The sequence below is a fragment of the Pinus tabuliformis genome, chromosome X, assembly GCF_031772625.1.
Source record: "Pinus tabuliformis cultivar Carrire ecotype Pingquan chromosome X, CPIR1, whole genome shotgun sequence".
In the NCBI taxonomy this organism is placed as follows: domain Eukaryota; kingdom Viridiplantae; phylum Streptophyta; class Pinopsida; order Pinales; family Pinaceae; genus Pinus; species Pinus tabuliformis.
This window is the reverse complement of record NC_142308.1, coordinates 216584705-216656793: the sequence shown is the minus strand read 5'-3', so window position 1 is coordinate 216656793 and position 72089 is coordinate 216584705. Positions and strand designations below refer to the sequence as shown.

Genomic DNA, 72089 nt, shown 5'->3' with positions numbered 1-72089 from the left:
TTAATTCTAATCTACATATGAAGGGACACAAAGGAATTTAAGTTAAATTCCCCTTCTATTTGATCTTGAACTAAAACTGAATTTCATTCTCCATTTCTCATTTGAAGTTATTTCTGCATTTCTGGTTTGAAGCAATGGTGATTGTGATATAGTAGGATTGTGAAGAAGGACAATCTGGACCTCCTTAGTTAGGAGCATCTTCTTCTACATCTTCTGCATCATAAACCATTGTTAATTAGTGCTCTTAGATTTATCTTCATGAAAGTAGTATTGTAGGGAAGGACAACCTGGTTCTCCTAAGTTAGGAGCCTCTTCCCTCATATATTACATAAGTGAATTAGAAATTGTTAAAATAGGTTTATATTTGTAATATGTACTTCTTTAAATCTTCAAATTTTATCTTCTAAACTTGATTATATCTAATGTCCATATACAATGGATTTGCCTCCAAGTTTTACAAACCCGGATTGATAATTAAATACTTGTGTTAATTTAGTCAATAAATTAGCCCAACATTTTGGCGCCGTTGCCGGGGAGGTAATTATCAACATAGTCAAATAGAAGATAAACAAAAACACTAAAAATTTAGTTAAGATACATTTCTCTTAGTTATGTTTCTTTATGCCTAGAAATAGACATCCTAAAATTAGGTTTCCAAAACAAAACCCCCCAACAAAAACATAAAATCAAAAGAAAATAACTACAAAATCCATTTTCAACAACAAGATCTAAAAGATGATGTTAAAGAATAGGCTACAACACTACTCCATTCTTCAACATTCTTTCTCATCAAATCTTTATGATCAAATAAATTTTCATGTCCAAAATTTCATTGAAGTATATTTTTCAAATTTGGATATGAGTTTACTTATGATCTTGTTACAAAAATGGATGCACTAGAAATTCTCTTATACTTGAGAGAATGAATTATTTTTCTAAAATAGAATAGAATAAATAAACAAGTAGAATAAATTCACAATAAAACTTCCATAATAAATTTGTTTCAAACAATTTCTTCAAATCACGGTTCAATATTCATTTGAAAGGACTACATGGCAAAATGCAGTAAGAGAAAGCCTATTTTGGGTAGTCATATAGGATCATTTTGAAATCATGGTTTATTTTACATATCTCTTGAAATCTAGTTTTGGAATCCATTTTGAAGTTTTCAATTTATATCACAAATAAAAATGTGATCAAAATCAAAACTAGGTCTCAAGTGAAATGTTGAGGACAGAGTTAGTACAGCCTATATTTGAAGTGTCTAATGGAAACATTTTTATCTGAAATTCATAGGGAAGATAGCCCTTGGAATCTAGTTTCCAAATCAATTTGAATCACTTCAATCAGGTATCATATGAAAAAGTTATTCTTGAAATACTAACTGCTTGTCGAAAAATCTGCAAGGTGACAATTCTAGGTCTTGACTGTTCATTGGCATATTTGACATACCAAACCATCTTCTTTTCAAAACCTGTTTATATGGGAGATATATATTCAAGTCTAGTTTAAGACACAATTTGAATCATCCCATTTGGAGGTGAAATGAAAAAGTTATGCCACATTTAGTGACTGCATGTCTTCAAAACAGTATAGTAAAACTCTGCCTCCTAGGCCTGTTCATCACCAATTTTGTGATATCAAGCCTAAGAATTTTTAAAACCTGTTTCTACTGGAAATACAAAAATGAATCTACTTTAATATCCAAGTGGAATCACATTGATCTGATCTTTATCAAAGAAGTTACGCTTCAAATAGTGACTGTTGGTCTAGTTAAAAATTAACAAACAACTCTATCAAACATGGCACTCCTTATAATATTTACCATATCATTTTAAACAATTTTGAAAACCTGTTTATACTGGAGGTAGCCATATGAATTCACTTCAACTTGGCTTTGGAATCACTCTAATAGGATATCAAACGAATATTTTGTAAACAAAATACCGCTAGGAGGTCTAGGCTGGCCACCATTCCTCAAAGGGGTAAATAAATGCATTATGTTTGTCTATCATATTTGGACTTGTTTTCTAAGCAATGCTTGTAATGATTTACATGTTTATTGGAAGAATAGAGATTGTACACCTCTCTTCCTCCATCATCTAATGTTGTATTGCAGGCAAGTGCTATGTTTTTGCAGGTCATAGGAAGAATGAAGGAGTGAACTCCATGGATGAAGTAATTTCCAAAGTCAAATTCATATTCCAGAATATGAATACAAATGTTCAAGTCAAAGAAAAGTGAAGATACACCTAATGTTGAGTTCATTCAATGAAACTCAAATTCTTGAAGCTTGCTCTTAGATGCTGACCACCAACATCAACAAACCCTACAACATGATCGAGATCAAGGCAAAAAGACATGAAGCTAATCATCAGAAGAAGCAGTCAAGTTCAGTACCATGTCAAGTCACATCAATCTCCAAAGAAGCCTTTCATATTGAATTCATATTGTTCATAATTTGAACAAGCTATTTTCATAAGCTTTCATACTTCCCTGCTCCATTACACCCCACCTCCATTCAAAAAAGAAAAAAATAGAAAAAGGTCAAAAATAATAAAGGAGTTTGGTTGTGAAAATCCACGAAAGTGGCACAATACAAACTCGAATTCATATAGGAAAACCAACTTGCTTGGCCAATATGAATTCTCCATTTTGTTTTACCATTTCTTCAGTTTGAGTTTGCAGAAATCATCCTCCAAAATAAATAAGACTTGAAGACAAGTCTTCCCATCAGCAAGGGGGAAGGTTCGCAAAAATAAACTTAGTTGTGCAGCTGAATTGACGACGGAACTTGTATTGTTGGCAGTTGGGACCTGAAATATTTTTGAAATCAATTGCAGAGGGACTGACACGACATCAACAATCAATGGACCAGAATCAATGAAGGATGCTAGAATAGAAAGCATAAATAAGCTCTATCTATCTACGATATTTGATCAAGACAACTTCATCCAATATTGTTAAAGAACAACAACATTCATCCAATACTACAGGGAAGTACAAGTATTGTAAGTACAAAATTTTGCTCTTGTAAATTCACATTTTTGTAGAAAATTTTTAGACTGTTAAAAATTTAAAATTGAGTTAATACCTGAATGCATATTCATTACATTACCTTCATCCTATATCCCTTATCTGATACCCATCATCCTATATTCTACATTTACATTTACCCTATACCTAATCCAATGTACATATGTACATATTTTTCATTCCATAACCCTAATATGCCATTATCCTTATATTCTACATTCCCTTCATATATTCCATATTCATTTCATAACCCTAACCCTAAGTATTTTTCCATAAAGCAAAAGGGATCAAAGTGAGGATTTAAAAAGTTGAACCTGCACAAACAAAGCAAGCGTTAGTCCTATGGAAACAATTTTAAACATGACTTAAAAAATGGTCATTTTAAAATTAAGGAAATACATTGCAATACATATGGAATAAGTGCAAATCGAAATGATTAACCTTATCATAAGCGCATAAGAAGAAATGCTATTATTTATATATGCATGGTGTAAAGTTATATGATGGCAAGTATATGATAATATGACAAAGGGTAAGGTTATTATTATCAAACATGCACATTTTTTAAAGGAAGTACATAAACAAAATGTATTAAACATTATATGCGCATTTTGAAAGGGAATACAAAAAGGAAATATATCATAAGGCAAAAAAAATTTCATAAGGAAATGCGCGCTAAAACATTTGCATGTTGCACATATGCACTTTATTGAAACATATTGAAGGCACACCGTTTAAAACATATGGATTTGCATGGCTTCATAATGAAACATGGAGGTATAAGGTAGGCAGGCTTGCGGTCATATACGCAGTGTAATGTCATATAATCATATGGTATGGCAGCATAATTGATAGTAGGTGGGGGCTATGATTTAAACGCACATCCAAACCAAGCATATGATTCAAACAGGCTTTCAAACGAGTATGTGGTTCATATAGTCATAAGATTGAATGACGGTGCACGCAAACCATTGGGGAAATGCACGCAAATCATCATACATTTGCATGGCTGGTGCATTCAAACACTTCAACAGATGACACATTGGCAAGGCAAAGACAGCCACAACCCACATGAAGACAAACCTGTGATTAAATGATGCAAGCAGCTGTAAGATTTATGCAACCAATGTGGAAATCAAAACAAACAATATATACAGCAGTCACGGCATAATAAGTCGGTATGCAGGATGTCTAATTAAACACAGTTCCATTCAGCAGTTTGATGGATATGTGCACGGCATTCCGGTCAGAGCACAACAAATCAAATCACAAAACAGTCAAACGTATTTTAAAAACAACAACGAAAACCCTGTACAGCTACAGTCAATGGTAAAAACGTTTTGACATGAACCCTGTACGTTCAGAGCTCTGCCATTGATGCTCAGAACCGTAAATTTGTTCCCATCACAGCCATTTGAGGCTCAGGAAAGATGATAGATGCGAGAAGCAAAACGTTTTGACAGCGGAGGATAAAAATAGCTGAGACCGTGTAGGTAAATTAATGGAGATAATGCCAAGCCGTAATTTATGCAGAGAATCCCTCAGATTATGCAGTGAATTCTCGATGAAGGTAAGCATCAAAATTTAAAATCGAATCCCAGATTTTATGTTCCAGATCTAGTATGTGTAAAATCCTCTGCCACCTGTAAGAGTTAATCCCGTAAATTCATCAATAGCTAGAGGATTACGAGGATAGTTTCAGAGATTTTAAATAAAATTCTCACCATAGATATACGCTGCCACATGCTGCCACCTGTAGATTTTCAAATGCTGAGAGAAGATTTTTAATTGAAATTGTTTTGCTTGACACGGTAAGCCAACAAATTCCAGCAAATCCGTAGAATGAAGAGGAACGCAATTTAATAGCTCAGAAACATCTTCAAGTCACTGCCAGATACAGAGGAATCACGCCACTTCTTCAACAGCAGTCAGGTATTTTATAAAATCGCCAAGTTTTCATCTAAAACACAGTGTTTGCATACTGAAGTTGATTGTCTGCATGATGACATGGCTGCAGATTAATTACATAGTGAGATTGCTTGCATGCACGAGGAAGTAGCTTCAGGTTAACATGTGATTTGTTAACGTAGGATAGAAAAATCAAAACAAATCTTGGCCAGGGTGTCTTCACAAATCAGATTTTCCACAAACAGGGTGTCTTATTGAAGTTTGATTGCATGTTGAGTAATGAAACAAGAAGTTTAAGTGTAGTTTTGAATGCATAGCTAGCCAAGCTTAAAACTACACTTGTACATGTGTTTTTTAATCAGGCAGTGTGATAAAAAACCAAGTTTCAGTGCATGAAAAAATTGGTCAATAAAAACAGAGTTTGGGTTATAGGATTATATTTGCCAGCGCAAAGCCAAATTTACATTGACTGTATTGACTGTCATATGTTGATTAAATAAAACAGAGCAGGCTTTTACATTGACCAAACCATTGAACAGTGAGCAGAAGAGTTTCTTTATGGTGTTTATATAACTGAAACAACGTTGAAAACTAAAGGCTGAAGATACAGTGCTGAAGATTGGGTTTGCATGAAAATTTATACAGAGAATAGAATTTTTCCTTCTTTCTTTTTACACACAGTGGGAAAAATGTGTTTCATCCATGTATGGTTTGTATGGGCAAATCCGTTTCATCTATGTGCACAGTGAAAAAATTTCGAAATTGCTAAGAAGCCATTATTTTTCGTTGTTTTCTGAAGCAAACTAGAATGAAATTTGAAAAACGAAAACATGGGTTTTCTTCAAAACGAGCCTAATTAGACTCCATGCGAACAATTTTCTCAAATTCATTTCTATTTGAGATATTTTTATGGTTCTTTTGACCCATATTTTCCAGATTGCATGGGTAAACCAGTGGCTAAATTGAAAGTGAATGCCTAGACATAAAAAATTGCTTCTTTTAATGAGATGTAAGGGCAACTGGATATTGGATGCTTTGAGTAAAATTGTTGATTTGAGAGGGACATGAATCCTGTGTCGGAATGTATTGCCAAATTCAAGTTTTATTTGTCGTCTGAAGCTGCTCATCCAGAATGATATATTGGTAAAGAATGTCATCCACAAGAAAAGAGAAGAAGTACATGAAAGCATAGATATCCTTTTATAGGTAGCTCAAGAGAAAGCTTCATCTTCAAGGGACAGAGCCATTGGTAGAACAACAAGGGAGGTCAGCATACAGAGGCAGAAGATCAATGAGACAAAGACAAGCATGAGGACATGCTTGAAGATCAGCAAGGGGGAGATGTTGGCCCTCAGTTTTGGTCTATTTTTGCTTAGGGAAACCTACTTAATCCTTATATTTTCCATCCATTTTCCATCACATCCATCTCATTTTGATGTATTTTATGCATATTCAGGTGTTTAATTTTAATTTTGCAATTTCTAGAAGTTTTTATGAAAATTGAGTTTCAAGTGCAATTTTGGACTGAATCAAAAATTCCCGTAATAGCTATGTGGATGACATGTTTTCAGGACACTTGGGATCGAGTTTGATGCATGGATGGACAGCTTGGGAACTAGGACTAAGCTAACTCCACTTGGTTCAGCCAGAACAAGCTGTATTAGGCCCGGTCAAGGCTGGTCAAACATGACTAGTCACCAGAAAATCCCTAGGAAATAGGGCAGTTTTGAGATTTTATGGGATTGACCATATTTCTTGGGATGAATTGGATGAGTTCGACTTAGATAGGTGGATATGAGTAGATATGAGTGTTAGAGATAATATAGATCAGTTTGTTTCATTAAACCTCTATTTAAAGCCTAGACTTTGATGGCTTTTGAAATGGAATTTGTATGTAACTTTTGTATAATTTGAGTTGGGAGCTAATTTGAAGAACTTGTTTCATTCCAATTTGTTGTTCATGCTTGGTTTATCTACTGAAGTTGTTGTAGCTGAGATTTCTTCAAGTGTACAAGGCAAGGGTGGAGGGCCCCCACACCAAGCTAAGTACACTTCTTGGTTCAATTTTCATAGTTTTCATAGACTAGTTTTTGTTTCAAATGTATTTAGATGTGTGATGATTGCTGAATGAATATTGGTTTAATTCTAATCTACATATGAAGGAACACAAAGGAATTTAAGTTAAATTCCCCTTCTATTTGATCTTGAATTAAAACTGAATTTCATTCTCCATTTCTCATTTGAAGTTATTTCTGCATTTCTGGTATGAAGCAATGGTGATTGTGATATAGTAGGATTGTGAAGAAGGACAATCTGGACCTCCTTAGTTAGGAGCATCTTCTTCTACATCTTCTGCATCATAAACCATTGTTAATTAGTGCTCTTAGATTTATCTTCATGAAAGTAGTATTGTAGGGAAGGACAACCTGGTTCTCCTAAGTTAGGAGCCTCTTCCCTCATATTACATAAGTGAATTAGAAATTGTTAAAATAGGTTTATATTTGTAATATGTACTTCTTTAAATCTTCAAATTTTATCTTCTAAACTTGATTATATCTAATGTCCATATACAGTGGATTTGTCTCCAAGTTTTACAAACCCGGATTGATAATTAAATACTTGTGTTAATTTAGTCAATAAATTAGCTCAACGCCCGCTAAAGTAAAACCCACCACTACCTCTGCTAAACTCACCAATGCCAGTGCCTTTAATTCTGACTTCTGTCAACTGTTGAGGGAGAGACGATGTGCTACCTTGGTTGATATGCAGGATGCAGCCTTGGAAGTAGAATCAAACATCGTGGTTGCAGAGAAGCTCAAGGGGAATGTTGATAGAAGGAGAGAGAGGGGCGATCCTTCATCATCTTCAGATCCCAAGATAGATAAAATGACCAAGATGATAGAGTAATTAGCCTCTGAAATCTCCAAATTAAAGGTTGAGTAGCACCCTGGGAAAGGAAGAGTTCCTAATACCTTTGCTCCTAGAAATCCAAATCCATATAGAAGAGCTAATGAGCAGTGGCAGATTCTGCAAAGAAGCAAAAATGCCAATGAAGACCAAAGGGTGAAGACCCCTTTGTAGAATGTAGTCATGGAAGAAGAGAAGTTTGAAGAAGATGATGAGATCCATTGTCTAGAAGACAAAGGCAATGCCTCCTTTTTGACCTCAGCTGCCTATGAAAAGTCATTATTCAATGACCAGATCAGCCAGGAGTGGGATGGTAGAGCTGTTCTGTAAACTGATGATCGACACAGATATGATCTGAGATCGAAGATGAATAATGCCAAGGAAACCCCTGTTCAGAGAGCTGTTGTCCCTGTAATACAACAAGCTAAAAAGCAGAAACAACCGGTAGTTGATCCCATCATCCTTAAAGCTCCAGCTCACGAGGTAAGAGGCCTTGACAAGTCTCCTTCTCCTTTCAGTTTTGAATCAGAAATTCATAAGCTAAGCATACTTATACCTTTGATTGAACTAGTGAAGAATGAGTCCTTCACGAGATCTATCCTCGAGGCCCTTGAGCCTAAAGCCATCCAAACCTCCACTGACTATGTAAATCTACAAGACAACAAACCAGTTGTTGTTCTCAGCCCAATGATTGAAAATTGTGATGATAGCTCCCCATCATTCTATGTCTCTTTGACTATTCATGACAAAATCCTTCACAACTGCCTTCTGGACACAGGAGCCATCCATAATATAATGCCCAAGGCTATCATGGATGAGTTGGGTCTTGACATTACCAAGTCTTATCATGGCATGTTTTCTTTTGACTCTAGAAAAGTGAAATGTTTGGGGTTAATCAAAGACCTAGCCATCACCTTGTCTCAGCTGCCCATGAAGAGCATGATGATGGATATTGTGGTAGCAGATGTACCCCCCAAGTTTGGCATGTTGCTTTCCAGAGGTTGGATCAAGAGATTAGGTGGAACATTGCAAAATGATCTGTCCTATGCTACTGTCCCAGTTTTTGGAGGTGAGAGTAGGAGATTATACAGAGAAGCTCAGTTGGCTTATATCATCAGTGATGAAAGGAATCCCACTAATCATCCCATCTATGCTGTCGACACTGATTTTGGAGCCTGTATTCTTTAGATTGAAGAATCCCAGTTGGCCTCCATGTAGCTTAGGAAACCGGTTTGCCAAATCACAGAGGAAGAAGGCCCACAAATTTGGGACATGTTCTTTGATGGAGCTTGCTCTAAGGAAGCTGCAAGGGTAGGTGTAGTTTTTGTGTCCCCCACACAAGAATGCATTCATTTACCTTTCAAGTTAACTTTTCAGGTCACAAATAACATAGTAGAGTACGAAGCCTTGATATTGGGCTTAAACGCTGCTAAAGAAATGGGCATCAAAGGTCTAAAAGGTGTTTGGAGATGCAAACCTTGTCATTCAATAGGTGAACAAAACTTTCTAAGCAAAGCATCCAAGGCTGAAAGCATACAGAGATGAGGTATGGAAGCTCAAGGGTTTTTTTAATAGTTTCAGCATTTCTTACATCCCTAGAATGAAGAACCAGCTTGCTGATTCCCTTGCTGTGTCTGCTAGCATGTTTATTCCTCCTTTGCCTCCTAAATTGACTTATGAAGTTCAGGTGAAATATAGACCATCTCTGTCTGAAAATGTCAAATACTAGAAAGTTTTTGAAGATGATGATGAAATTAATAGGTTTTTTTAGTTTTTGTTTTCTATGCAAATAAACTCCATGCCCAATGAAACACTAGGAGATAAGTTTGTTTTGGTTGTTATTGGAAAGGCAGTAGTTTGCAGTTCTTGAAACCTCACAGGGAGGCTTTCATCCCCAGAAGGAGCCAGTGTTAGCCCTTAGGTGCATTTCTGTTATTTTAACGGAAATGTCCCCTGTTTTAGCTTTGGTGGTCCACGTCTCCTCTTACTCCGCTTTGGCCATAAGCCTCTAAAAACCCGGGACGATACAATTATCGCAATACAAAGGAAAACACGAGAAAACCCGCAGCCGAACCATAAGTCGGACTTCAAAAATTATACACCCGCGCTCATAAATATCGGCAGGTCCGCTTTGGTTCATCTCCTTTCCGCTACGCTCTCCATTCTCTGATCTCCGCCGCCTTACCAACATCCCGACCGCCCATTCCTCCCGATCCAAAGGCCCCCGTACCCCACTTCCCACCAGTCACCCGGGGAGGAAATTTGTTGGCATTGTCAGTGTTTTTGACAGTCGTACAGTGAATTGAAATAACAGAATGCATGGCCGAAAAGGGAAAAAACAACAGCACGATGCAGCTGAACCAACAGAAGTGATCATGGAACATCGTTGGCATGAGTGAACCACCTGCCAACGCGGCGAAATTACCAGAATTTGCTTACCGTGTTTGTTAGAAACAGAGCTTTCCAAGCTCATGTTTGTCTAGTTATGGCATCAAGTAGTTAGAAGACAGAGGGGATAGATTAAGACATCTCGAGCCTCAGAGAGTTCGAGAGTATTGTAAAAAGCCTATAAATGGCTGAAATTTCGAAGTAAGAGGGGTTCAACTTTTGGAGACTATGGATACTCTGTTCCTCCCATCGTCTCATCTTCATTCCAGTAATACAAGCTTCTTTTGCTGTTACATGTTCAATCGCCATCTTCTCCTCTGTTCTAAGCTTGCACTTGAACATGTTATTCTTGTTTTCTTCTGTGTCTAATACCAGATAACTGTCATCTTAGCTATGTGTTGATAAATTAGATTTACAAGCTTCATTTACTTTCTATAGCTAGCCATTCATATGTGTTTATGTATGTGTTTGCTGGTACAATCAGGATTCTCCATCTATTCATTGAATCTATAAACATTGAGCATTAGTGATCGAAAGCCTTGTCAAGTTGAGGGTGTTCATGCATGTCTTGAGTGAAAACAGAGTTAAAACAGTCATCTGAATTGATCTAAAACCCAATCCATTCCAATAGTTCAGAGAACGATATTGAAGATTTATATGTTAGCAGGTATCTGTGAGCTACAACCTAGGAGAGTTTCCTGGAGTGCTAACAGGGCCCATAGTTTTGGTGCTTCATCTCCTAGGGTTAGGTTTTTGGATGTTTAGGGTTTTCCATTGTTTCTCAATAATAAATAGGTCTTCGAGCCTCATCGTAACATAATTTAGAGGCATCCACATCTCTTCTCAAAGATAATCTACCATCGTCCGAGCTAGTTTATTTCCATTTTGTATGTAAGCATATTTTAGTTCTTTAATATTGATGAAATGAAGTTTTATTTCTGCTGCATCTCTGTGTTTATGTTTATATCTGTATTCTATTTCATTCTTGCATAAGTCTGAATCAGAAGTCGCGACGATAGCGGAGAAAAGTCAGTCTGAATTTCATTATTCCTAAGATTCGATTTGTATTTGGTTTTTAGTTCACTGCTCTAGTATTTGCACTGGTTATCCTGTCAACCATGGGCTTGCCTCCACTATCTTCCCTTTCGAGCTTTCTTGGATGTTTTTTACAGCTTGAACAAGAGACAAATAAGGGTATGCGTATTTTACTTAGGTTCAAGAAGATGAGGTGGTATTTTTGGTTATTGTGGTTGAACATACATGGAATAACTAGATCTCAAGGGTAGTTTCATTATTTCAAGGGTCGTGTAGTGATGTAGGTCCTCCCCCTCTGCTGAAACCAAAAATGAATGTGCATTTGCTTTGCAAGACTCTCACTACCTTAGAACAAGCACTCATGGGGGCTTATTCATTCTTAGGAGGCATGTTGTTGAGTCTCTTCCACCTTTGGTTCGTTGTTCTTGCTTGAGCCCTTGCTCTATATTTTTTAGTGAGGGTTTCTAGAAAATAATGTTTACTTGTGTTTTTCAACAAGGGTTTCTATAAACTAATGTTTATTTTACTTGTGTTTTCTTTTTATGTGTATGACATGTCACAACAACCCTCAAATTTCACATAATGTTTCACTTTCTAAACCACCCTCCCCAATTCTTTCCAAAATGTCACTTGAAATTGAGAGGGGGGCTAACTCTGGTTCATCTATTTTTGATAGGCTTATACTGACTTGAAGTGTATTGTGGTGATTTTTTTGAGGTTTGTTTGAGTTTAAAATATGTTTTTTAAATGGGTTTTCACTTTAGTTGAGATGATACCGGTGTAAACTTAAGTGTGGTAATTTTTATGAGGTTTGTTCTACTTTAAATTTTTCTATCTGTCACTTAGCTAGATTTTTCTTTATCGTAGTTTGTCAGGCCTTTGACACTGTGCAGTGTATGGCGGTTTGATGCTTACTAAGCTAGATATTATGTTACCTTTTAAGCTTAGGTTAAAGAGTGGTATTTGCTGACCTATGTTGTTAGTTCATGATAGGTACCAAAGTGAGAATGGTGTTGTCAAAATACTTCAAAGGGGTGAGTGTTACACAGTGTTTTGTCACACCTCCGCACTTCCCTGGGACATACCCCGAAGTGTTTGAAACATGACCACTATGCAGTGTACTCATTCATATATGCAACTTAGATCCTCCCTAAGACATTGATTGGAAAATGCCTTGAACTTCCCCTGAAGGAAATAGCTCTTAAACCCTAATTTGAGAATCATCACTCTTATGAGACTAAAAACAACGATGATCACCTGTTGCATTGCACTTGACCCACGATGGCATCACTCTGTTCGCTTGTATACCCGCGATGATCCCAAAAAGGAAATTTTCCCAAAGAGGATGAGAAGCTTCATGATCTAGAAGCTTCCAGAGCGATGAGTTGGAGGTTGTTCGGCATAGATGAGGTCAAATTCTCCCAACTTGGCCTCTTGGTCTTATCCCTATGAGTTACCTCCTTGAGATGAGGGCCTACTGCTATCTTTGGAGAGATCTTAACTCCTTTTCCCTACCTATATATTCATCTTTTCCCATTCTCAAATGGTTGGTCTATGTCTATTTGCACCCTTATGCTAAGATTGTGCCTATATACTACTCATTTCGGTTGGAGAAGGAGTGCCTGGAGAGCTTAGCTTGGACTTGGACATTCATTCAAGGAGAGCCTATTAACATCAAGGCTTAGTTGTATGCTTCCTCCTTTATTCTATTAATATACAACTGTTGGTCCATTTTCCACAAATGTGTATGTTCATGTATCATTTGTCTTAACGCTCCTTGATCTGTTAAGTAGGTTACTTTCGAATATGCTATTTGTATTTGCATGCCTTGTTTTGTCTAGATCTCTTGTGCAGATGTATAAACGCTGTGAACAACAGGAATGAGCTCATGACACAAGTGATTCAAGGTCTTCAAGAAAGGAGATCAAGATAGCATTAGAACAACGTAGGCCATCTTCTTCATTTCTCTTTTCAATTGTAACTTAGGAAAGTGTCTAGTAGATTGTCACATAGGTTTCTCGTCCCACTCATTGGGCTAGAGGGATCGTCTCTATCCACAGAGAGGATTTACCTAGAAAACAAAATGGCGACTCTGCTGGGGAAGTTATAACCCTTTCCATCCATTCCTTCAATCAGATCCTTTGACTAGTTAGACCAACCATTAATTTCTCGACTTGTCTGCATCAGTATAGGTTTATACCATCACTGATTATTACCTTAGAGTGTTAATTCTGGATTGTTTCTTGGAATATTTTTTGTTTTTTCCCATATTCCTCGCCCATCACGGATTTAGCTCTAAAACTCGTGATGGCATCGCGATTTTTTACCTGTACAGTCGCAATAGAAAAGAAATTCTTCACTGTTTGGTCGCATTGAAATAATCACTACTTTTGCTATACAAAGTAGTGATGATGACCCCAACCATTGCGGGTTTGGCTATGCAAAGTAGCGATGATAACCCAATAATCACGGGTTTGGGTATATAAAGTAGCAATGATCCTTGAATGTGAGATTTTTTAAGGTTTCTTCCTTAGAATCTAGTGTGTCTTGGCCCCTAAGGTATTTTCCTATCTTGTATGCTTGGATTTGTCAGTTTTTGATTGATTGTCTTGATTAATTTTCAAAATTTGTCTCATTGGCTCTCAAGTGAAATCTAATTGGGTCATAGGGTTTCTAGTCAATTGGTCATCAGTTATTGCTTATTGGTGTCGTTGAAATGTTTGTTTTGCTTATTGATTGAGTGTTGTTTTCTGTGGAAATCATTGAAAACATCGTTTTGCATTTGTTTTAACTTGTATTTCGAAATTTACTTTTCGTGAAAATGCATTAAATTAGTTGCATTGAAAAGTTATTTTTTGAGATTCATCATTGAAAATAAATCACATTTTTCGATGTTTGAGAGTTAAAAACTGTATTAGGTGCATCAAATCATTAAAAACGAAAAGAAAAGCATAATTCATATAAGTGCATCTTAGTAAAGTTAAAATCATTTTGCTTTAGAAAAAGCTGCATTTAGGATAGTGAAAGTGAAAATCTTTTTTACTTTTGGCATTGCATTTGGAAGAGGAAAGTGAAAGTTAGTGGAAGGCATTTTACATTATGTGTTTAGTTTGATGCATTATTGATTGAAAATTCTTCCCTTGATTAGTCTACCTTTCATTGAAATGAAAAGTTTTCCTTTTCTTATATAGTTGCGTCATAGGGGTTTAGGTGACATCGTTTTGAGCCCTTAAAATTCACCTCAATGAATCTAAGGAGCATTTGAAACATTAACGTTCATACTTAGTGGTATAGGCTAGAGATGTGTTCCGACGTCTATAAAACTTAGCAGCTATCATTTGCAATACTCTTGCATTAGATAGTGCTAGCACAGACTTGTGCTCCCCATACCGTCGAGTATATAAAGGGAGACCCTCATAGGTTACAAACCTTTATCCATAGGAAGCTAAGTCTGCCGCCCTATAAACGTGATACATCGAACACAACATTCGGGGAGGTTGCCTGCACATACATCAAGTCCTTAGTAAATTTATTTTCTAAGGTGTATATTGTAGTTCACGGTTACTTGGTAATCCCTTTTGCCTAGAGTATCATGAGTAGTCATTTCGATCTTTTCTGACTCCTTAAACTTGAAAAGATCATTAAGTACTTGTCCTCTGAAGCTCATTAAGCCAACAAAAGTGACTAGAGTCACCTTTTCGTTCTTTTCTCGACTATTAAAACGTGAAAAGGAAAAGTTTTTGTTTCAAATTCTAAAATTAGTTGACCGTAGAACAACATCCTTCATGTGGAAATACTTCTTAGTAGATCTTACGTTGATACTGATGGCAACATTTCCTGAGTTTACCAGTGAAGGAAACCCCTCTGATGGGAATCCTAGTCCTTTTCCTTCTTTTGGAAATATTGGTGCTCCTTATATGACAACGTTGTCCCTTCCTGGATTGACCATTGGTCTGTCAATTTGCTTGTTTTCGACCTTAGTGGTTCCGAGTGTCCAAACTGCTTTTCAACTAAGTTCTCCTCCACTTGAACAACATAAACTTCATGTTGATCCTAAAGTTGACCCCTCTCCTTCTTCACGTATTTCTTCACCCCGTTCTTCCTCTTCACCTGGTGAAAGTTTGGATTCTAGTAACGAGGAAGCTAAGAAGAAGAAGAAGAGGATGAAGAAGAAGAAACAAAGTAAGCAAGGAGGTAACCAAGTAGCCATTGCTACCGATGCAACTAATAAACAAAAATCTTCCAACCAACCTCAGAAAGTAAAATTCCCTTGCATGAAAGTAAAATTCCCTCTACAGGTTCACATCGACCTTTGTCATCAGCCTTTGGTCATCATGCTGGTGATAAACCTTCAACTAGTAACAATAAAGCTCACTAGTCAAAATTCCATGGAAGTTGTGTGAAGGTAATCAACCTTTGTCCTCTTATGGATGAAGCTTCCAAAGAGTTGGAAAACCTTGGACTAGGTATCGAAAGCTTTCCCCTGATCCTTCACTAGTTGATCCAGTGATTGATCAAAAGTCATCTTTGGTCAACCCCACTCTCTCTGAAAGTGAGTCTCGTGAGTCCGTTCTCGATTGGTTGAGAAAATGGTAGACTTGGCTCGACCTTTAGTTAATCGTACCTTTCAGGTAGAGAGTGAACCTCATATTGCTCACATTCTTCTGGTTTCTTCAATTTCGAATGAACTAGAGGGAAATCCTCCCATTCCCAAGTTGCGTGAGAGAAATTCTCCCGTTCCCATAGAGTAAGAGGGCAAATTTCACGTTCCTATGACACCCCCTCCGAGTAGTTTAGTCACTTCTTTTGAATGGAGTCGACTGGCAGGATATCGCCTTTTGTCTTATGCGCCTTTCCAGATTATAGTACAGGATTACCATATGGTCGTACCTAACACAGTCATAGACAAGGGCGTATCTATTAGCATCTTGTCCTCAACTGCTTGGAAAGCTTTAGGTTCTCCTATGCTTATCCCTGTCACTTAGAATCTGTTAGCTTTTTACAGAGGAACTAGTCAACTGTTAGGGATCCTTCCTAAGTCTCCTATTACTTTGGGAGGAAATATTGTCTATATTGACGTGATGGTAGTCCAAGGTCCTTTAGATTTTAATATACTCCTTGGACGTGACTATGTTTATGTCATGGGAGCTCCTGTTTCCTCCCTCTTTTGAGTGATGTGTTTCCAACATGAAGGAAGCATTGTGATCATTGATCAGCTTACATTCATTGGTCCTGAATCAACTCCCACGCAACCATCATCCCTAAGTGGTTCTTATGTGCAAGCAGTATCACCCCTGCCGCAGGTCAATTACGTGACCACCTGTTCCATGACCACATCTACTGATGATCTAGCAGGTGATGTAGTACACCATGTACTGGGGGCATTGGAGCCTGATTTTTCATTTGGATCCCTAGACATGTATCCCTTCCAGAGTATTATTCTCCCATCTGATGAGAACCTCTTGGAAGCCATGGCCTCTTTTGTGTTGTGATCAAGGGATATGGAGTAGAGTTCCCTGTCCTGTGTCAAGCTCCTTAAAAAATGAAATAAGGGATATGAGGATAGTTCTTTTACTGTGTCAACCTCATTAAAAAATGAAATAGGTCCCATGAGCATAGTTCCTTTACTTGTGTCAAGCTCAATAAAAAATGAAACAAGGGTCATGAGCATAGTTCCTTTACTTGTGTCAAGCTTGTTAAAAAATGAAACAAATCCCCTTCCAATTCGAGTCTTTGATTAGATATTGTAAAATCCCAGTAGAGTCTTTCACTTGATCTTGTAAGTAAACCTTCATTCCATCCACCTGCTAGTAACCAACAATCTACTTAGGTGAATGAAATGAAGCTTGGGGGGTAAGTACCTTGAATTGTGTCATCATGCTGGGGGCATGCAAACTTATCTCGTGATTGTTGTTTTTATGAGCCTATTTTTGCTAGATGAGCCTTGGTTTTTTCATTCCATTGTCACCATCTCTTTGGCCGATCATATGATTTCACTTGGTTGTTTTACCCTTGCCCAAGGAACAACTACAATGAGTGGTCTTACTAGCCAACCTCTTGACCTTTACATGTTTTGAGCAGTTCCATCATCATCAGAACCAGTTGCTATCCTTTATACCTCTCGTTCCCCCAGGAGGAGTCATCTTTTAACTCTTTTCTGACTCTCGAAAAATGAAAAGATTGTTGAGTACCTGTCGTTTCGAACTCGTAAAAGTAAATGAGATGATGTATACTCAGTCTAAGTTTAACCCTTTTTCGAACTGAGATAGACTATTGTACGAAAAAGGAACACCTTAGTCGAACATGGCTAAGAGTTTCTCTTGAATATTGTTTTCTACCTTTTCGAGTTCAAGGCACAAATTATGAAAAGGGACATGATGGAGTTTTCTTTTTTGTCTCTTTTTCAAACTCTCTAAATCTAAAAAAGATATCGCGTTATTCTTCTGTCGGACTCGTTAAAAATTTTATGACGAAAGACTCGTCACCATGATGAGACTGAGTTTCTCCTTCCTAGGACTTGTAAAACTTACTAGGATGGATTCATCCGAAGGGTGAACTTATACGCAAAGCATATGGTATCCTCTTCAATATTGTGTAAAAATAAAGAGGTACTCACTAGAAATAGTGGGAAAAAGTGAAAGTGAAACATCTCTTGTATAGGCAACATGTCGCTCTTAACATGACACTCATCTGTTTCTCATGTCGGGTTTGGGACATCATCACTTAGTCACTTGTCCTTCTGAGTTTGGGTAATCCATTTTTGCCTCTCATTTGATTATTCCACTTCGTCATTATGACCCTTGGTCCTATGATTGAGTCAAATGCCGCCACACTCCAGAGTCATGTTGCCGATATGTTCAAGAGAAATCCTATCTGCAGTCTATTACCTATACATTGCCTGACTCTTTGCCATAGTCTTGGATCCTACTCATTTCATTCCACTTTATTCCTTGTTTCATGACGATGATGGGGAAATCATTATAACCCTCTTTCGACGAGTCGCTTCCTGTTGACTTCAGCTCATTGTCTAGGAAGATGACTTAGAGACTCACTTTCAGTACCTTAGATCTTTCATGCCTTAATGGAAATTTCTTCGCATCCAACAATAGGTTTTCATCATTGGCCTTCGATCGGGTGATTCCATGAGTGTTCGACTTCAGCTTCATTTTCACATTCACGGATTGTACTGTCGTACCTTGAGAGCCATTGTCATTATTGGTGGTTTCTCTCGTGCCTGTTAACGATCCACATCATTGGCTGGTAATCAAGCGGTTTTCTAGCATGTTCAACTTTGACACATTCATTCATATGTTAGAATTCGTACTTTGATCGGGTTAGGATGCAAAGCAAGACCCTGAGTCTTGTTTGATATGACTGAAGAGGTGTGGAGTTATGTATTATTCATGATTGTACACATGTTTCTGCTATACAGATGGTTGTGACCATACCGTGGGACTTTACATTTATGATGATCCTTCTATATCGGGTGGCTGCATCCATACCTTGGATCTTAGATTTATAGATGATCCTTCTCATTTGGATGGTTGCACCCATGCCATGGATCCTTTCATATAGTCCTTGTTATCCTGATGGTTGCTTCCATATCGTAAATTCATGTTTGATTTCATATATGTATATTTATATGTGTCCTTGATTTGCAGGTCTCTTGACAGTGTTTGTTCTTGTCCTTGTAAAAGCTCGTAAAGCATCTTGGCAATCACTCCCCATTCTGCCTTCATGATTTAGGGGGCATCTATTACACAGTATTTCGTCATACCTCCCGCACTTCCCTGTGACATACCCCGAAGTGCCCGAAACATGACCATTATGTAGTGTACTCATTCATATATGCAGCTCAGATCCTCCCTAAAACATTGATTGGAAAATGCCTTGAGCTTCCCCTGAAGGAAATAGCTCTTAAACCCTAATTTGAGAATCATCGCTCTTATGAGACTAAAAACAACGATGATCGCTTGTTGCACTGTACTTGACCCGTGATGGCATCACTCTGTTCACTTGTATACCCGCGATGATCCCAAAAAGGCAATTTTCCTAAAGAGGACGAGAAGCTTCATGATCTAGAAGCTTCCAAAGCGGCGAGATGGAGGTTGTTCAGCATAGATGAGCTCGAATTCTCCCAACTTGGTCTCTTGGTCTTATCTCTATGAGTTACCTCCTTGAGATGAGGGCCTACTCTTATCTTTGGAGAGATCCTAACTCTCTTTCCCTGCCTATATATTCATCTTTTCCCATTCCCAAATGGTTGGTCTATGTCTATTTGCACCCTTATGCTAAGATTGTGCCTATATGCTACTCATTTGGCTTGGATAAGGAGCGCTTGGAGAGCTTAGCTTGGACTTGGAAATTCATTCCAGGAGAGCCTATTAACATCAAGGCTTGGTTGTATGCTTCCTCCTTTATTATATTAATATACAACTGCTGGTTCATTTTCCACAAATGTGTATGTTCATGATGTATCATTTGTCTTAACACTCCTTGATCTGTTAAGTAGGCTACTTTTGAATATGCTATTTGTATTTGCATGCCTTGTTGTGTCTTTATCTCTTGTGCAGGTGTATAAACGCTGTGAGCAGCAGGAATGAGTTTGTGACGCAAGTGATTCAAGGTCTTCAACAAAGGAGATCGAGATAGCATTAGAACGAGGTAGGCCATCTTCTTCGTTTCTCTTTTCAATTGTAACTTAAGAAAGTGTCTAGTAGATTGTCACGTAGGTTGCTAGTCCCACTCATTGGGCTAGAGGGGTCGTCTTTGTCCGCAGAGAGGATTTACCTAGACAACAATGAGACTCCTGAAGAAAAAGCTATATTGGAGAAATAATTTGCACGAGAAGTTGCTATGATGTCTAAAGTACAACATAAGAACCTTGTTAAAATACTTTTTATTCAATGATAGTTCTTATTTTCTTTGATATAGGCTGGATATATATAATTTTGTCTACACTTTCACCTAATCTTTAAATACATTTGACTGCATCTATACAGGAGGTTGTTTGGAAACAGAGTTTTAACCATTGGTATTACTGTAAGTTTATTTATTTACTGTAATTGTTAGGATATAGCAATTTGAATTTACAAGCACCACTTTGGCATTTGTCTGCAAAGTGTATCTTAATTTTCATTATGGGCAATAAAAAGTACATCAAAGTATATACATCATGGAGACAAAGCTTGAACATATAGTTTATACCTCCTAAGTAGACAAGGAAAGGTAGGATGTTAATTTTAGTTTCAACCTAAACAGAATCTACATTTTTTCTGAAATGCCAATCTTGTTCAAGTATGAACAACCAATTGTCATCTAAATGTTGTGACTTCTTCCAAATAAAGGAAATTAGTGGCACCAAGTCACTCTTTCTTTTCCTCATGCATATTTCCTTCTATTTTAACTTACAAGAAATTGGAATGCTTCTTAAACATATTATTTTGGCAAGCAGGGTGGGAAGCAAGGCCTTTACTAGTTTCATGGAACATTGATACTTTTTCGTAGAGAGGTTGAAGTCCTTCTTGGATATTTTTCTGAGATAATCGGTAAATGATGATTTCCTAAAGATGTTTATGGTGGGATGATTCCTTACTATGCAAGTTTCACCGAACTGTAGAGAAAATCTATCTCTATCTTTTTATCCTATTTTCTATGTCTGAGTAATATACACAACTATAGGTTGTGCTTGCAACAAACGCACTGCAAAAGACATGAATGGAGATGTGCCTCGGCAAATTCTTGTATAAGATTACATACAAACTTACCAAGTGATATTCATGCAAGTGCAAGAAGTTTCTTTCAGAAAAATATGATATAATTGGTGTTATTGAACCTTTTAAGAATTCCCTATATAAGGTGTCCTTAAAAGGACTTGATAGAATTGGCAGATAGTGTCTTTTTTTTTTTTTTCTCTCAGGGAAGAGCTTTGCCACATTTTTTTCCACACATGGAAATATTTCTAGGACACAAAGTTGGATAATTGGTTGCCTTGGAGAACTATCAAATGTACTTAAAGTTTCTTGATAGCAGACAAACAAGCCTTCACACACATTTTTTAAATGAAATTCGATGCTTAGGAGGTCCATTGTACGGTCCCCTTACAAGTCATTCAAAAATAAAATTAGTCAAGCTTGATGGCTTAAAACTTAAAAGCTGACAAAGCATTTAGAAATATCACTCTTCATTAAGAACTACAATGCTTGGATTAAAGATTGGCTCAATCACACTTGTTTTACATCAAATTCCTATTGATGTCCACACATGGTAAGGAACAAAAAGCCTATTTTTGACATCGAATTCTCTTAACAACAAATATAAAAAAAAATATAATAAATATAAAAAATATTTTGTTATTTCTTTGGTAGATTGCATACAAATTTGTCAAAAGATAACTTCGCCATAGTATATTTTTACATAAACATTTCACTGCCTGCTAAGATAAGATTTTGAATTTTTTATTAGAATTTGTTCTCTTCTTCTTCCTTTTTTTCCTTACAATTTAATAATTTTTTTTTTTTTTTAATCCTAAGACAATTGCTAATAGATAAATTTATGAACTTACACTTGTCGTTTTGAATACACGCCCATGTGACAACATTATCCATCCCATGTAATTGCTGGCTTACCACATAATTCCATACGAGAGAATTTCCCTCGGTATGTAACTAATTGATAGCTCCCCAATCTTACCACAAAACTCCTTTTTCCTCGTGTAATCACCACATGCACAGCTCCACAAATTCCGAAGGTTAGCACCAATTTTATACCTAATGCAACAACTCTATAAACACTGACTACCGCTTGGCTACTGTAAACCCGAATCCTGGTTACGTCCAGCCTTCTGCGGACTTGCAGGCATCCATTAAACGCCAGGCATGGGACTGCATGAGACTGTTAGAGGCCGCAATTTAATCCCGAAGGTACGATCGCTCCAAATCACTGAAAAACCCCCGATTTTATTAGGGGGTTCCCTCAAATTTTATTCAAAATGTTCGCTCAAAGCAGCTCGCCTTCACGCAGAGCTCAGCAAATCCTGTTGCTTCTTCGGCGCCTGAATACATGCATAAGCTATGGAAAAATCGGCTCCTTTTTCTCACGCAATATGCAGATATCTCCAGCATTTTCGACAGAAAACGCTTTGGATTTCAGCGGCAATGGCGTTTTTCCCAGGATAGTTGTTCCTTTGCATTTACTGACGGGATTCAGGTACCTTTCCGCCGTTCGTCAACTGCCCTCCGACTCTCATGATGAAGATTTTTCTAAGCTCGATGGAAAGGAAACAAAGGAAGGCAAGGATTTCAAAGACGGTTACGAGCCCGGAATTTCATCTCGGGCAGAGCCTGAAAGCTCGCAGAGCAACACTGTTTCTTTACTCTCCAAAGAAGCTATTGGCCTTGATAAAATGTTGGAGGCTAAAACATTGGAGTTAAAGATTAAAGCCCTAAGCGATCTTCCGGCAGAAGAACAGGTCACAAATTTGAAGAGTATGCTCGAATCCCAGTGGAGATTGTTCAATATATTGAAGGATAATGTGGATGATTTTGACAATACGTTAACGGAATTCAATAACAAGAATGCACTCCCGGAGAACACTAAGAATCAGATAGCGCAGATTTTACTCCAGTTCAAAAGAACCGTTAGAGGGAAAATTGATAGTATTACTGAGGAATTGTCCGTCCCGAAGGGAAGTTTGAAATCTGAACAGAAGAAGAAAAGCGTAAAAAATAAGAAGGAATGTGTGAAAAATGAGAAGATGATGCCGATTATGAAGAAGAAGGCCGAAGGAGATTTGGGTTCTTTGGAGCATCTATGGCCAGAGTGGGTCCAGTTTGTGGAGCATTTGAATGAAAGAGGATATCTAAGCAAGGCAGTGGATTTTGAAGATGGACCGGTATATCTTCAAGGTCACACCACGGCGGAACTCTATAGGTTTATCAGGCTTGCAGCTCTCAGTTTTGCCAAGGACAATGCTGGAATGTCAGAGTAAGTATGCCTTTTCACTTACAGGTTTGTTTTAAAATGTTGGGCCTGTTTTAAGGCATTTCTGTTTAGGATAGCCTATTCATCATTTTGGAGGTACTTGATAGGGAATTCTAGTTTCCATGATACATTCTGTTCACTTTTTCATTCATTACGAATGTATGAAATCTCAGTAATACCAATGTTTCTTAATCCTCCCGTACAAATTCTGAATTGCCGGTTCCATCATCATCATTATTATCTTTTGGACAAGGTGCTTGTTATCATCATTATTATTCTCTTTCAGAACTGTTTGTGCCAATAATTGCCTTTTCTCAATATGGGAGTATTCCGATGAAATGTATATGACTTACGACACTCTAGAATGATCTTCCCCAAAGGTGGGGATATCTATCCCGCCAAAGTTTGCAACTGGCCTCAACTACAATAAAAATACTGCTCGCACAGGTGAGATGGCCCATGATAGGGAAAACATGTCCCTGGAACTGAATCTTAATGGGAATCTCACCACTCCTGATTTACTGCTGATCAAAGATCTCGATGATTTTATTTTTTTTCTTTCATATTTTTTGACTTGGATTGTTGTTCGGGTTCTCACAGTCATGTCTCTGAATTTGCTGAATTACTAGAATTTGTGTTTTCAACATTTGTTTTGATATATATTTTCCGAAAGAAATATTTTGGTTATTTCTTTTGAAGTTGTTTTTAAAAAAGCTATTAAACTAAATTACCTTGCTAAATCAGTACACAGATTAGGCAGTTAATGAAAGTTTTTGGAAATCTTTCAATAATAAGCATTAGAAGTCAATCAACACCACCTTTGTTGTTTATTATATTTTGATATAATGATGGGATTTTGAATGTTGAAAATTAGTGAGAAAAGTGGTTCCTTGATTTGTGCCTTAATTCAAGGAGTCAAAGTTGAGTTTTTTGTTGTTGTTGTGCATTGTCAAGTTCCTAAAATTTAGAAGTTCCCCTAAAAATTAGGAGTGCATGGGGCAGTTAACTGATGTGTTGAAGTTGAAGGTCGAGTTTTGATCTTCTAGTGTGAGTTAAATTGGGAACTGAAAGCTTAATTGGAGTTAGCCTCCTAAATTTTAGGTTCTAGTTAACTAATTCTGTTGAATTTTGTTAGCTAGAAAAGCTCCAATTCAATTCCTTAATTAGAAAACTCATTAATTTTAACCATTCAAATTAGCTTTAAAAGGAGGAATGAAAGCACAAGTTTAATCGTTTTGGTGAGCACTTGTTGGTGAGACCAAGCAATAGGAAACACAAGTTTGTGGGTGGAGCTTGTGAGAGGGAAAGTGTGCAAGAGAAGCTTGTGCACAGGTTGGGAGAGGGCAGTAGAGATCAACAGTCTTGCAGGTGTTTCAAGCTTAGTTCTAGCAGAGAAATCAGATTGGTTTCTATTGAGACAGTTATTTTGTAAGAGATCAATTGCTCAGTTTTGCTATCAATAAAATTCTCATCAATCCGAGGGTTTTCCGAGTTGGGTTCCCTAGTAAAAAAAATAAAAGTTGTGTCTTGAAATGTGTGACTGTTTTATTTCTGTTCCTAATTCTGCTGCAAATTGAGTAGAGAAATTCTGTGTTTGTAAGAAAAGAAAGTGTTTTTTCAGATTGTCTTATCAGCAGATCAGAATTTCGTGGAAATTCTACATGGTATTGGAGCACTTGGAACAGATTTAAGATCACCTAAGTGCAACTTGTCATAAGTGGAAGAGGAATCTGATTTAGGCCACAGACCTTTGGAGCTTAGCAAAGTGGAGAAGGAGACTTGTATTGGTTCGTTCTTGTGACTGTCTAAGCCAAGATAAGGCTGGGCGCTCGCTGTGAGAGCAAGAGGAACATTCTGGGTAGTAGTGGTGCTAGTTGTGGGGTTTAATATCTTCAGAACAGGCCACAGTAAATTCTGTTCATTTCTTAAAATGAGGCGAGTTCCTGTAGCTTGTTTTGGAACACTGTTAGGAGCTTGGGCCTAATAAAGAGTTGGAAGGGCCGAAATATCACAGAAGGTAGAACAGGTGATAGGCTTGTAGTAGAGGGCTAAGCACAGTTTTTGGGGGCAGCTTGAGGCAGAGTTTGGAGGGCTGTAGCAGCTGCTACAAGTAGCCCTAACTAGGGCTGAAATTGTAGACCCAAGGTGAAGCACAGGTTCAGAAGATTTGGGGACAGAAGTAATTGTCCAGACCAAAGGTATGTTTGTATTCTTCCAAGGTTGATGTTTTTGCTAAGTGTTTGAGTCCAGATTTGGGGCAGTTTTGGTGGCATCTTAAGTACAGGTGGAGGACTGTTAGAAGGTGCCTAATTGTGACCAGAGAGCAGATCTTGTGAAGAACAACAACAGTGCTAGCAGTGGCAGAAATATTCATGCCCAAAAAGTTTGCAGACTTTGACGGACTAAAGGACTAGTGAAGTGGGCAACCTCCAAAGTCCTAAGTAGAGTCCTTTGTGAAGGATTACAGGCTGTTAGTGGGCAGGTTTTAGAGAGCTTTCAGGGGAAGCAGGATGACTTACCAAGGGTTGAGAGCAGATCACTGTTTAGAGGGAGCATCGAACTAAATAGCTTGGAAAGGGAGGATCACGATAGTGGTAGAAGATAATGAGGTGGGAGAGTACATCAAGCAGGCGATAGCACCACCTCTAGACCCCCAGCAATTGGCCCAACATAATAAGAATGATATCAAGGCAAAGAAGATCATTTTAGAAGGGGTCATCATATAGTGCCTCATATCCACGAGAAAAAGACAACATATGAGATGTATGATACAATCCTGAAGTTGTATAAGAGTACCGGTGATACCAGGAAGCTTGCTCTTAAGGAGAAGTTGAGGAGCGTCCGGATGAGCCCATCGTCCCATATTTGTCAAGGTTCACTTAGGTACGAGATGAACTAGGTAGGGTGGGCGAAGTTGTGTTTGATCATCAGCTTGTGAGTTTTGCCTTACTTGGACTTCACAAGTCATAGAGAGGGTTTTAAGATGTTGTTAGTGGGAGAGAGAACTTCCCAAATTGGGAAAGGTTTTGGATGGACTGCATACAGGAAGAGATTTGAAGAGGAACCATAGAAGGAAGATCAGTTATGACAGAGGACGAGGAGAACTGTGCCGTGGCAGGCAAGAGTAGCAAGGCTAAGGGCAAGAAGGGTCTGTTAGCACTATGTAATTCCTCCAGGTTGAGGAGAGGAACCGAAAGGTAACCACCAACCACTTAGAAGCTGGAATCTAGCCCTTCCAGCGTCAGAGAGGGCTCTCTTTGTCTAAATCTTCAGTCGCTGATCTTAGGCTAGGTATGGTGCTTAGAAAGGAATAGATTTTAAAGGTTTGTTGGTAGGGAAGAAAAAAGGTCCATTAGGCATACGATCATATAAAATTGATGATTTCTAGTGAGAGGATGAAGAGATGAGGGATCTTTTGACAGGGGCAAGGTAGGCAGTCTTGCTGGTGTTTTCAATTTAATTCGCTGTAGAAGGGTGAGTAGAGGAGAGATGGAAGTGACATTTAGAGCTTCTAACTAAATGATGAATTCTAAATGCCATTCAAGAAGAAAACATAAACTGTTTAGCAAACTATTTCAGAGCACTTTGACAGTGAGTTTTGAGATAAACTTGTCTTTAGCTAAACAAGAAGACATACATTCAAAGCATGATGATAACAAAGAGAAAGCGTGTTGATGCAAATATTCTTTTAGGTGACCACTAATGGCTAGACCAGTGCCTTGCCTTAGGGAGAGATGGAGTCAAGGTGATTTTGAGATTTGGAGGAACTTGAACCCAATGAAGGAGAGCTTAGGCAACTTCGCATGGCAATTTAGGGAATGAACTCGACTACCAAAGGAATTTACACTTTGATGTGCAGGAATTGATGATTTATCAAGGTATTATCAATGAATTTTAACCTCTAGGAACATTCGTTCATCATACATGACACATGTAACATATGCAATGCTTCAAAAGTCCAAAAATTCCACAATTTCACATAAAATTAGGGCAATTTCAGATCTAGAGAGTGAAAATCCCATACATTATTCATGTGACAAGAGAAATGTAAAGATAGACATGAAAAAGAGCACTTACATGTATAATGAGTATATCCAATCATCAATTCAAGACAAAATTTGAAGCTCCAAGATCAAGAGATAGTATCCAAAAATCAAAATTCATCCATGAAACCAAACTGATCCTCAAAAAGGGAATGCGAAATCCTCACAAGAGCTAATAGTTAATCCAAGTCATGATGAGAGGAATGAATGAGCCTCTCATCTATTTATACAATCCATAAGGGGGTTCGAATAGCCTAATTAGCCCAATGATTCCCCAAATAATAAAATAATGTACAATAATGACATGACTTGGTGACAAGCCCACCAAGATAGCTTAATAATACAAAGATAAAGCCTTTCAAGAGGGCAAAATAGTATCCATAATGAGTTGTTGGGCCATTGAGAAGTCTTGGTGGAGTCCAAAGCGTGCCAATGTGAGAGAGAAGGCTCCAAACATAATGATCAAGGGGATAACCCCTTGATATTCAAGCAAATCCAATGTGGTGCCCCAAATGGGTGTGGGGGCACAACAACAGCCTCTTGGGTCTCCAAGGGGATTGATAATGCCTATATATCATCTACAAAGGTTGGAATGATGACATAAGACAAAATTTGAAGCTCCAAGATCAAGAGATAGTATCCAAAAATCAAAATTCATCCATGAAACCAAACTGATCCTCAAAAAGGGAATGCGAAATCCTCACAAGAGCTAATAGTTAATCCAAGTCATGATGAGAGGAATGAATGAGCCTCTCATCTATTTATACAATCCATAAGGGGGTTTGAATAGCCTAATTAGCCCAATGATTCCCCAAATAATAAAATAATGTACAATAATGACATGACTTGGTGACAAGCCCACCAAGATAGCTCAATAATACAAAGATAAAGCCTTTCAAGAGGGCAAAATAGTATCCATAATGAGTTGTTGGGCCATTGAGAAGTCTTGGTGGAGTCCAAAGTGTGCCAATGTGAGAGAGAAGGCTCCAAACATAATGATCAAGGGGATGACCCCTTGATATTCAAGCAAATCCAATGTGGTGCCCCAAATGGGTGTGGGGGCACAACAACAGCCTCTTGGGTCTCCAAGGGGATTGATAATGCCTATATATCATCTACAAAGGTTGGAATGATGACATAAGCCCTCCCATTGTCTCTCATGGGGAGACACATCCTCATCTGGACCTTGGAACATCTGCCAAGTGTATGGTGCAAGTGTGAAGCCGGCTGAGCAAGGTGGTCCAGGTGCATCATCTTCATCCAAAAGGTGGAACACGAGCAATTGATGAGTGGTGTTGAGGGATCCATGAAGTGAACTATTGCTCTCTGTTATGGTGGAGGCCCATGGCTCTCAATGCTTACCCTACAAGTGCCAATGTGACCCTTTGGAGGGCTTGGACTCTATAAAGGGAGACCAAATCCCAAAGGGAGACCCTCCTGCAATCCTGCATAAGATCCAATGTGTCTCCTCGTGTTCAAGTACAACAAATCATTAGAGTAATTGAGTAATAGAGCTTACAAATCATGGAAAACAAGTGGACACTTCATAACGACATGCCCTTCCATAGTGGGCTTTGCCATGTACAAGTGTCTTAAAGCTCAATAAAGAGGTTAACCAAGGACTCTATTAGGCGGTTTCAACCTTTAGAGGGGGTGACATGTCCATGGTACATCCATCAAGTGGTAGGTGGTATGTGTTATAATGATGGGACGGAGCGGGGGCCAAGGGGGAAGGCTCCAAGCCACATGCCGTGGTATAAGGGTAGCTATACTAGGGGAAGCCCACACTTGTGTACAAGAATGTAGGAGGGAGCAATTGTGGTACATGAGTTACCCCGACCTTTGTTTTTCCACCCTTCTTCATATGCATTTTGCCTTTGATTGATTTTTCTTTATAAATGCTCGGGGCTCAAGGAGATGAGAACATGATAATGTAGGGTATAACAGTGGATACCTCCTTAAGGTGGTGTAGTTCATCACCCACTAGGGGTTGGGACAATCATGGGTTCATTAATGATGAAGGGGCCTCATATAGTGCCCATAGGAACCAAGGTGATAGCCATAATAAGGGGTGGAGCTCACGTTTGGCTTTTGCCCACACACTAAATTTGCATGTCCCGACTATCTTTTGCATTTTGAGGTACATTTCTTGTTGAGAGTGGCCAAATTATGCTTTTTCCATTTCTTTTAGTTGCATCAACCTTTGGGGCATCGTTCTAGGCCCAACCAAGGTGTGGACAAGGGGAGGTTAACTCCTTGTGGACCCAGTGGACAAATGTGGACCCAGATGGGAAAATTGATGAATGGGGTTATAATGAGCGGAAGGGAGTAATGTATATGGTATCGGGAAGTAGGGCCACACATCCAAATTCGAGGTTTCCCATGTAGTGTCATTCCTAAAGCTAATAGCCACTTAAGGAGATCCCACGGGACTAGGTTGCAAGGTTAACCATCAAATTGGGTAGAGGAGACAAGAGTACTGACCTAACCCACTCTTTCTGTCGAACCCCCCACTAATCCATGCCCAAAAGTATCCATGACAAGTAAACAAAAGTACCTAACTACATGATGAAAATTCATACCTTCGGGTTTGGCAGGCCCACCTTCAAACATACGATCATAACAGATGGGTGAGGGACCACATGGCTAGCTCAGGTGGCAGAGAAATGGCACATCGAGCTATTTGGTGGCTGCAAGGGGTTGTTGGCTGTCGATTGAGGACCATGTGGGAAAAAAAATTCTCTTATGGGTGTCACCCACAAAGTGGTGGGTAACAATCATTATGCAACTAGAGGAGTTGACACTGTCAACGTTCAAAAGGAGTCAGGTAATTCCCTTCATCCCAGAGATGTTCTTTATATTGCAGGATTGAGTTAGAATCTTGTTTTGGTAGCCACCCTTGAGGACAAGGGATATAATGTCATCTTCAACAGACGTAAGGCGTACCTCCAACACTTAGCTTCTAGATGTAAGAAGCAGATAGGTGTGAGGGTGAAGAATCTCTACAAGTTGCAGGTAGAGACAGGTGCAACCTTGATCAACAAGGCAGATGGTGCACAAAGCAGAGAAGTGATGGTTGAGCAAAGCAGTATAAAGCTCTCAAGATGGAGCCTCAACCGGTATCTCAGTTTCAGCCTAAGCTAGTTGGCAGTTGGGTTGACCAGCAAGATGATGAAGAGGAGAAAAGCTCGCAGAGTATGGTGGGAAATAACAGGTCTACAAAGCAGGTCCCATAGAAGAAAGCAAGGAAGTCTTTTAGTTCAAAGGGAGCAACTACAACAACGAAGAACTTGGTAATGTTGGGGACAGGTCCAGGTGGATGAGGTTCTTCCAGGAATCCCTTCCTCGCTAAGAGGGAGTGTTGAAAATTAGTGAGAAAAGTGATTACTTGATTTGTGCCTTAATTCAAGGAATCAAAGTCGAGTTCTTTTTTTGTGCATGGTTGAGATCCTAAAATTTAGGAGTTTCCCTGAAAATTAGGAGTGCATGAGGCAGTTAACTGATGTGTTGAAGGTGAAGGTCGAGTTTTGATCTTCTAGTGTGAGTTAAATTGGGAATTGAAAGCATAAGTGGAGTTAGCCTCCTAAATTTTAGGAGGATCCAGTTAACTAGTTCTGTTGACTTTTTTAAACTAGAAAATCTCCAATTCAATTCCTTAATTAGAAAACTCACTAATTTTAACCATTCAAATTGCCTTTAAATAGAGGAACGAAGACACAAGTTTAATCATTGTTTTGGTGAGCACGAATTGGTGAGATCAAGTAATAAGAAGCACAAGTTTGTGCATGGAGCTTGTGAGAAGAAGAGTGCAAGAGAATCTTGTGCACAAGTTGGTAGAGGGCAGTAGAGATCAACAATCATGCAGGTGTTTCAAGCTTAGCTCGAGTAGAGAAATTAAATTGGTTTCCATTGAGACAAAGTTATTTTGCAAGAGATCTATTGACCCTGCTGCCTACACCTACCTACAGTTAGTGAGAAAAGCCTTCAACCCCACAAGGTGTGGTTAGTGGCAAGGAACTAAGAGAAGGGGTTGTCACCTATTCCCAACTCTATCCGTTTAAGCTATCTCCTAGGCTAGCTATGGGGGGTGGTCCCTAAAAGAAAACTAAGTTAAAGATGTGAGGTTTCTAGGAGAATGTTAAAGTGAAGTGGATTACTTTCTTAAGATTACAAGCAAATATGATGTGAGCAATATGAAATGAAATAACCATTAACAACCATCAACACATGAGATAAGCATAAGCATATGAAAGACCAGTGCCTTTTAAAGTATTGCTAAAAAATGAAAGATATTTGCTTAATATAAATGAAATGCTTTTAAGGACAAATAACCCTAAAAGTGAAACAAGAAAATGTTAGCACAATAAAATAATCAATACAAGATATAAGGATGCTTTCAAATGTATATGATCATTTGCTAAATCAAAGCATGCAAGGACATCTTGCAAAAGAAAAACAATTAGTATTCTACTTGTAAAAATATAGATGAAATAATGCTTGCCAAAACAAAGTATTCAATTCAACAATGATAAGTAAAATGATCAATTGCAAGTAAAACCATGAGATGTGTTAATATGAAATGTGCCTACACTAGATTTGGATGCAATTATCTTTGTTGCTTATAATCTAAAATGCCTAATCTAGATGAGAAGTCCTCCTCTTGAGCTCTTACCAAAGGGTAAAAATTGGGGTGACTATAAGAAAGAGGGGGCGAGGGCACAAATGTGTCATTAACGATACTTGTCCCTTGAGTCTTATGAGCTAGTGTGTGCCGTCGTTCCTACAAGGGGACAAACCACCTTCATAACTACAGGGTCACAACGCTTTTACTTTACTTTGTACCAAATGGAAGAACTTTCCAAGAAAGTCTTTTTTCCCTATGATTTCTATCAACCAAGCTTATGCTTGGAGGTTGATTTTAAATGTGCAACTAAGTTAAGATGCCTACTATGATGTGCAAGTAAATTTGCAAGTGCTATGTAAAAGATAGAGATGCTTTAAAAACAATATTTCATAAGTTTTATAACATGTAAAATTGAGAAATGAAAGTATTTGCTTTGACATATGATAAATTGATGATCCACTAAAAGCAAACTTGAAACTTATGAGCAATTGTTTTGCATGTAAAATAAATGGCAATGCTTGTGAAAAGTAAACTCAAGATTGTACTCAAAATAACCTTGCACAAGAAATAAACTTTAACAGATTATCTTGACATGAAATAAATAATTGCTTTGGAAAGTGAAATTGCCCAGATACCAAGTGCATCAATACTAAAGATGTATAATTTGTTGCACAATGATGAAGCATAAGTGAACTTTAGACAAAGTCTCAAACTAAATGTTTCAAGTTAAAGAAATCTTGCATGAAAATAAATTGCTATAAAATGGAAATGTAGCTTGTGACTTGTAGCAATAAATGAAAATGGTGCAAGCAAATTGTAGCGAAATTTAGCAAATTAAGTGAGATGCATGGTTGCGTTAATTAGCAAATTAAAGCATACATGTAAGTGAGAAGAGAAACTAGAATCAACAAATCAAACCAACCTACGGCTCCCATGCTCCCAAAAAGTCAGAATTTTATTAATTAAATTACAAGAGGCAAAGGGCTCATGAAAGCCTCCAACAAACTCAAGGAAAATCTTTTACAATGTAGCCTTACACCATAGACTTTTCTTTGATGAGTTACTGTTGCAAATGAGGCAAGAGAAAGGCCTTTAAATATGAAATTTGAAAGGACCTCTTTTAGATACAAAAATTAGATTCAAGAAAAGAGGAATTTGCACCAAAGCAAGATAGGCTAAGCCTCCTTAAGCCCACGACCAAGAGAGAGAAATGCAGCCCCAAAATGGAACTTGGTCTTGCCAAAGAGAGCCTCGAATGCTCACGGCCAAGAGAGAAAGTCTTCAATTGAGAGCCCAAGGTCCTGCACACAACTTGTCAATAGTTTCAAATAATAAATCCTGCAAGCTATCACAAGAAACCTGTTAGAGAGCGCTGCAATACAAATCAAGTGTTAGCTATGAAAATAATCAATAAAATTACAAATGATCTACAAAGACTAAGCTAAAGAGTATGAGTAAACTCTCTTATTTGCCTAGCCATGATTTAGCTCTAAAGTAGCAAAATATCTGCAAATTGAAAAAATTTCAACCCCCACTCCGGTTATCAGTTTTTCTTATCACTCCATGCATTTAGTTTTAAATCCAAGCATGATAAGAATTCTAAAATCTGGAAATGACAATATTTTCTGAAAACACAAATTTAGAGATTTCACAATTGCTGAAATTGCATAAATAAAACACAACAAAATTATGACAACCACGCATAGAAAATAACATAGTGATTATTGGTCATGTGACCTTGGAAAACCCTCCTACAACTCTTGGGGAAAACCAGTTTGAGAACTCTTCTTTATTTCTGAAAATGCTTTTACAGAGAAATTGAAATACACAGTAAAAATTCCAGCAACCACAAATTACAACTTATCTCGATTTCCGTGCTTGAACTCCACCTCGAAAATCGTGCCAATCAGCAAATAGCCAAAACAAAAATTTTCTAGCAATAAAACCTTGAAAAACGTGCCCAAAACTTGCTGTACGGGTTGTACGCACTATATAGATTTCAATAGTACGTCTGTTTCGAAATTTGTGTCCAAATCTGCTTTGAAATTTGTGCCCTTGCTGTTGTCCCTCTTCCTCGATTTTTGTGCCTTTCTCCTACTGTACGGTTTTGCTTTGGGATGCGTGCCAATAAATGCTGCTGCCCAGATTTGCTGAAATGTCTTCTTGCTGCTCTCCTTTACTTCCTCACTGCTCAGAAATTTTCTCTTTGCTCTCTCTTCTCTTTCTCTCAAATGCTCATGAAAGAATGAATTGATCTTTTTCTCTTCTCTTCTCCTTTTACTCTTTAAATGACTTTTTGGGTTACCCTAAGATCTAATGGCTGAGATTCATTTAGATCTAGAGATGAGAATAAATGTGCATTTAATTCTCACTTTCTATTTTTTAACTCACCCACTTAAATAAAGACCCACTTAGCCTTTTATTTCCGTAGTCACTTTTTCACTTTCTAATTCTTCATTGACTTCAATAAAGTCACCTTTAAATTAGAATGTAACTTCACCATTTATAAAGTCATTTTTAAATTAGAATGTAACTTTACCACTTATAAAGTCACTTTTAAATTAAATTGACTTTACCACTTATAAAGTCACTTTAGGAGAAAAGTAGAAATAAATTTGGACACTTTTCCCTAGGGCAAAGATCAAAGCCTTAGGGAACCACTTGTCCTTTGGTACCCAAATTTTAACACTCCCTCTTAGCGAGGAAAGTGTTTCTCACCACTCCCACCTTGTCTCTGAAGTAGACATGCTTGCCCCGTGGTAAGGCTTTGGTGAAAATGTCCGCTACCTGCTCATTTGTGGAAATGTACTCAGGCTTGACAACTCCCTTTTGGACATAGTCTCTAATGAAGTAATACTTGATCTCAATATGCTTTGACCTGCCATGAAAAACTGGATTCTCCGTGAGTTTTATGCAACTTTGATTATCACAGTAAATTACTGAAGGTCTCAATGCCTGACCAAATAGACCAAACAACATCTTGTGAAGCCATATGGCCTTGTAACTCGCCAAACTAGCAGCGATATACTCTGCCTCAACTGAGCTCAATGCAACTGACTGTTGTTTCCGGTAGATACATGACACAATTGTTGAACCCAACCCAAAACAACACCCGAAATTACTCTTCCTATCTGAAGCACAACCTGCCCAATCTGAATCCATGTACCCTGCCAGTCTCACTCCATCACCCTGTTTATAATCCAGACCAAAATCCACAGTCCCCTGCAAATAACGAAGAATGAGTTTTGCAGCCACCCTGTGCACTCTCCTAGGCTCACACATGAATTGACTCATAGTGTTAACTGCAAAACATATATCTGGTCGAGTGTTGACCAAATACATCAATTTACCAATTAGCTGTCTGTATAGAGTAGGATCCACCAACTCGGAATCAAAAGCGTGAAGCTTCTTCCAGTTAGTGATCATAGGTGTAGACATGGGTTTGCAGTCCTCCATGTGAAATCTGCTAAGAATATCCACAATGTACTTCCCTTGTCCCAGGAAGAAATGCCCCTCCTCCTGCCACACCTCCAATCCCAGAAAATAATGCATCAAGCCGATATCCTTCATCTCAAACTCTGAAGCAAGGTCTTTCTTGCAACACTCAATGAGTCTCTCTGCACCAGTGATGATCAAGTCATCAACATACAACACCAGAATGAGAGGCTCCTCACCCACCACAATCAAGTATAGGTTCGGATCAGCCTCACTCTTTGTGAAACCCAAATGCTGCAAGTATGTATCAATCCTAGAGTACGAAGCTCTAGGAGCTTGCTTCAAGCCACAAAGTGCCTTTTTCAATTTGCATACATGGGACTCCTTCCCATGCACCTCAAAGCCCTGCGGCTGCTCAATATAAACCTCCTCATGAATGAAGCCATTGAGAAATGCAGTCTTCACATCCATCTGGTGGATCTTCCAACTCATCTTTGCTGCAATCGATATAATGGAGCAAATATATGTATACCGAGCTACGGGAGCGAAGGTCTCCTCATAGTCAACTCCCTCTACTTGTGAGAACCCTCTTGCCACAAATCGATGCTGCCATCTGCAACATGCTTTATCTTGTAGAGCCATTTGGAAGTAACAACTGATTTACCTTCAGGCCTCGACACAACTTTCCAAACATCGTTCTTCATAATAGAAGAATACTCCTCCATCATGGCTTCTCTCCAGACCTGCTGGTTGGCTGCCTCCTCATAACTAGAAGGCTCAGAGTCAACAATGCTTGTTACCAATGCCATGTAACTACAAAACCGCTCAGGTGGTTTACTCTCTCTAACCTGTCTCTCGTGCAAGGTATCTTGAATCCACTTGGGCTTCCTCTTCCCTGAGCATATTTCTCCCACTGGAGTGAAAGAATCCTCATCATCATCAGAAGCCTGAACTCCTGAAGGCCTGCCAACTGACTTCATGCCTGAATCTATGCCTGTAGATGCTGAAGTACCGTGCGAGCTGTCCATTAGTGGACTACCCTGTGAACTACTCTATGGACTGCCCTGCATGCTGCCCGAAGAACCACCCACCTGACCATGAGAGCCACTGCTCATTGATGGACCTGACACTGTAAACGATGTACCTCCTAATCCCTGACCACTGGATCCCTGTCACTGACTCAGCTGCTCTTGAGGGTCTAGTGACTCTGGATACTCTAACTCCCGTGACCTCCTGAAAGCTCTCTCCTCCTCGAACTTCATATCCCGCCTGACAACCACTTTCCTCTGCGCAGGAATATAAATCCGATAAGCTTTCGAGGTCTCGCTATAACCCACAAAGATGCCCTTGTTTGTAGTGGGCCCTAGCTTGGTCCTGTTCTCCTTGGGGACATAGGAATATGTAAGGCACCCAAAGATATGAAAGTGCTCAACATTAGGCTTCTTCCCAGAAAAAGCCTTCTCCAGAGTCACATTCCCCAAGGCACGATGTGGACTCCTGTTTTGCAAGTACACAGCAGTGTTGCAGGCCTCTGCCCACAAAAATAAAGGTAACCCTTGATCATGAAGCATGTCTTTGACAACCCCTATAATGGATCTGTTCTTCCTCTCCACAACCCCATTCTGTTGGGGGTTGTAAGGAGCTGTGAACTCCCTCCTAATGCCTACCTCAGTACAAAAATCAACAAACTCACCAAGGGTATACTCCCCTCCATTGTCCGACTTGAGGACCTTGATCTTCCTACCTATCTGGGTGTCCACAAGAGCTTTGAACTCTTGAAACCGCTTGAAGACCTCACTCTTGGTCTTCAAGAAATAAATCCAGGTCTTCCTGGAGTGGTCATCAATGAATAAAACATAGTACTCATAGCCACTCAAGGATACATGAGACATCCGACCACTCACATTGGTATGAATCAAGTCAAGGATCCTGGTCGCTCTGCTGCCACTATTAGGAAAAGGGTATCTGGCAAACTTCTCCATAGCACATCCTCTGCATACATCAAGGTGATCAGAACTAAAATCTGGCACACCAGTGGTGATCTCCCGTAATGTACTCAAGGCCCCATGATACATGTGCCACATCCTGCGGTGCCAAATCTCACACAACTCTGAACTGCTAGTTCTGCTGTCTCTTGTCTTGGGTGTTGCTACTCAATGCCGTTAGGGGTTGGAATGAGAAGTTGTACACCTTGGCATGGCGCACACCAATCACTCTAACTGAAGAAGATGGAGTTCCCCTAGGATATATAAGAACCTGCCCTCTGTTGAACAACACATCATACCTTTTGTCCTCAAGTGCTGAGACGGATATCAGGCTCTTCTTCATTCCAGGCACATATAGAACATCTGACACTTTCAAGGGAGGTTTGGGTCCCCTATCAAATGTCAATGCCCCCACACCGACTGCTCTAACCATGCTGTCATCACCAAGTACTACTTCCATATCAGTAACATCCTCAGAAAGCTCTGATAAGTACTCTCTGACTCCTGTCATGTGGCGGGAAGCGCCACTGTCAACATACCAAATGCTAGAAGATGCTCTGCTAGTAGCGGGGAATGCAGACTCCCTTTGAACCTATATGGCAAGTGATTCTGCACTAGTGGCTTCACAAGCTATGAACCCAAACTCCCGATCAAAGCTCTCTGAGAAGCTCTATCTCTGCAGAAGCTGCCATGGGTTTGTCTCTTCCTTTCTTGTTCTTCTTCTTCGGACACACAACAACATAGTGTCCCAACTTTTGACAGTTCCAACATTTGACTTAGGAATAACTCTTCTCCTTGTTCTGCTGCTTGCCTTTACCTTTGCCTCCACTGTTGGAAGCTTGCTTCTTTGCTCTGCCCTTATTGTCTTTTGCTAACAATGCCACATTGTCATCCTCCTCCACCTGTTTGGTTGCCCCAAGATGGTTCTTTCTGATCTCATTCTGAATGCACTCATCCCACAACCTCTCCCAATCGGGAAGGTTTTTCCCGTGCAACAATGCCATCCACATAATTCTCCCAAGTCTTGGGAAGACCATTCAAAGCAATCCTCACCAAATCAGTGGGTGCAATGATCTCACCTACGCCTGCCAACTCATCTCTCACTGAAGTGATCTTTGTGGGGTATGGTGTAGCACTGTCAATCTTAGCCATTTTAATGGCCTTCAGTTTCTCCTTTAGGACCTTTTTTCTGTTTTCATTTGAGCTCTGGTAAACACTGGTCAAGGTTGTCCACATCAGCATGTACTACTACTGGGTTTTGTGTGGTATTTACCATAATGCCCCAAACCTCTGCTTCCTCAAAGATGCTCTGGATTCTCTCATTCCTTGCACTGTAGTTGTTCTGTCCATCCAACCTGTCTTCCACTTTCAAACCCAAAGACATGTTTCATTGTCCTACCAAATTGAAATTTTCAAATTTGTGGTAAAGGTTTCTGTTTTCTGTGTAAAAATAAGCTTGCTGTAATTTTCACTTTGCTGTCCCAAACTGCACTTTTCAGCCAACCAAGCTCTAATACCATGAAGAAATTTTCAACCCCCACTCCGGTTATCGGTTTTCCTTATCAATCCATGCATTTAGTTTTAAATCCAAGCATGATAAAAATCCTAAACTCTGGAAATGAAAATATTTTCTGAAAACACAAATTTAGAGATTTCACAACTGCTGAAATTGCATAAATAAAACACAACAAAATTATGACAGCCACACATAGAAAATAACATAGTGATTTTTGGTCAATGTGACCTTGGAAAACCCCCCTACAACTCTTGGGGAAAACTAGTTTGAGAGCTCTTCATTATTTTTGAAAATGCTTTTACAGATAAATTGAAATACACAGTAAAAATTCCAGCAACCACAAATTACAACTTATCTTGATTTCATTGCTTGAACTCCACCTCGAAAATCGTGTCAATCAACAAACAGCGAAAACAGAAATTTTCTAGCAATAAAACAACATTAAATGCTGTACGACTTGCTTTGAAAAACGTGCCCAAAACTTGCTGCATGGATTGTACGGACTGTATAGATTTCGACAGTACGACTGCCTCGAAATTCATGCCCAAATTTGCCTCGAAATTTTGCCCTTGTTGCTGTCTCTCTTCCTCGATTTCTGTGCCTTTCTCTTGCTGTACAATTTTGCCTTGGAATGCGTGCCAATAAACGCTGCTGCCCAGATTTGCTGAAATGATTTCTTGCAGCTCTTCTTTACTTCCTCACTGCTCAGAAATTTTCTCCTTGCTCTCTCTTCTCTTTTTCTCAAATGCTCATGAAAAAATGAATTTATGTTTTTCTCTTCTCTTCTCCTTTTACTTTATAAATGACCTTTTAGGTTACCCTAAGATCTAATGGCTGAGATTCATTTAGATCTAGGGATGAGAATAAATGTGCATTTAATTCTCACTTTGTATTTTTTAAATTCACCCACTTAAATAAAGACCAACTTAGCCTTTTATTTCCATAGTCCCTTTTTCACTTTCTAATTCTTCATTGACTTTAATAAAGTTACCTTTAAATTAGAATGTAACTTTACCACTTATAAAGTCACTTTTAAATTAGAATGTAACTTTATTACTTATAAAGTCACTTTTAAATTAAATTGACTTTACCACTTATAAAGTCACTTTAGGAGAAAAGTACAAATAAATTTTGACACTTTTCCCTCGGCCAAAGATCAAAGCCTTAGGGAACCACTTGTTCTCTAGTACCCAAATTTTAACACAAATGAAGCACACTATTTGAGAAATAAATATTGAATTATGAAGCAATAGATATGAGACCGAAGCTCGAAAGAAATCCTTGCAAGACAAATTCGAATGATAAGACTTTGGCAATTAACAATTGTGGGTTCTCCTTGAGTACTTTCAAGCAATGTTGATAATATCGGCAATATTCGAAAATATCACGATATTTTCAAAATATCAGCAAAATATCGCGATATTTTGAAAATATTGGCAAAATATCGCCATATTTTGAAAATATTGGCAAAATATCACCATATTTTGAAAATATCAGCTATGTTTAAAAATCTGAAAAAAATGATTTTTTATGCTTGCCAATATTTGTCGATATTTTCGCCGATATTGCCGATAAGATGTTTTCGGACCCTCGCCGATATTTTGCTAACACTGATATTATTAACACTGCTTTCAAGTGCGGGTTGGTATGCTTGATAACTTCCCCTCATGTTTGAAGCTTGATCAAATAAATATTTTCTACACAACTTCACATGAACATATTAGATCCATATGGGCTTAATTAAATGCAATGAAGAGAAAATTCTAGAGATATATTTGACATATACTAAAACATTTATTTATCTAGAGCAAGTAAATAATCCTTATGCTAATGTGAGATAGTTACACATCAACATAACTTGAAAAACAACATGGAAATAATAACATAATGAAACAAGTAGAAATATAATAGCAAGAACATCAAGAAGTTACCATACACAAGGAGAAGAGCACCTCAAATGTAACCCCAAAGTCTTTTATATTACTTTGCAAAGAGTGTACAATCCAACAGAATATCCTTAAGCACAATAGAACGTATTCCAGATTACAATATGAGAGCTCAAGGCTCCATTATATAAAGAGTTGGGAGAAAATCCCAATGTAGAGTCCACATGACAAATGACTATGGAGCAAATCCCAAGGAGAGCAAGTCGAGTTCCAAGTGGAGATGAGAGAGACACCAAGGAAAATCGAATTCCATATGTGGCACCATGAGATCCTCAAGAAAAATCGAATTCTATATGTGGCATCATGAGCAAACCCAAGTGTGAACCAAAATAAGGAGCTAACTCCAGTCAAACTCCAAGAACAAACCATGTGATGCCACCTCAAATGATGATCCCAATGAGCTCAGCGTAGATCCTCCTCATGAATTGCATGGTCCCTCCTCAAGGAAATTCGATGTGCCATGATGAATGCCAAGTGTGAAGGTGAGGGAACATAAGTGGAGACAAACTCCCAAGAATATCTCAATCAATATCTATCCAAAATCTTTCATGTGCATTAATTCCCAAAAATTCGATTTTCCAAGATATTTGCTGCTGCATTAACTCCAAGAAATTCGATTTCCTTGAGTGAGTGGTGTATTTATGATGTAAGGTGCTCAGTCATCCTCCACATGTCCCTTGACTCAACTCTTTGACTTGAGATAATTACCAAGTCATTTCCATGTCATTTTGTCACATGTAGCAATTTATTTCTGGTTTAATTTATTATCACTTTTTCTACTAAACTTAGGAAAAGTGGGTTTTGAGGGTCTAGAACACATTATTAACCCCTCAGAGTGTGTCATAGTAGAATGTTGAGGGTGAGAGGTGCAATTTTTATTACTCATGCCCCATGCAACTTCTTTAGACAACACTTATTACATTTCATAAATTTTATTGCAATTTCCGCCCCACGAAAAATAAAAAAAATCAAAAAATGACCACCTAGACTTAACCAAATTCCACGGATTTTTTTGTGTGATCTAGTATGGTTATATAGATTGACCCTAGACACTATGACTCACCAAAGACCTCACCATCAAGCCATACTCTGGATTTGAGGTATATTTAGAGGAAAAAACTTAATAATTAATTAAGTCTTGGTAGGGAGATGATAATTAACCAAGTAAAAAAAAACCTCCCAGAGTAATACTCACTTGATGATAAGGTCCCAGGCTACCTAGGCTTGTTACATGACTCAAAACTCATCATACTAGCATCACTTATTACAATCGCCCGCAGGGCTTGTGGAATCTGGGTACAGCAGAAAATTATAAGAAGAAGAAGTAGAGTTTAAAAAATCTGGTAATATGACGATGACTAATGGTACAAGCATCCTTTGGTACATCCTTGGGCATGGAGTCTTCAGATAATCCTCAGGTGCCACTCTAGTGGTCAACAAGATCAATTACTCAATTTTGCTATCAACAAAATTCTCATCAAGTAGAGGGTTTTCCCAGTTGGGTTGCCTAGTTAAAAAAAAATGTGTCTTGAATTGTGTGACTGTGTTTTATTTCTGTTCCTAATTCTGCTGCAAATTGGGTAGAGAAGTTCTGTTTGTAAGAGAATGAAAGTGTTTTTCAGATTTTCTTATCAGCAGATGAGGATTTCATGGAAATTCTACATTGAATGCACATGAAAGGTGTTACATCTCTCTCTATAAGCCAAACATGGCAGCGTGCAATATACCTACTTAAATTCCAAGGAAGGTTGGTTATACATTTTGTACATTTTGGGATATCTTGAGTGAGGGTATAAAGCATGTTTTACAATAGAGTTTCTGTGTGCCTGAAACTCACGCGGCCATTCATCATGTAACTAGAATTTGTATGCGCAGCTCAACACCATTTGAAATTCCTTACCATTCCTATTATTGTCGAAACTTACATGGTCCTTGTGCACTAATCAATGGTTTCACTAACTTCACATGTCTACCATGACTCGTAGTAATTAGTTTTCTTCACATGTCTATCATCACTCAGCGAGTAGTTTACTTCACAAGTTGATTCACAAGTCTATCATCACTTATGGTGAATATTTGGTAATTTGTATGTTTTAATTATAGTAGATCCTTGTACGATGGCATTTTTATTGGTTACCCATGCAACCTAGTATAACATAGTTTAATTAGTTCATTCATATGATTTAGTTACATTAGGTGCTCACATGATGCTATTTATATCAATCTCTCACATGGCCCAATTACATCGGTTACTCATGATTCTGTTAAGTATCTTTACATTGGTATGGAGGAGAAGGCTATCCATGTTGATGGTTATCAATTTTTTTTCAAAGCAAAAGATGGTCACCAATTCTCAAACGAATGCTTGAATTTAAGGTTTATTATGATGCATTTACTACAAGCATCTATATTCGATTTATGAAGCACACAGGAATAGTAAGTAATGTAATTATGGCTTTTACATGTGTACCTTAAGAGTAAATCACTATCATGATGTGGTGATCCCTTTTTTAAGTGCTATAATTGATTTTTCCCTTAATTATTGATGTTGGTTTCCCTCTGGAAGAGGTATTACACACTACATTAATGTCAAACTGATTTACCATAGTACAATTGTAATAGGGTTTAATAGATGAATTCTAATTATGGTTATCAACATATGCTCATTTTTGGTGTTTAGATATGAACATACAATCAAATATGGATACTCATATATATGAAAAATACGTTCAATGCATTGTTGATCGTATTTTAGTCATATTTCATTTGTAGTTTCGCTGTATTCGTCAATATCACATCATATTATATTGTTCATATGATATCATATTTCAGTTCTGTTGCAGGAAAGGCCTACCCAGGTAGCGTTCGCTGAGAATTTAGAAATGCTGAAACGTGTATGAAATGTCTTGGAAATGGCACATGCTGTACCATATGGTGTTTCACAATTTGGAAACATCAACTGCTATATTGTATGGCATTTCACAATTTGTAAATGCTGTACAGTACAGTCAGCAGTGCTTCCAATGCATTTTAGCTATTTCTAGTGGCATTTTGGGTACTTTTTGTATGTTTAAGGGCCAACTAAGTGCTAATGAGGGGTGTGGGACTCATAGGCATCCTAAAAGCACCTAATCAATGATTAATGAAGTCGTTTAATTCGGTTCACTTAATCAATGATCAATGAAGACATCTAATTAGTTTATGAACCTATTTAATTTTTAGATACATTTGATAACAAATAGAAACTCTAGAAACCCTAACAGCCTCACTTCTTCTATAAGAAAACACTTTAATAACATTCTCTCTTGATGCTCTTGATATTGGTGATGATGCAAGTGGAAGTGGACCTTCCTCTTGTTCCTATCCATGCTTTGGATCTGTTGAATAGGCAGCTTGTTCCATTTTGTTGTTGATGATGAAGGTGAGATGGATATGTAATTGTATTTGTATTTAACTCATGTTTTATTTCAGTGCATGTTGCATCATAAATAAAGATTGGTTTTGAACAGTGTTGATAATATCGGTATTGGGAAAATATCGGCGAGGGTCCAGAAAATATCTTATCGGCAATATCGGCGAAAATATCGGCAAGCATAAAAAATGCATAATATATTCATTTTTTTCAGATTTCTAAACATATAAAGCAATAACAACATGAACTAAACACATTGGCACATAAATATGAAGAAGGCACTGATATATATGATGTCAAATAGAAATGATACATCAAAGTTCAAAGGCGATACCAAATCCTGTTGATCCGTGATAATTGTCCAATCAAGGACTCAAACAAAATAACATCACATATCTTGCTGATCCCTGATAGTGATAATTTTCCAATCAAGGACTCAAACAAAATAAGTTCACATATATAAAACTTTAAAAGTATTTCATCATCATGAGTTATAAACTTATATGTAGCAAAAGTTGCAAAACAAATAAAACTAGCAGCTATCTATCTGAGACCATTGGCCTCTCCCTAGCAACTTTCTTTCTGTCTTGTTCAGCAATTGCTTCACGAGCTTTTTGTGTAACCTCTGCACTAGAAACCATACAAGGCATTACATCTGCATCATATGCAGAGAGTCTAGCCAGATGGTATTTCAATTGTGTAACCCCTCTTGACATCTTGGTCCCACACAAGTTGCATGATATATATGCCTGATTTTCCCCACCAACAGCGTCCCCATACTCCCAAAATGGGTCCAAGGCTTTTGGCATATTTGACATTTGTAGTGAACTAATTCAAACCTAGAGCACAAAAAAAAACAAAAAATTGGCATTAAACCCCCCAACACAAAATGAAAAAATAATAAGTAATAACCACCTTATTCAAAAAAAAATTACTACATTATTTGCATTTTGCAATGTGAATGAAAAATGGCAATAAGAGGGTGCATAAGAAAGTTGAAAAAAAAAATGAAGCTTGCTGTCCAAATATGGAGAAAACCCTTGTTTTGGTTCATGGGCATGAAAATCATAGCAAATGGAAAAAAACAAAGAAACAAAATGTTGGTAGGCAAAGAGGCAAGCAAGCATAACCCTAAATCTATGAAAAAATCATTAACATAAGGGTTTTTAAGAACATACCTATTAATGGAAGAAATGAAGTTTGTCTCACTATTCTTCAATCTTTGATCCACAAAAAAATCTTAATTGGTGGTGATAATCATTGTTTGATCCTCAAACCCTCCTTGACAAGCACCACAAAACTCTTTCCCTTCCTTCTCCAACACTCAGAAACAAAAATGAAGAAAAAAAAACCAATTTTTCCTTTTTGTAGCCGCGGAAAAACACGCCCGGTGATATTTTATATCGTCGCGCGATATTTTGCCGAAATATCGCCGATATTTCAAAAATATCGTGATATTTTCGGGAGCTAAAAATATCGCGATATTTTCTCGGCGATATTTCGGCTTGCCGAAAATATCGCGATATTTACGCTATTCGGCGATATTTCGCCAATATTATCTACACTGGTTTTGAATGTATAGCGTCATCTGTAGGGGCTAATTTTGGATTTTGCATTATGTAATCATATAATATAGACACAAGTTTCTTCTTCAAGAACCCTCTAGCTACAAATTGAGCTTTGAATTTTTCTATGTTGCCATCTGTTACATGCTTAACCTTGTACAACCACCTAGAGTCAACTATTGACTTCCTCGTTGGTGTAGGCACAATCTCTCACATGTCATTCTTTAGGATGGAGTTGTACTCCACCATGGAATCCTCTCACCGTGGCATCCTGCCAAGGTTATTGCCTTGCTACCTCCTTAAAACTAGAAGGTTGTACATCAATGGTGGAAGACATTGATGCCGCATAATTTGCAAGTTTCTTGGGAGGATGACTTACTTGAAATGAAGTCATAGGAATTTCAACTTGCTATTGCCTCGCTTGAAATGTCTAGGTAAGCCACCTAATTTCTAGTTGAACCGGAAGGTAGAAGGACATCCCTTGCACCTTTGGAAGCCTATTGATTTGAATTTGAATTTGTTTAAATTTGTGGATTAACCTTTGGGGCAGCAAGATCCTCTCCTTTATTGGTCATTAATGAAGGTTTTGGAGACTTGGAGGACCATAAATTCTTGTCAAACTTGACATCTTTGCTCACAATTGCTTTTCATTGAGTGGAATGTTGACTTTGTAAGCTTTTGAGGTCTCATTATAACCCATAAAGATACTCTTTAAACTCTAAGGTTCAAACTTGGTGCTTTTTTCCAATGTTCCACCAAGGTTCCGGGACAAGGGGGCCAGGGAGCGGCCTATGCAAAAGCTCCCCACCATTTTTTAGGAAACATGGGGGAGCGTCAGGGTCTTAAAAACTTATAAATATAAAATATAATTTGTTAATTGAGTCCACTATGACAATTGGGTTTGAATTGAAAAGCTGCAAAGCATGATCATTGATATGAATATCATTATCTAATATCATATAAATTTAAAATTCTAATTTATAATCATACATCATACATTATGATTAAAGTTTAAAGTTTAAACCATATTGATGTTCCACTTCCTACTATGAACATTGAATACTGAACAATGAATACAATATTGACATAAAATTATAAAAGTCGAGTTTGATACATCATACATCAAGAGTCCAAATTTTATAGAATTATAAAAGATTAAAGTCAAGTCTGATACATCAAGAGTCAAAATTTTCAAGAGTCAGCTGTGCGTGTGAGGGTGTGAGGTCTCAGCTGTGCGTGTGAGGTCTCAGGCTTCAGCTGTGCGTGTGTGGGTGTGAGGTCTCAGCTTGCGGCTTTATAACATAATAAAACTGAAGTTTGAAACAATGAAACCCTACGCTTAAGTGTTAAGAGCGTTAGTTTTAAGGTTAATTAAATTTTAGTTTTAAGTTAATTAAATTTTAGTTTTGTTTTAAAAATTAAAACGTGTTCTCGTCCCCCCTCGTCCCCCTTTTCGGAAACGCCCCCTCAGGAAAGGGAAACGACCCCCTAGCACGTCCCCCTGAGTTTCCTCATTTTTGGGAGCGTGGGGAAATGACCCCTACTCGTCCCCAAGTCCCCGAAGCACGGGGGAGCGAGGAAACTAGACCCCTAGAGGGGGGGGGGGGGGGGGGGCGAGTCCCCGTGGAACACTACTTTTTTCATTAGGAATATGAATGTAAACAAGACAACCAAAAACATGAAAATACGCTGCTTGAGGCTCATCGTCAATGCCTCCTTTGGTTTCTTGTCCTTCAAAACTCTAGGAGGACATTTGCTCATAATATAGATAGTTGTGAGACATGCTTTTGCCTAGAGACATGAGTAGATCTAGATCATGGATGTTGTCTCTATGATCGACTTATTCTTCCACTCTACAACCCCCTTCTTGATTCTTGCTTCCTTGCAAAAGGTGTCAAACTCCTCAGAGGTATACTATGCTCCATTGTTAGACCTTAATACCTTAACCTTCTTTCTAGTTGAATTTTCTGCAACCTTAACTTTTGAAACTTTTCGAAGACCTTATCCTTGGTCTTGATGAAGTAAACCTAGGACTTCCTAGGGCACATATTGATAAAAGGCACACAATCGATGTTACCTGATAAGGAAGTTGAAGACATGGGTCTACATTCCTTTGAGTGGATAAGGTCAAGAATCTCTGTTATGATAAGATTGCTGCTAGGGAAAGATGCATTCACATGCTTATTGAGTGCATAGCCCTTACACACTATTTTTGATTTGTAAATTGGTGTGGATATTCCACTGGATAGTTCGTCACAGAAGTTCTATTAAAGAACTGAAATCCATACAATGAATGGTTAATTCATTTAGATTCAAGATCTGTTATTACAATTTTCGTTGTTTATGCATACAATAGGTAAAAGGTGGAAAATAGAGAACTTTGAAAAACAAACAAACACACACCAATCACAATGAACACCAAGATATGCTCCAAACATACAGTTCTCTTTCTTTTCTTTCTGATACGTCCCAAGTCCTCTTCTCTTGCTGCCCCTCTTCATTTTGCTAATGAGGGAAATATTCTACTCCTGTACCTGCAACACTCTTTAGTCTTGTCTCCTCCTAGATGAAGTCCTCCCATAGCTTCTCAAAGGTGGGAAGCTTTTCCCGGGCACAGACCCCATGCACAAAAGCTTGCCAAGAGGATTGGAACCCATTTAACGCTATGGGTGCTAAGTCTTTACCCTTAATCTCCTCTCCAATTGCTGCAAGCTGGTCTTGGAGTTCAATAATTTTCATCAAGATGGACGCTACGGTATTTTTCTTGGTCATCTGTGTGGCTCTAAGTTTATTCTGCAACATTATCTTCTAGTTGATGTTTTCACCATGATATAGGGTTATTAGAGCATCAGATATCTCCTTTCTCGTGGTCTTCCTAAAGATGTCAAAGAAAAAATTATTCTCCACAGAGGCAAGGATTACTCTTTTTGTCTTGGCCATTTTCTATTGCTGCATTGGAATACTGGTATATAAATCATTATAATATGTAAAGTTGAAATGGGTGTCATTAAATACTATGGGCAAATACCATGGGTTACCAAAACCATGGGCTCATAAACCACCAATGTTAAAACATTGTAAAAATAATAATAGAGTAATATAATAACTCATGACTAAAAAGTCATGTCTCTTTGTTAGAAGGCACCTCAGGTCATATTTATACCCTGGGGCCATCTCAATGTATCTCATCTTATTGATTTAATCATTATTAAATATATTAATTTATACACATTTTAATAATTAATGTCAACACATTGTTTCAACAATTATTATCTGCCATATTGGTATTAAAGCTGAATGGTCCAGCCGCACTTACAGTCTAATTGATTTGTACAGTCTGTACATCTGTAGAGTATGTAATTTAAAAAAAAATTCAAAAATTTCAAAGAGGATGGCAACAATTTGGCTTAATTAAAATTGCATCAGAAAAACGCTCCTCCAGTAATGAGAAAAATAACTGAAATTAACGCAAGGATTGAGAAATTGAAGAAGTTGTTCAAACAAAATTGTAGAGTATGTAATTTCAAAAAATTCAAAAATTTAAAGAGGATGCCAATAATTTGACTTAATTAAAATTGGACCAGAAAAACACTCCAGTAATGAGAAAAATGACTGAAATTAATGCAAGGATTGATAAATTGAAGGTGGTGTTCAAACAAAATTATAAAAAGCTTGAAGAAAAATTGATAAAAATCTATACGAGTTAAGGAAAGAGGAAGATCTTAAAAATTAGTTAATTCTCAATCTCAAGTATGAGATCACTACAGATATAAAAAATGAAATGAATCAAAGCATGGATAAGATGAGAATAGAGATGAGAGGAGAAATCCAAGACCAATTAGGTCTTGGGATAGAGAGACTTGAGAAATATTTTAGGGACAAAGAACCATTTATGCACACAGACCCATCCTCATCCCTATTGTCTGCACTTAATCATGATTCTCATTATCGTGAATAAATAATACTTCACACTCCCAAGAGTAACTACACTAGTGAGAGTACTAATGATGTTGTAACTCCTGTTGTTGTTTTCAAGTTGCATATGATTAGTCTTAATATATCTGATGAAAAATATGGATTATGCTATGGCATGTTGATTCCACCTATGCTTACATCCCTAGAAGGGATTTTATTATGCAGTTTCATATATGGAGGCTGGACAGTTAGGGAAATCTATGGCGTACACCCACAAGACCATGACAATGACTATCAATATTAATCATGATCCACCTATGAATGATTCTAATTTCAATTCCGGACAGCAAGAGGAGCTCGGATATTGAATTTGCTAACAAAAGTATTCTTCTTAGAACTAAGAATCTTGAAGAGGCAGTGAAAGTTAGGTACTTGAGAACAAATAGAGTTTTTGAAGCAGGGTGTTCCTAGCAGCACTACTTGTGTAACTGCTCTCATCATCAATGGTGAATTAGTGGTTTCCAATGCTTGAGATTCTTTAGTTATCAGTAAGTAGAGATGGAGATGGTGGTGAAGCCAAAGCCTTTACATTTGATCATAAAGCTGAAAGGAAGGAAAAGCCAAAATGCATAGAGAAATTGGGTGGATTTGTATTGAATCAGCAAGGAGTTATATGAGTTGGAACATTTGAAGTATTCAAGGCAATAGGTGATAACCGCCTTCAAGCAGCAAGTGTCCCGTTTTTCTACCGGTTTGAAGGCTGGGGCTAATGAACCGCCGGTTTGACCGGTTTATGGTTTGAACCGGCCAGTTTTGAATACTAGGATTTATACACATTGCAATAATTATTGTCTGCTACAAATATCCTGTTGTACAAAACAGTTCAGCGACCTAAAAGAAACCTATCATGGGTCAATCATGCTTTTCTCAAGCACAGATCATAGGTATCTCACCCCTGAAACCTCCAGACAGCTCCCTCTCACATGTAGTAGCCCTCCTATTCATACATGGGTTCCTAGAAGGTTTCAGCAAACACTCTCGTACCATTTCAAAATTCAGATTATGGTGAGCAGATTTTGTATTCTAAAATTAAATTACAGCCTATAGATCATTAATGCTGAAAAACACCTATCAAAATTTTGTACTCTAACCTACAAAAACATACTGTTGTAAAATAAACCAGCAGAGTGATTCTTATGGAACTCTAAACGGCATCTGTAATTTTATTAACTCTGAAGATAGAAGGTAAAAAACACTACAGCTTAAAATTGAACTCTCTATATCGATATACACATTCCCTGAAGCTTTCAGCAAAGACACTCTGATACCATGTCATAGAGCAGATGTTGTACTCTAAAAGTAGCCTACAACCTATAGAATTTTAATGTGGAAAAACACCTATCAAAATTTGTGGCAGAGAGGACTTTAACCTATATACACATGCTGCTGTAAAATAAACTAGCAAACTGATTTTTATGGACGCAAAACCGCATCTGTGATTTTAGTAACTCTGAAGATAGAATATGAAAACTATAGCTTAAAAGTCAAAATTCTCTATATCCAAAGAGGTGTGCCCTGCTTCTCCTTTATAGGCTACGAAAGAAGAGGGATACAATGAATATAGATGCATACACAACAGTGCCACTAGTGGCAGTCTAAATCCTAACTCCTATTGCACTCATGCATGGATAACTGTGCCAAGTTAAGGAGCATCCTCCTAGAGATCTGCACTCTTTACTTCCAGCAAATGCAAGACCACCATATTCTACCTAGCAGTGTTATTAGAACCGAACTGGAACCGGTGGAACCTGCCGGTCCGGCCTTTTTTGGCCCAAAACCGAGTACCAAACTGGCCGGTTCAGGACCGGTTCTGTGCAGAATTCTTTTGCATTTTTTTTTCATTTTTTAGTTGGTTGGCCCACTTCTTACTCTCCCCTAGGCTAGCCTAATATTCAAGCCTATGGCCCTCAACTTAATAATCAAGTCTATGGCCCTAATATTGCTATGCAATTCATGGTAATGTTAAATTCTTAAATTAAAAGTTAATTTTTAACATTACCATGGAATGATTCATGATGTTTGAGAGTGGTTCCAACCTCATTGGATTTCATATGGAGAAAGTATAATTTTAGATTTCACTCAAAATCTAGCAGACTTAACAATTTTTCAGGATGGGGGGGGGGGGGGTTGCAATGTTTCCATTGGATTTTGTCAAGTACGAGGGTATGGAACTAGTATCTTATAAAGAGCACTAAGCCCTCTATGTATTTTGATGTTAGTGGCATTGGTTGTCGAACTCCTCTATCATGACTCTACTAAAAATGTATCCATCACTTAACAAAATCTTGACATGACATGCTAGGTTTTTTCTATCTTATTTTAATGCCTAAATGGTTATGTTGATGGTGAAGACCCCGATATAGGCAATGATTTTGAAGATATGTAGGCATTTGTTGTAGCATGATTTTTTTGGATGCTAGAGGCCATCTAGAGCCTATTTGTTGATACATTTTCAGTCCAGAGATGGATTGCACTTGATGCTATTTTGGTTATGTGCACCTTTACATGCTATGTAAATGAGAACTTTTGTATATTTGTGTATAAATGGTTTGGATTCATATGGATGCACCAGTTTATTTTTCCGGTTCCGACCGTTTCCCGGTTCACAAGGTTTTTCGGTTCGATCACCAGTTCGGTTCTGATAACATTGCTACCTAGGGAACCACACCCTCTATTTTACTGCATGCAAGCTAAAGAAAGCTCAAAAATCGGAATACAACTGACATAAAAACATCAGAAGTAGTGTAGAGTCTAGACAATTTCTCAATTTTGTTTGTTATTTTTTTTGTTTGTTACATATTTATATTTATGTGATGCATCTTGCACCCTGATGAATGCTGATTTAAAAAATGGTGTTCTCTTACCTCACCCATGAACCTTGGCAATATAGGTGGCATGTTCATGTCCATGGTGATTCATTGCCATGGAAGTTGTGCATGTCAGCGGTAAATCACCATACATTCAGCCATCTCCACGGCCTGTTGCGCTTTCATATTGTTGTTTTCTATTCAGGTATCTATCATCATTCTCAGATACCTAAAGTCCAACCCTAGGAGAATCATCACTTTTTCGGTTTGATCTATTACGTTTTCTGGTTGGAGGCATCTCACTTGTTCTTTACATTTAAGAATGCTCATACTTTCTTGTACCAGGTTCATGCATTCCATATTTTTGCATCCTTCCCTCTTCAGTGGTCTTGCAGATTTTCTGGTGCCTTGTTCTGATTTTTTATTCCATTTATTTCTTCTTGCATTTGTGGCTTAGTTTTCCTTTAGGTATTTATTTTACTTCTTAGTAAACTTACATTTTGAAACCTCATAAACCCTAAGGTTGCATTAATACCATTCTAACTGCTATTTATTTTACTGTTGTGTTGCAAGCTTACGTCCCCACCGTTGATTTTGCTGTTGCATTGCAAGCTTAATTCTCCATGGGGGACGTATGCTAATTTAATGGAATGCAAGTGCTTTGCTGAAGACCTTGGTACTTTAATGTGTGGTTTTAGGTTTGCAAGTACAATGTTTAAGGTGTTGCACATTGTTAGGGTAACATAAAAAACAGGACTATCTTAGCACCGAGTTTGTGCCTGTGAGAATTATACACAAAACGTTTGTTACTACACCATAATTGGATTATGAACATAAATACTAGATGAATCTTCACACACCTCCTCATTCTCTCTCTTAGAAATGGAATATATAACATCGGACACTGCAACCTTTTGCAACTAGCAATTTACTTTATTTCTACAGGGTCATTATGGCCTCACCATTTCTTATTTTTTGGATGGTACACATACCAAGGAATGGCTTTTGGATGGTACAAATAAGCAAAAGATGAAATTATTTTATGGCTTCTCAAATTCCTATTTCTGGATAGTACACACCAGGAAAGGCAATTGCATTTGTGTCATAAATTGTTATATTCATGCATGCCTATATTGGCAATGGTCATATGTGTGAAGTACGTCCAATGCGAGCCTAAAATTCATGTCCACTAATACTTTGGTACAATAGTATTAAAGTTTGTTATTCTAAGGTGAAGTGGGTAGTCTAGACAAGGAATCTCACCACAAATTTATTAATTTAACAAATTAGCTTGTGAATCTCAGAAATGAGAACATGTTTATGGTGCTGGGGGCCAAGCCTTGGTTTTAAAGCAATTCCTTGCTTAAGCATCAAGCAGATGTGTGGACTATTGATGGTATTTAATGGTCTGGCTTATGTCTATATGATATTTGCCATGTATTTCAAAGAGAATTATGCTGCAATACAAACATCAGAAGTGGTGTAGGCACAAATACTTAAAATTGTCTACTTGTTTGAGACATTTCAACCAATCTATTACAGAATACCAGAGTAATCCATACATTATTTTGTTTCAACTTTCAATCCATCTGTTAAAGTATACTGTCCTTTCAAACTTGTCCATGTAAACATATGAGAGATTGAGATTACCTATAATATTTACTGTCCTTTGTTCTTTTTGTTTATTCAGAATCTTGAGCTTTGCATCGAAGGCACATTATAGTGTCTAATAAGTACAGTTATCCATCAAATCTATTGCGGCTTACTTTATCCTACATGACCCTTTGACTTGAGAAGCATTACTAACGATCTAAGATTCTAAAGTGATGGCTAATGGTTATTTGTGTGATGATCTCTTGCATCTTAACTTGTAACATCTCCAGAAATGCTATGACCTATGCATTTCTGTTCATAATTTTGAGAAAAACTAAGGCAAAAGGATTTTCATAAAGCAGTTATTTGTAGGAACCTGGAAGCCTAAGATGTTTTTAGTATAACAGATCCTGACAGAAATGTTTAGCTGCTTTGTTTCTGGTGAATTGTGCTGTGAGTTTAATTTATTTCTACTGTATAGATGTAAGTGTATTGTATTTTTGCAGGTTGTTGTCTAGGAGTGATCTAAGAAAAGTTGCACTTTTTTACTGCCCAAGTCTTGAAACTGGAGTTATTGCTGCTTTAAGAAGGTTGTGCTCTTTCATAAGTAGCGAGGAGGATATTGTAAGTTGAATTTTGTAGTCTATTTTTCTCAGAACTTCTGCCTCAAATTTAATCTTGTCTTTGTTAGTCTTTTATACTATTAATTTTTCATTTGCTTGAATTTTTCTGTTTAGGCATTTGATTACTTTTAAGTACTTTGTCTCATCAATTTTTATTTTTTTAATCGACAATTCTGATTCTCCATTGAATATGCTTAGTATTGTGCCCTTAGTGATCTCGAGGACATTCGCAATACTCCGTCCGTGAAACAGCTTCGATTGACCGATGTTGTTAGATTGCTCTGTGCATATGGTTTCGATGCTGAGAAAAATGAGCTACCCATTCCAGATGACGTAAGGCAATCTGTTGTTAACCTGCTTGAAGAAATTGTTGATATTAGTACCTACCAGCTCCGTGAAAGATGACCAGAGTCTTTCATTGGAAGAGTAAACAGTGTATGATTGGAAAGGGTATAATGGTTACTGAATTATAGTATATAAAAATGGTATAGTATATAATTGCTTTGTCTTCAGTATCATTACATACAAATGTAACTTTTTGATTTCTATGAACCATTTTAAGTTGGTTCAGTCACTTGTATAATATTCTTGACAAGGGCCCATCTAATGGAAAAAAATATTATTCTGCTGAATGTATGTTACCACCCTGGACTTTGAATCCATTGACTAGACTTTGAATTTCATTACAGTCTGTTTTTATCATTTAAATATAGATACAAGAGCATTGATTATTTTGGTTTATAAGACTAATGACCGAGAAGAAAGATCAACTCACTTATGTAATGGAATTAGACTGTCCAAGTTAATGATTAGTTTGGTCTCGAGGCATTGAGCAGAAATATAAATGCAATTGTACTTCCAGTTAAACAATAATGACATTTTCTGTTAAGTATGTATGCTGTTTGACCTGGTTGAGGCGGTAGGTTTTGATCCTGGAATTCGACCCCAAATTTGTTACAGGAATTACAAAATCACAAAAGCAGTTACAGAATCATCTTCCTTACTCCTGCTTACGGATATAGCCCCACGATGGCTATTGAGGCAAGGGGAGGAGCCCCTTCTTCTGCAAAGCCCTTACAGGTAAAGGCATTCAGACGGCAGACTTCCATGGTTCTAAGGAAGGGACTTCTGGCTTGACTCAGGTACCAATTGGGTGATAAATGGCAAGAGGGTTTGAGAGGAAAGTGTATACCAAAGGCTATCACAAACCCTAGATTTATCAATACCCTCAAAATGCTTGGAAGACCACTGAAAGCGGATGAGAGATCATGCTTTTATATGTAAATTCATTGGCATTTGGCCAACAGAAAGGGATCTTGAACAGTGGATTCAGCAAAATTGGCAACCCAAAGGTGAAGTTAACTTGAGGTTGGGTCCAAAGGGATTCTTCACAGTGATCTTCTCCAACCTGGAGGATAAAGAACATATTTTTGAAGGTGGTCCATATTTCTACAATAATGCAAGTCTATACATCCGTCACTGGGAAGCCTGTTTCAACCCGGATAAGGAAGAATTTGTTGCATCCCCTGTCTAGGTTAGGAGGTGACCTGGCATGGAAGAAACATATCATATGCGCACTTATGCGTCTATCTGAATATATCCCAACCTTTACTGGAATCCATAGAGTTGGATTACTAGGGTGAAATCTAGACTCAAACACTTGACCACAAACACGTTCCATTCCATTGTCATCTTTGTCACCAACATGGACATCTCATGCGGGAGTGCCCGTTGCGATGAAAGGAAAAATAAGTTGGTGGTCTTCAGGGGAACGCCGACTTTACTAAAGTCTCCACAAGGAGATGCAGTCAGAAGAACCGAAACCCTCCCAATGCTATGTCAGTGGAAGATAAGAACTCATTCTCTGCTCTTGAAGCCATGGAAGAAGACGTTAATAAGATCGAAGACATCAACATGGTAGATAACTTGGTAGAAGCCGACTCTGAGAAATAGGCACAAAAACGTAAATTGAAGGAAGATGTCCCCTTCTCCGGCTTATTGCGTTTTGATGAAGTTGCTCTGTTACTCACTCAATGTTAAAATTGGCAACTAGGGCCAAACTCCATGTGGGTCATCTTATTTATGGCAGCTGATATTTTTCCTTGATTCCTCTCGTTGAGAGGTGTAGAATTGATCTAATGATCATCCGATTCCGACATGTATTTATGGAGATATGATTTTATTTGTATTTACTTGACAAATTGTCAAGGTTGGCCAGCAGCTAGTGGCACATGATGCCCAACATATCATATAAATACAAGTGAGGTTGAGTCATTATTCATCATCTCATCTCACTCATTCTTCTCTCTTCCTAGCATTGGGTTTATACACAAGGAAGAGAAGCTCACACGTGGGAAGGAGGAGGATGCAAAAGCTGCAGGTCATCTCTTTGACCAGCGTTGACCAGCGTGGGCAATTCAGGGCTGCGGTTTTGGTGTCGCTCCCTCTCTTAGGCAGGCCGCAAATTCTGGCACAAAAACCGAGGCATTCTGACCTCCAGTTTGACTAGGGTTGACTGCCCTAGTTTAGGGCAGCAGGTTGATTACAGTCGACTGCTGTTTGACTGTGTTTTTGGGGCTGTTTGAGGGCTGCTTCTTCGTGTTGTTGAAGGAGTAGATGACCGGGAAATTGACCAAACACATTTAAGGTCAATTTCACCTTGTTTGACCAGATTTGACTTTGCTGGTTAGGGTTTACTGCTGCTGTCATAAAATTACAAATTTATGAATTTGTACTATTTCTCTTTGTTGAACTATTGAACATTAAAGAAGAATTGATCAAATGGTTTCCCCGCATTGGGGTTTGCCCTTGGCTAGCCCCCACATCTGGGGTCTCTTGTCTTGGCTTGTTTATTGTTGATCTATTAATGTTCTATCTGCACTTTACTTTATGTTTATGTGATTGCTAAACAGTGGCTAATAAAAAGAATTGAAGTAAACAACGCTAAGCATAAAACATACCATAAATTAACATGCTATCAGAGCTGAGGTGAAGACAAAGCCCAAGCAAGAGCAAGAGCAATCACCGAAGGCTGTTGAAGCAATCTTAAAGACTTCATGGGGTCCTCATCACACTTCCCCACTGAAGACAAGCTCTGTTTGAAGTCTGACTATCACGGATGGAAGATGTCTCTCGATCGGACATTATAAGAGCAGGGAGTGTTGGACTATGTGAGAGGTAGAATTGTTGAGCCGCCATCAAATGCATCTGTTGCTGCTAGGAACAAGTGGACCAGGCGAGAAGTCAAAGCAAAGAAAATTATTCGGGACTATCGCCAAGCGCCTGGTGGCCTATGTTTCCGAGCTGACCACCTCCAAGGAAATCTACGATAGACTGGTAAGTTTATTTAAAGTTAATGATGCAAATCAAGTTTTGTTCCTTAAGAATAAGCTGAAGGAAATTATGAAGGGCAAAGATGAGAGTATGCGTGCATACTTCTTAAAGCTCACTGAGATCAAGAATGATCTATCAATTGGGGAAGTCATTCCTCACAGGGAACTGACCATCACGACTCTCGGAGGGCTCCCATCTGAATGGTATATATTCAGAACCACTCTTCTCAACAATAATATAATTATTGGATTTGAGGAATTGATGGCAAGATGCATTCAAGAAGAAAAAAGGATGGAAGAGTAGGAAATGCCTGCACTTAGAGGCAATCCCTTTGCTTTCTCCTCTCATGCTAAAAGGAGAAACAATTCCAGGGCTAAATTTAAAGGAAAGGTCGGACCGAAGGGTGGAAGAAAAGGAAGATGTTACAATTGCAACAAAATGGGCCACTATGCAAGGGAGTGCTCTGATAAGAAGGACACACATCATGATGATGATCAAAATCACTTCCGAGGCAATCAAAGGAATGGCAGGTTCAATGGCAAGGGAAAGAGGAATGCCGGAAATCAAGGAAGTGGTCAACCCTCCAAGAAGGCAGGAAACTCGAGGTATGAATCTAACGTTGTTAACAATAAGCAAGATGAATATTATATACCAGCGGCTCTCTCTACTATTGCTCCCTCAGACTCGCTGGGAAATTGGCTTATTGATAGTGGTGCCTCAAGGCACTTCACTGGTTACAAAGAAGCTCTCTCTAATCTGATAGAGAAGGAGACAAACCTGGAAATTGTTCTTGGGGACAACTCCAAATATCCCGTGAAAGGCGTAGGGAATGTCACTCTTCAATTGAATCAGGGTAATACAATTCATTTGTAATAATTCGTATATGTACTTGATCTCAAAAAGAACCTGGTGTCCATATCGGCAATGGAAGACAAAGGCTACAAGGTGGCCTTCATCGATGGCAAGGTACGTGTATGAAAAAAGAATTTTAAAGATGCTTTCACTCTTGGGTTTTGAGTTGATTCATTATATCAGGTCAAAGGAAGTCCGCTGGGTGTCATGTCCCGTGACACATCTCTTTAGTCCGAACTATGGCATCGGAGGTTTGCTCACCTTCATTATAAAGCTCTACCCGATGTGAGACAAATGGTGACAGGGATGCCTGAGTTCAAAGTAGAGCAAGAAGGTGTATGTCCGGGATGTGCCGAAGGAAAGCTCAAAAGGGGACCATTCCCCTCAAGCCATAGCAAGACCTCCAATATATTACAGTTGGTTCACTCAGACATATATGGTATGATACCTGTGAACTCCTTGGGAGGATATTTATATTACCTCATTTTTACAGATGATTATTCTCGCAAGACTTGGATATAGTTCTTGAAAAAGAAGGATGAAGTGTTCTCCTGGTTTCGTCACTTCAAAGCCTTGATCGAGAATCAAACCGAAAAGAAGATCAAGATCTTAAGGACTGATAATGGGACTTAGTATGAATCCAATGAGTTCCATGACTTTTGCAAAGAGGCTGGAATTAAGAGGGAGACTACAACACCATATACTCCTGAGTAGAATGGTGTGGCGGAAAGCAAGAATCGTACGATTGTGGAAGCTATCCGTGCTATGCTCCATGATCAAATGCTTCTGAAGTTTCTATGGGCCGAAGTTGTGAATACTGCCTTATATGTTCAAAACTGATGCCCTCATCAAGCATTGGGTTCCAAGACTCCCGAAGAGATGTTCACTGGTAAGAAACCTGACATATCTCGTTTCAGAATTTTTGGAAGTCCTGTATATTTTCATGTGCTGAAAGAGAAAAGGAATAAATTGGGTGCATCTGGAAAGAAATGAATCTTTGTGGGCTATAGCGAAAATTCTAAGGGCTATAGAATCTATGTGGCTGGTCAAAGGGAAGTCAAGATTAGCCATGATGTCACCTTTGACGAAGATATGGCTCTTAGCAAAGTTGACAATCTTCCTACTCTAAGGGAATCCAAAGAAGCTGACTCCAGGAAACCGAAGGAAAAGGAAGATGAGACGATGCCCGATGTGGAAGAACCTATGGATCCTATCGATCCCCCTTCGCAAGAGCTTTCCTCTTCCAGGAAGAGGCCTTCATAGCTTAAGGGGGACACTCGATGATGCTGAAGGACACATTACACCCAGAGGGTTTCCGAGAAAGTAAGAAGCCTGCGAGGTATCAGGGATACTTGACCATCATGAGCACGATCATCCAAAATGAGCCTTCATCATTTGTAGAAGCTGTCAAGCATCAAGTATTGAAGGATGCTATGGCCGAGGACTATGAGTCCATTATGAAAAACGATGTCTGGGATGTGGTCCCCAGACCTTAGGACAAAGCAATTGTCACTTTGAAATGGCTTTACAAGATAAAGCATGGAGCTGATGGAAGTGCTGAAAAGTATAAGGCTCGTTTTGTTGCTGATGGCTTCTCTCAGAAGGAAGGCATAGACTATGATGAGATATTTGCACCTGTTGCTTGATACACCGCCATCCGCTCGATCATAGCCCTTGCTGCTTCGCGAGGATGGAACCTACATCAGATGGATGTCAAGACCACATTCTTGTATGGTTCGATCAAAGAGGAAGTCTATGTGGAACAACCCGAAGGATTTGAGATTCATGATCGAGAATCTCATATGTGTAGGTTGAAGAAAGCCCTCTATGGGTTGAAGCAAGCACCCCAAGCGTGGTATGAGAGGATTGATAGCTACTTGATGAATCTGGGATTCATTAGGAGTGAAGCCGACCCTAACCTTTACTTTAAGGTTGAAGATGACAAACCTCTCATATTGGTGTTGTACGTTGACGACCTCTTTCTGACAGGTGCAAACCCTCTCATTCACAAATGTAAGAGGGAGTTGGCTTCTTAGTTTGAGATGGAGGACCTAGGACTGATGCACTATTTCCTAGGACTGGAAGTCTAGCAGAAGCCAGGGGAGATTTTCCCATCTCAAGGAAAATATGTGGTGAAGATATTGGAGAGATTCGGTATGGTGGACTGCAAGCCCGTGACTACCCCGATGGAGCTTGACTTAAAGAAGTTAAGTGGTAGTGCTGTCGGACCTGTTTTACAAAATGCTACTGAGTATCGTCAACTCATCGAAGCATTGATGTTCTTGGTGAACTCCCATCTGGATATATGTTTTGCAGTGAACACGTTGAGTCAACATATGGTTGAGCCTCACCACACACATTGGATTGGTGCCAAGGATCTGTGGAGATACCTTTGTGGCACAATCACTCATGGGTTGAGATACACTGTCGAAGATGTGAGATTACATGGATATACCGATGTTGATTGGGCAGGCAGTGTGGTGGATCGAAAGAGCACTTCCGGGTGCTGTTTCTCTTTGGGATCTTACTTGATATCCTGGATGAGCAGGAAGTAGAAGTCGGTGGCTTTGAGCACCACTGAGGTAGAGTACATTGCTGCGAGTATGGCCTCTTGTGAGGCGGTCTAGTTGTGGAAGCTCTTCAATGAGCTGTTTGGATTTACATTAGATACTACCGTGATCTTATGTGACAACTAGAGCGGGATTCGTTTATCAAAGAATCCCGTATTTCATGATCGAACCAAGCATATCGATATTAGGTACCACTATATCCAGGATATGGTGCAACGGGGAGCACTAAGGCTCCAACATATTGGTACAGATGAGCAGGTTGCCGACATTTTGACGAAGCCTCTGGGAAAGGTCCAATTCTTGACTTTCCGAGAACGACTTGGTGTCGTTGAGAGACCCTCTTATGAGGGTCGTGTATGATGCATACATTTGGGAGCTCTGGGGGGCTTGGGGTACTTCTTGGAGCGACATGCGACCACAGGGTGACTCACCCTCCCCTAGTGGTGTGCTATGTACAGGGTGAAAGGTTCAACCTTCCCCTGTGATACCTCGTGGCAACTTTGGGACAAGATGATTAGTTCTCCTGTCGAGGTATCCTACCCATGTAGTTTGGGACTCATGGGAAGTACCTCTCATTTGATCAATGAGTAGGGAAATGGGGTTAGGGACCATTAGTAGTACTTTCAATGGACGCATCGTTGTATCTACCGTACTCCCTATGCTAGGATGACCTCCATTGATCTGGGATCAGTGAGAGTGGTATGACACACTCTCTGAGACTGACTTCGGGTCAGTGGAGGATGGTATGATACATCCTCCATCATTTCTTCTTCTTCATATATCAACAGAGCAGAGCAGAGCCGAGCAGTGTAGGGCAATGCATTTGATGGTTGAGATAGTACCAACGGTCAGACGCATTGGCAAATGGAGATCTCCCTAGTTGAGAGGGAGTGTTAAAATTGGCAACTAGGGCCAAACTCCATGTGGGTCATCTTATTTATGGCAGCTGATATTTTTCCTTGATTCCTCTCGTCGAGAGGTGTAGGATTGATCTAACGATCATCCGATTCCGACATGTATTTATGGAGATATGAATTTATTTGTATTTACTTGACAAATTGTCAAGGTCGGCCAACAGCTAAATGTGTGGCACACATGCCCAACATATCATATAAATACAAGTGAGGTTGAGTCATTATTCATCATCTCATCTCACTCATTCTTCTCTCTCCTTAGCATTGGGTTTATACACAAGGAAGAGAAGCTCACACGTGGGAAGGAGGAGGACGCTGAAAGGCAAAGGAGGAAGACACAGAAAGACACAGTTTGGAGGATGCTGAAAGGCAAAGGAGGAGGACGCAGAAAGACGTAGTTTGGAGGACGTAGAAGTTGCAGGTCATCTCTTTGACCAGCGTTGACCAGCGTGGACAATTCAGGGCTGCGATTTTGGTGTGGCTGCCTCTCCTAGGCAAGCCGCAAATTCTGGCACAAAAAACCGAGGCATTTTGACCTCCGGTTTGACTGCCCTAGTTTAGGGCAGCAGGCTGATTACAATTGACTGCTGTTTGACTGTGTTTTTGGGGCTGTTTGAGCGATGCTTCTTCTTGCTGTTGAAGGACTAGATGACTGGGAAATTGACTAAACACATTTAAGGTAAATTTCACCTTGTTTGATCAGATTTGAATTTGTTGGTTAGGGTTTGCTGCTGCTGTCATAAAATTACAGATTTATGAATTTGTACTATTTCTCTCTGCTGAACTATTGAATATTAAAGAAGAATTGATCAAAGGGTTTCCCCGCATTGGGATTTGTCCCTGGCTAGCCGCCACATCTGGTGTCTCTTGTCTTGGCTTGTTTTCTGTCGATCTATTAATGTTCCATCTGCACTTTACTTTATGTTTATGTGATTGCTAAACAGTGGCTACTAAGAAGAATTGAAGTAAATTGCTCTAAGCATAGAACACCATAAATTAACACTCAAGAATACAAGGATCTTTCTGGAGAAGAACAAATTTTAGTCGGTTTGATTAATGATTGGGCAACACAAGATCTAACGGAGCTGACGAAAGAGCATTGGGAGCAATATGGGAATGCTTACCTCTCTTGGAAAACTAGAAGCGCATAACCCCTCTGAATTGCTCAAGAATCTAACCATGGTCAAGCTTTCCAATAGAAGGGAAAGGAAATACTCCTTAAAGATTTAACCAAGGAGTTGGAAAAGAAAGGCAAAAATAACTATAAGGAGATAAGATAGCCCACTGAACAGGTTCTAGCTAATATTGGCTAGGTAACAACTTTGCTGGATGTACCTTTCCACCCTTCCACTTTTTCTCAATGAAAATGCTCTCATGGAATATTTGAGACTTAATAGCAAGGGGAAGCAAAGATATCTTCGAGATTGAATAAGAAAGGAGAAGCCGACGATTGTGATTTTGTAGGAAATCAAAATGACAGAGGAGAGGTTGACACCAGTTGCATCCTATTGTTGGACAGGGTGCAAATCTATGGCGTTGGAAGCAAAAGGGAATATTGGGGGTCTCGCAATTTGGTGGAACCCAAATGAGGTTGAATTTTGGGATTGAATGGCCACCTCTAAAAGCCTTATAGGTTAGTTCCGTTATATAGGTATTGAGGAGTCTTTATTTCCAATAACAGTATATGGTCCTGCCTTTGTGGGGGACAAACTTAATTTTTTAAAACAACTTGTTAATATCAAATAAATAGTAGCGGTGTCCCTGTGCATTGTTGGAGGAGATTTCAACCTTATTATATCGTTGCAAGAGAAAAAGGGAGGGGCGAGAAGACTAGACCGAATGTTGATAACCTTTGATGGTTATATGCAACAATTGAAGTTGGTGGATATACCCGCATCAATGGTTTATTCACATGGAATAATCGAAGGGGAGGTCCCCATCAAATAGCCGACCGATTGGATAGATTCCTATTGTCCAAAGGAATCTTACACAAGGACACCTTTGAAGCTTCCATTTTGCCTTGTACGAGATCATACCATCGGCCGATCATATTGAAAATTGATCTGAAAGAAGGTCCCTCCAACTGCCCCTTTCACTTTGAATGCTTCTGGTTCCAGGAACCTCTTTTTGTGGATCTCCTACACAAATGATGGATAGAGCTGCACGTCACAGGGGCATCCAAAATGAAAGTCTTCCAACTTAAGTTGAAGGCTTTAAAGACTAGAATAAAACAATGGAATAAGCAAGTCTTCGGTAATTCTTCTGGAACAAAAAATGGCAGCGATACAATAGAGAATGATTCTTGAGGTTCGTTCCCTGAAACTGGTAGTAGAGGAGGGAACCACACTCATCAAACTGGAACAATGTCGTAAACAGGAGGAAGAGCTGCGGAGGCAGAAATCAAGGATTCAATGGCTAAAAGGAGAACATTTTTTTTTCACAACTCTATGATCCAACATAGACACAGCAACAAAATCTTTTCTATTGTATCAAAAAATGGAGATAGAAAGGTATAACACCAGGACATTGAACATGAATTGATCGCCCATTATAAGGACCTCCTTCAGAAAATTCATACCAGAGGCAACATGCTATAAATAAGGTAATTCGACATATCCCAATGATAGTAAGTAATGACCAAAAGATTGCCTTAATGCAACCAATTTCCTTCTCAGAGGTGGAGATGGTAGTTATGAACATCCGTAAGAATAAGGCACCACGCCTTGATGGCTAGACCTCAGATTTCTTCCGAACCTGTTGGAGTTTTTTGGGAAAGGAAATTCATGAACTAGTAGAAAAATCGCGTTATACAATGTCTTACACCCTACCCTCAATGCTACCTTTTTTACCCTCATTCCTAAGACTGGTCATTCAGAGAGTCCTCATGGTTTTCGACCAATAGCACTTTGTAATGTCATATACAAAATTATCTCATTAGTGATAATCAATCGATTGAAGCTAATCATGTCAACTCTCATATCACCCACTCAAACTGGCTTTGTGAAGGGTCGTCAGATTGTTGATGGTATCATTGCGGCATAAGAGATCATCCACTCACACAGATCGACAAAGAGGCTAGGTATGCTTATCAAATTTGATTTGTCTAAAACATATGATCAAATCAGTTGGAATTATTTATTCCAGGTACTCAACGCATATGGATTCTCTGATCAATGGATATGGTGGGTCTCTTCCTTAATATCAACAACATTTTTCTCTGTTCTTATCTAATATCAATGGTTCACACTTAGATACCTTTGCTTCCACTAGAGGTCTCAGACAAGGAGATCCTTTATCCCCTTTTTTATTCGTTTTAGTGATGGAGGGTCTTGGGAGAGTCATTCAGAAATCCTGCTCGTTGGGGCATTTACACAGATTAAGATTATATGGTAGATAATTCCCTATTTCGCATCAACAATATGTCGATGATGTGGTCCCCTATAGACTATTGACGAGGAAAGAGGGGCGTGAAATTATTAAGATCCTCCAACTTTTTATGGAAGCATATGACATAATGGTCATGATCCAGGTGGATATTGGTGGCCACCCACCTATTCCACCTAGACCCCCCAGTCAGTTTCGTCTGTTTCCTTAATTGTAGCACAATTTACTATTTTTGTTAGTTTTTCGGGTCTTGAACTTTCGGAGCCGTTTTGAGGCCTTAAACGATGTTTTTTTGGGCAAAATGATGATTGCTATGGCAATCGCGTCGACAACTATAGTCCTTGGAGAGATCTTTCCAACAAGGTATCGTACGCGTCAAACGAAGATAATATGACCAAGTTATGACCCCGGGAAGTTGGCTGCCCAACTAATCCCAATGGTGCCCATAAACTCTTGGTGTTACATCTCCTCGGGTTAGGGTTTTCTCTTAATTTTCAATAATAAAAAGGACCTTGAGCCTCATTGTAACTCAGTTCAAAGGCATGTAGTCGCCACATCTCTTCTTAGAGATAAGCTACCATTGCCCGAGCTAGTCTTATTTCCATTATGTTTGTAAGCATATTTCAGTATTTTTCTTTTAATGAAAAGAAGTGTTATTTCTGTTGCATCTTTGTATTTATGGTTATATCTGTATTTTGTTGCATTCCTGTTTAAATCCAGATCAGTGATATCAAAGCGCTATGCTCTTTCTCTGTTTTTCTTTGCATGTCCCCAACGAGGTCGGGATATAAGGAGTTAGGGCTCGATCTGGTTGAACCTTTGCAAGATCAATGTCACAAATCACGACGACCTCCCATGGCGGATGAAAAGAAAGACGAGGGGCCAGGAGATCCTATCAAAATCTTGCTTGAGGAGATCCAATTGGATGAAACCCAATTGGTTCTTAATATCCACTCCTTCTCTAGCTCTGATCCGGGTGAATATTGATGGCCACCCGCCAATTCCACTTGGACCCCCACCATTTTTCTTTCAGTTTTTAAGTTTCCTTAATTGTAGCACAGTTTACTATTTTTAGCAGTTTTTCGGGTCCTAAACTTTCGGAGCCGTTTTGAGGCCCTAAACAACATTTTTTTGGCAATCTACCGCCAACGATTTTGCATCTAAAGTCGTCTTTTTTGTCGTAGTCCTCGGAGAGATCGTTCCAACAGGTTATCATGCGTGTCAAACGAAGATAATATGACCAAGTCGCGACCCTGGGAAGTTTGGCTGTCCAACTCACCCCAACGGGGCCCATAAACTCTTGCTGTTACATCTCCTCGAGTTAGGGTTTTGGTTATTTAGGGTTTGCTCTTATTGTTCAATAATAAAAAGACCCTTGAGCCTCATTGTAACGTAGTTTAGAGGCAAGTAGCCACCACATCTCTTCTCAGAGATAAGCTACCATCGCCTGAGCTAGTCTTATTTCCATTTTGTTTGTAAGCATATTTCAGTATTTGATATTAATGAAATGAAGTGTTATTTCTCTTGCATCTTTGTATTTATGGTTATATCTATAATTTGTTGCGTTCCTATCTAAATTTGGATCAGTGGTATTAGGCTCGAGGAAGCCCTCGAGCGACAAAGGAACACGATGATGGACAACTTTGCCCAGATCCTTCAGCGGCTACCAAGGGGCAACGCATCTACTTCTGGCAGCTACTCTGGGAGTGCCACACCCTTTAATGTACAAGTTAACTTTGACATTCCCATATTTGAGGGTCAGGTAGATGCGGATGCTGTAAATAAATGGTTAAATATGCTAGAAGGATATTTTTCTTTTCATGATTTTTCCAATCGGGAAAATATCACTTTTGCACTTCTCAAAGCCACCCCCCACGTCAAGGACTGGTGGGAAACCTCCTGTGAGCAGAAGGATGAAAGTACGACCTCACTGTTTTCAGTGGCACCCACTTGGAATTCATTTCGGGATGCCATCAAGGAGCAGTACTACCTTGTTGGAAGCTATGAGGATAAATACATAAAGTGGACCTCAATACGACAGGGAAGGGACCAAGATGTGCCGGAGTTTACTAATATTTTTCATACCTTTCGCATAAAGTGGGGTATTAAGGATTCTTAGTGGCATTTGGTACTCAAATACTGCGGTTGCCTACATAGGTACATCCAGGACGAGATAGACTTCCTGGACATCTCCTTGCTTGGCACGATGTACCGATACACTGTCAAGATTGAGCAGAAGTTTGAACAAAAGAAGCGCGACTTTGGATCTGCGAATCCGAAGAACAAAGGACAAAGTTAAGGTGGGATGACCCAAGACAACCCGTCAAAGCTGCAAGAAAAGAACACCACTACGAAGTCAAAGGACATAAGAAAGTGGTGTGAGTTCCATAAGAGCCCTACTCACAACACAAGTGAGTGTCGGACCAAGCAGTCCCTGGTGGTCGAGTTGAAGGTTTTAGAATCAGATGCATGTTCTGACCCAAAGTCAGAACTCGACAAGAGGAATGACAAATGGAAGCAGATTATTGACGTGGAACCCTATGCCACTATTTCCACCGCCAAGATCCAGAAGAATGAGCTCGACGATCCAGAGGAGGGGGAGCGTTTGTTTCACTCACAAATGTGGGTGAAGGGTTTGCCGCCGCAATTCATTATCGACAGTGGCAACCAAAAGAACCTCATTTCAGTAGAGGTTGTGAAGCGGCTGGGCCTACTGACCATACCACACCCGCAACCGTACAACATCGGTGGCTTCACCAAGGACGAGATCTCCGAGTCAGCCAACAGTGCCACCTTCCCTACAACATCAAGCCCTTCACAGATGAGGTATTGTGTGATGTTGCTCCTCTCGACGTTTGTGATGTATTATTAGGACAACCATACTTGTGGAAGCGACATGTTGTATATGAGTCTAGACCTCGCTTTGTGATTATTTCTTTGGGTAATACGTTATACAAGATACCAGAGGTAGCCCCACCTACCACCACCTCTTTGATCTTTGCCAAGAAATGCAGTAAGATCATCTCCCAAACTAGGAAATTTATTTTCTTTCTGGTTCGCTCTCAAAGTAAGGAGAAGATCGTAGCCACATCCATGGTCCTCGGGAAGGGTTCCTCCACGCAACAAAAGCAAGTGGACACGGTCATGAAAGAATACATGGATATCTTCTCCTCACCCATAGGGGTACCGTTGCACTCTCAGGTCAAGCATTCGTTCGATCTGACTCCCGGATCACCTCTACCCAATGGGCCGATATATCGCCGCTCCATTGTGGAAAATGCCAAGTACAAACAACGACATGATCAACATCGGGTGCCACACAAGTTTCAGGGGGGTGACAAAGTCTAGTTGCATTTGCAGAAAGAACGCCTTACAAGAGCCCATCGGAAACTCATACCACTTCGATATGGTCCTTACACCATTACCAAGGCTGTGGGAAACAATGCTTTGGAGCACAACATTCCTCCATTCCTTGGCTTGCACTAAGTGTTCAATGTGGACTGCCCTCAACCATGCATCCCACCATTACTGGAGACATTAGAGATTGCAAAACATCTCATCAGGGACCACGTTTAACAGAAGTTTCCTCACCTCATGGAGGCTCTGATGCAATGGGGACCATTGCTTCCTAAGGGGGAGGAATGATCCAGGTGGATATTGGTGGCCACCCACCTATACGATCTAAACCCCCCAGTCAGTGTCATATGTTTCCTTAATTGTAGCACAATTTACTATTTTTGGCAGTTTTTCTGGTGTTGAACTTCTGGAGCTGTTTTGACGCTCTAAACGACATTTTTTGGGGTAAAACGATGACTGCTATAGCAGTCATGTTGACAACTGTAGTCTTCGGATGGATCTTTTTAACGAGGCATCGTACGCGTCAAACAAAGATAATATGACTAAGTTACGACCCTGGGAAGCTGGCTGCCCAACTAACCCCAATGAAGCCCATAAACTCTCGGTGTTACATCTCCTCGGGTTAGGGTTTTGGTTGTTTAGGGTTTTCTCTTATTGTTCAATAATAAAAAGGCCCTTGAGCCTCATTGTAACTTAGTTCAGAGGCATGTAGCCGCCACATCTCTTCTCAGAGATAAGCTACCATCACCCTAGCTAGTCTTATTTCCATAATGTTTGTAAGCATATTTCAATATTTTTCTATTAATGAAAGGGAATGTTATTTTTGTTGCATCTCTATATTTATGGTTATATCTGTAATTTGTTGCGTTCCTATTTAAATCCGGATCAGGTAAACAAAGAAAAGACAAGTATTTTCTTTTTTAATTGCCCGGATCTTGTCCAGACGCAGTTGATTCGTGTATTAGGCTTTAAACAAGGGTATCTTCCTTCCAAATACTTGGGAGTATTGCTAGTCATTCACTCTAACAGGGTTACATCTTGGGAAGATCTTTTAGAGAAGACTCAACATAAAATCAACAATTGACTTTCAGAACACTGAATCTTCAATGAGTGCCACCCTGAAGCCTTAAACTTCCATTTCCGAGATGGACACCAGGTTCTTCTTGCGATCAAGTACATAAAAGAGATTCTGGGGTTCCTTGCTTTCTTTGAAGAGTCGACCATTTCCTTGATGACCTGCATTACTTATCATTCCTTTGATCATTGAAGATGTCCTTGGAATGATTGTTATCTTCATCAAGAGATGTGTCTTTGCTATTTGGACACTCCTTTGCATGATAGCCAAACTTATTGCAACCAAGGCATCTGCCTTTCCTTCCACCCTTAGATCTGAACTTCCCAATGAAGTGATCTTCCGCTGTGCCATTTTGATAATATTCTCTGCTTCCACTTCACCCTTAGCGAACTTAGAAGAGAGATGTGGAACTCATTGATCCTTTTGTCTTGTCCCTATTGTCTTTGGTGATTGCTCTTTCACTCTTGCTTGGGCATTGTCTTCACCTCAGCTCTGATACCATGTTAATTTTAGGTATGTTCTATGCTAGAGCAATTTATTTCAATTTCTTTTCCACATTAGCAATCACATCAGCATAAAGTAAACTACAGATAGAACATAAATATAAATTGCAGAAGACAAGCCAAGACAAGAGGACACAAGATGTGGCGCTAGCCAGGGACAAACCCCACAATGTGGGGAAACCCTTGATCAATTCTTCTTTTATGTTCTTCAAAGTTCAGCAGAGAAAGTGAGAGAGATAGTACATTTACAATAGAAGTCAATCACTTTGACTTTTGATATCGGCATGAGATCAGTTGAAGACATATTGCTTCAACTGATTCTCTAAGGTGACTTGTTCACCTATCGTAGTGTTGCATCTCGTCTATTTGCTGCACATTACCGTGAGACACCTTGCTATATTGTCACTTGTGTTGAACCTTGATGACTGAGTTGCTCTCATCTTCATGCTACTCATCATGCTGCATCTTCCATGGTCTTATTCATCATCAAGCTGCCCATGCTCATGATCTCATTCATCATTATGTTGCCCATGCTCATATCATCATGCTGCTTATTATGCTGCCCATGATCTCATACATCATGCTGCCTTTCCTTCGAAGACAAATGCTCCCGTTGTTTCAGCAATTCCCGGTAGTTCCGGCTTTTCCAGCAGTTCCGGTAGTTCCGACAGTTCCGGCATTTCCGACTTTTCCGGCTTTTCCGGTATTTCCGGCTTTTTCGGCGTTTCTGGCTTTTCTGGTAGTTTCGTCTTTTTCGGCAGTTCCGGCTTTTACGACAGTTCCAGCTTTTCCAGCTTTTTCGACAGTTCCGGCTTTTCCGGCAGTTTCAGCTTTTCCGGCTTTTCCGGCGTTTTCGGCAGTTTCGGCTTTTCTGGCTATTCCGGCTTTTCTGGCAGTTCCGGCTTTTCCTTAGGATCTCTCCTCCTACTAAAACCCAAAGACAAGTAGAGAGAGGAAGAGATCCAAGTGTGTGTAGAAATGACTTGAAGTCCTCTTCTATTTATACTAAAACGTAGAGGTTGATAGGCATGACTGTTGGGCTTCTAAGCCTACATAAGTTGCTGGTTGACTTAACAATTTGTCCATAACATAAATAAATTCATAACTTCATAAATACTTATTGGAATTGGATGATCTTTCGATCAATCCTACACCTCTCAATGAGAGGGATCCAATAAAAATATCAGCTGCCATAAATAATATGACCCACATGGAGTTTGGCCCTAGTTGCCAATTTTAACACTTCCTCTCAACTAGGGAGAACTCCATTCGCTGATCCATATGTCCAATTGTACTATCTTTTCCATCAGTGCCCTGCACT

General features: G+C 38.9%; 1 protein-coding gene across 2 annotated transcripts; it reads left to right on the top strand.

Annotated features, from left to right (window-relative positions):
- Nucleotides 1-21969: 21969 nt before the first annotated feature.
- LOC149139114 (uncharacterized) lies at nucleotides 21970-55423 on the top strand. 2 transcript variants are annotated; one of them, XM_089447134.1, is made up of 3 exons: nucleotides 21970-23259; nucleotides 54664-54781; nucleotides 54979-55423. In XM_089447134.1, the coding sequence occupies exons 1-3, from the start codon at nucleotides 22265-22267 to the stop codon at nucleotides 55183-55185; spliced, it is 1320 nt and encodes a 439-aa protein (XP_089303260.1). In that variant the 5' UTR covers nucleotides 21970-22264; the 3' UTR covers nucleotides 55186-55423. The 2 variants fall into 2 exon arrangements, with proteins under 2 accessions (XP_089303260.1, XP_089303261.1); XM_089447135.1 differs by having other exon boundaries at nucleotides 54993-55031.
- The last annotated feature ends 16666 nt before the right edge of the window (nucleotides 55424-72089 follow it).

Coding starts and splice junctions, on each gene's coding strand:
- LOC149139114 (XM_089447134.1), top strand. CDS start 22,265: ATGTTCGCTCAAAGCAGCTCGCCTTCACGCAGAGCTCAGCAAATCCTG. Junction 23,260..54,663: donor GACAATGCTGGAATGTCAGA/GTAAGTATGCCT, acceptor GTATTTTTGCAG/GTTGTTGTCTAGGAGTGATC. Junction 54,782..54,978: donor TAAGTAGCGAGGAGGATATT/GTAAGTTGAATT, acceptor GAATATGCTTAG/TATTGTGCCCTTAGTGATCT.